The sequence below is a fragment of the Indicator indicator genome, chromosome 1 (assembly GCF_027791375.1).
Source record: "Indicator indicator isolate 239-I01 chromosome 1, UM_Iind_1.1, whole genome shotgun sequence".
Lineage (NCBI taxonomy): Eukaryota > Metazoa > Chordata > Aves > Piciformes > Indicatoridae > Indicator > Indicator indicator.
The window spans coordinates 8330047-8402135 of record NC_072010.1 but is presented as its reverse complement, the minus strand read 5'-3'; the positions used below and the strand labels follow the sequence as shown (position 1 = coordinate 8402135).

The following is a 72089-nucleotide window of genomic DNA, read 5'->3' as shown; positions in this document are numbered from 1 at the left end:
GGGCACCAGTGAAAACAGACTGGCCCCTTCTTCTTGATACCCACCCTTAAGGCATTTGTAAACATTGATCAGATCCCCTTTCATCATTCTCTTCTCCAAACATCTTCTATATGAACCTTTCAGGGCAGATCTGACACCTCCAGGGACCTCTGTATATATGCCCAGAATTGGTGCAGCCTAAAGGAAGTCACACCAACATTTCCCACCAAGTCCACAACCAGCAGGCTACAGCTCTGGATATGGCTTCCTCCCCTGGGATCTGCTCCAGTGGTCAGGTAATTTAGCATGAGATAACCAAAGAAGAAAGAGAATCAAGTTAGTGGTTGGCTAACACATTGCCCAGGTTGATGGTAGAAGCCCCATCCCTGAAGGCTTTTAAAGCCAGGCTGGATGTGGCTCTGAACAACCTGATCTAGTGTGAAGTGTCCCTGCCCATGGCAGGGGAGTTAGAACTAGATGATCCTTGAGGTCCCTTCCAACCCTGACAATTCTATGATTCTATGATTCTCTTGCCCTGGGTGATGGGAGGCAGGCACACTGGTTCTTTTGCCTGGGATTTGCTTCTGCATTTGCTAGTAACCTACAGAAAAGATGGCAGAACCGGAAGTAGACCAGGACCCACTATTCTCACAGGTCAGTTGCTCACTCAGCCAGAATAATATGGGACTTACTGATTTTTAATATTTTAATATAGCATGTGACAGTAGTGCTGAGCATCCCAAAAGTTGGAAGGACGACTAGGGGAACTCAGCAAAAAAGATTTAGGGACCAGAGCCTAAAAGCCTCAGTGCTAGTGGCTTGCAGGGAAATGTAACCCATTAATCCTCCTTTTTTTAAAGGCTATTCTGCAAAATGTGGCTTTTCCTCCCTTGCTCACATTCCATTAGGCAAAAAGCCTCAGCATAAAAAATCCTGTGAAGGTATCCACCAGAGGGAGTTACATGAATGCAACAAACCCAGACTGAAATACAAATAGTTACAAAGAGACTGGGAAGGAGCTGCCTAGTGCTTCCCAGGATGGGCAAGCTGCTCCCTGCGGCGGCTGGTAAAGAGCCTGGGCTGAATTCAGCAAAGTACTGCCCCAAATCTGAATAATCTTAAGTGAATACTCAGTGAACTCTAAGGAACTGCTCTGTGAATTGCATTAAGCAAGTGTTTTATTAGAGTGGGGTCAAAATACTCAGTGTTTTGCAGGATCATATGAGGAAAAGAAAAGACTCTGTTTACTCCTCAGCTTTTATTTTTTCCCTCACTGGTTCTCTTGTTGGAAAGAAAGCTAAGCCAGCCTTGCTTCTGGGAGGCCTGAGGAGGAAGCCTTGGAAGCAAACTCGACTGCTTCCACTCAGGAAGAGTTCTTGATGAGGCTGCCTCTGACACTCAGCAACGACAGCTGCAGATCCTGCTGTTCTTGCCAGATCCCGAGTCCCTCTCCCAAAACCAAACCCAGTGCAATTATGATGCGTCAATATCCAAAATACAAGAAAATCTCTGGTTCAACATGCAGTCTACCTCCAAGGTCTTTTTGTCCAATTCAGGTTAATATTATATTCAGCAGAGGGAAACAGTGCATGCTATTCCTTTACCAACATTGAAATTCCTGCCTCCCCCTGCCCTAGAAAGCAAGCAAAGGATCATAGTGCTAGCAAAGCACTGTGGAAACTTCCCAGAGCTTTTTAAAATTCTTTTTCTTTAATGCATCTCTTGGGTATTCTGGAGTCCTGAATAGTCCCTAAAAGAAATTTAAGAGAAAGCATTCCACCATCCTGAAGACTTCAGCACAAACTCTTCTTTATATTAGAATAAAGGAGCACAAAGAGTTAATTCCAGCTGTATGCTCTGACACAGCTCCTGGCTCAAGGCTTGCAGAAGCTATGAGAAGACATTAAATGAAGGTGATTTCTGTCTCGATGAGATTATTTTCTAATAAGAAAAAGAAAACAAAAAAAGACATTGCAATATTAGAAAAGAACCAGGCTGTTGTTTTTGTGACTGCAAGAACTGTCAAGGGAACAGAAGGAGATGCAGAGAGGGTTTTGCCTTAGGACATTCCTGAGCCTGAATTCCAGCCCCGAAAGCAGCCGGCCCCCAGCCCCGGGCACAGCCCTTTGTCACCTCTCCTCCCCTCTGTAAACCAGGCGCCTTAATACCCCTACTTTTCACTGGAATGCTAAACAAAATGCCTTGAAGATGAAGTGCCTGTGTTGCTGTCACGCTGCCAATTCTCCAGCGCTGCGCAGATTCATATGGTAACAGGAGCCAAGGTCAGGGAAGCATTAGTCAGTCTGAATTTGGCAAACGAGGGTGTTGGTGTCTGATAGCCTGCACTTGCAGATTAGATTAGCGTGAAATGCCCTGCCTAGGTTATCCTTGAAAATCCCTTCAGCTACTGCAGGAGATGACTGGTCATTGCATTAGCAGGGCTGAAAGCAGAACCATTGCTTCACCAGTCCTGATTCTCTGCTTAGTTAGTGTTGGTTTAAGCCTATGTCATTTGAAGATAAACATCCTCAGGTTTTCTAATGGGATGCTGCCAATCTTTTCCTATTTAAAATAATGTTCTTTTATCCCTTTTTTCTTTTCATTTCTTTCAACCATACTTCCAGAACCATAGAAATGTCTAGGTTGGAAAGAACCTTCAAAAGTCATCCAGTTCAACCCCCTCTGCGGTAAGTAGGACATCCTCAACTAGATCAGGCTGCCCAGAGCCCTGTTGAGCCTCACCTTGAATATCTCCAGGGATGGGACCTCCATGGGGTGTCTACTGACAGACCATTTTCCATGATCATTCTCTCACCGTAAAAGTCTTGTTGGACCTGACTGAAGGTGTAGGGTTTGGTACAATGAATTACTGCAGAAAGACTGTGACTCAACACCCACCTACCCTGTACATCCATGGAATGCACAACAGCACAAAATACTACCTTGGCCAAGCAGGACACCCATATCAGTGTCATTTTTTACCTGCCTTGCCATAAGTAAAGGCTTGTGTGCAATGTCCTCTACCCACTGTGCCAGTTTTGGAGCCAATTAGCTGGGCCCCAAGCCATCAGCCACCACACTCTGCTGCTCTATGCAATGAAGGGCTGCTGGCAAGTTCATCCTTAACTGCTGGACTGGAGAAAACATGTGGGAAGACAGCAGGCAATCTTGGTCCTGTGACAGGAAACAAGCAGGTCAGGTCTATGAGATGTGTTTCTGACATATCAAGAAAGTCCTTTGCAAACCCAACCTATTTATTTTAAAAATATTTTCTTGATAGAAAGGCAAACATTAAGAATGAAGAAGAAAATGCCAAGTGGGTTCTCAATGTTGTTTGCCAGTCACCTTTAGTCTGCTGTCACTTGCAGTCTAGAGGAAAGGCAAGTCTTTTGAAGCACTACTGATATTATTAGAAACCTAAATATTTGCACTGCCTCTCCGTGTCTCCATCAGTCTCACATAAGACACTAGCTTTTCTGTTAGCAGTTGTGAAGGCTGAAGTCTTGATTCCAGCCATGCTCACAAGGAGGCTGGGACACAAAGAGGTGTGGAGATAATGTGAATCTAAGTCACCTCTCTTCTTTCCTGTCCCTTTGCATAAAATATTGCTGTCAAATGGATGCTCCAGTTGTGGTGGTGAAAGCAAGGACTGTGCTGCTTTGCAGTGCTTCATCTGTGCTGTCTTTATAGCCTTTCCCTCCTCTTTCCAGTGTTTGTGTACACCTTTAGGGCAAGTTTTCATCTTCTCTGTAACACTAGAAAAGCACAATTTGAAACACCAACACTAGGCCAGTGTCAGTATTAACCAAACTTGGGAAAATGCCAATAAACCTAATCTAGAGCATTTTTCATTTAATTTCATGAGATTCTGACAATAAATGTATGTATCTGTAGGAGTTCCTTCTCTACGCGCCTTGACTATCACTTAGTAAATTATGTATGGTATAAGAGTGTGTGAAATAATCATCTAGAAAAGGAGACATCTCCCAGCTCCACAGACACTCTGACAGAGATCTGTTTTGCTCTACACAGGTAAATCAGCTATCAAAATGAAACATGTTTCTGGAGGGACAGTAGCAACAAAATCAAAGCATGCGTGAATAAAAGCCAAGAGAAGGCCATGGAGGCATTCAGCTGCTGGTAAACACTCCTTCCCCTTTATCCCGTACCGCTCCCTTGTCCCCTTTTTTCCTGGCACAGGGAAGAAAAAAAATCCTGATGAAGCCACAAATGACACAATGCTTATTTAATTTTTGCAGTGGAACCAATGTAGAACAGTGATGTGCTGAATTAAAGCCATGCAAACTTGGGATAATGCAAGGCACTTTGTGTAGAAACATCCCAGGACAGCCACAATGTGGCTGAAGACTGAGATGGAAGTGGGGCCAGGAGTCACATGAAGATGAGTTCTTGCAAAAAGTAATTTCTAATATAATCAAAGTCAAAATACAGTCTAAAATGAGATTTCTATTAAAAAAGGGAAATTTTATTAGTTCCAAATGGCATCATAACACTAAGGTTCAGAAAGAAAAAAAAAAGTCAATGAAAACATGTTGAAGAAATAAACACCCCTTTTGGTCCATCTTGCAGGATGGGGTATTGGCATCAGACAGCCCATTTGGATATAGAGATGGTTGTTCACATACATACCCCTTACAAAATAAGAAAAGAAAAAAAAATCAACAAATCCAAGAAAAAGAGGCTTCCTGCCTGCCCTTTCCACATTTCTGTTGTAATTTAACCTCTATATTTAACTAGGTAAAGCCATGGGAATCTTTGTTTCCTGCCTGATTAATTTTGATTGTTTTAAACTTGGGTAAGTCATAAATTTCCAGCTGAAAAGTCAGCTGCAGTGTGCAGCTACTTGTAGGAATAAAAGTCAAGGTTATCTGTGCCTTGTCTTTGAAGCAAGAGAGCCAAGTTTATGAAAAAATCAAAGGTGGTTCCACTGAAGCCAACAGCATAACTTAGTGGACTCAGGATTTCACCCCAAACATTCTTCCTGCAGTCTACAAACCTGAGTCTGAAAGTCAGGTTTGGCTTTCTCTGACTTTTCTGTCACCAATAATCTGTCTTTGGTCCTTCACAAACAGTTGTGTTTATAATCCATAAACCAGAAATCCACTTTAATGCTGTGAATGTGTTGTCCCTGGAAAGCTCACAAAGAGAAGCAGTGTAAGCTTATTTTAGTCACTAAGTCTGTTGGTATTGTCCACTTAATAGGCATCACATACAAAACCCCCAAGTATTGCATGCTTTCAGTTGAACAAAATTCCACCTCTATCCAACCCTTCCTCCTGCTCCCACTAAGAATCTCCTAGCTTTAGGTGACACTTTGGATTTGACAGAAGAGTAACTACACATAATTTGCCCAGATACACGATGTTAATCTTTTGCTCAGTTCTGGCTGGCTCAGTTTCTATCTGTAGCTCTGATTCTCATAAAATTTGTAAGGTAGCCCCTTCACATTTTTGAAGTGTTGGCTGCTGCTTCACTTTGCCTTGGGTTGTGTGCCGCAAATTCTTGTTCATGAGCTGCCATGTGGCTTTTGCTGTTAGATCTTTTCATTCCACAGCTGAGACTGCAAGGTCCAGCAGAAACATTAATCAAACTTCTTTGAAAACTTTGCAGGTTATAGGTTTTAGTTTTGTTAACTCTTTTACTGTGTGTCTAAGTTGACTTCTCAGAGAATGAGAGTAGGAAAACTGTCAACATGTAATACTTTATCAGGAACACAGAGACTACTCTAGTGCAATGATTATTTTTTTTTTCTGGTATGGCTGTGGCCTCTTCCAAGATTTGCATGCCCTTTCTGAGGGGCCTCCTCTGCCCATCTGGAGTACACCCATGGGTACTGTGCTGAAAGCAGTGCTGCAGCAGGTCCCAGCTACTGGTGCTGTGGTGGCCCAATCATTTTTCTCCAGCAGTGAGGTGAGAGCTGAAACCACAACTTCCACCTGCAGGGTGTCAGGAAAATGTTCACACAGATTGTACCTCTCCTTCATATCAGTATGACAGTGATGTTTGAGACCCAGCAAGTGATGACTCGTAGTCACACACTTCTCAGCATCATTGCAAATCACCTTGCAGATGAACCTGAGCAAGACTGAAGTGGTGTTGGTCAAAAAGCTGAAATGCTTGAAAGGGTTTGCATTGACACTGACCTCACAGCAGTCTCTCCACTATCCCCATGTTGAAGAAACTTGGAATTCATAGTCCAGCTCATCTTGCTTTCTCCATGCTTTGGGTTTCCATGAACATAGAAGTCTTCATAGGCTCCCAGGCAGCCTCTAGTACTGCTGACCAAGCCCATTTTTGTTTCCTGAAATAGCACCACTATACCAGGAATATCAAAAACCTAAGATAAAGCTCAAGACAAAGAGAAACATTTTTGTTTCTACTCACTGGAGTCTGCCTATTAGAAGAGATCAGACATATTCAGTCCCCAAGCACCTTTAGGAAATTAGATAAACACTTCCTGCCCAGCTTAGCTCTGTAAAAATGTGACTCAGTCTCTGTCACTGCATGCAACTGTTGTTTCTGTCTCAGCTGCAAGGTCATCTCTGGATAAAAATATTTGCAGTTTACTTTTGATAAATATTCACCACCTGAAGGCACCAGAGACAGTAATTTATTTTTCCTTTAAAATACTCATTCTTTGCACAGATCTAACTATTTCTTCCTCTAGGACAATGTCACTTACATAAAACTGAACTTCCTAAACAAAGCTAAAAGTAGTTAATAGAGAAAAAAAATATTTCCCCTAAACATTAGGAAATGAGGACAATGCCATCAACCATTGAAAAGAAGGGCATTTACATTAATATTCTTTCCAAAGCTTTGCATTATAATCTTCCCTCTTACAATAGCACCTACACAGAGCAATTCAGATAAGAATTCCCCTGAGATCAGCATTGTGCAAGTCCTTATAGTACAAGGCAATCCCCACAATAGCAAGGAGATTAATGTTGAAGAGATTGAAGTATTTCATAGTTGAATGTCCTGTCAGTAAAGTCGGATAATAAGCTTTCTTTTCACACACCATTTGCCTTCAGTGAAGAAGGATAAATTAACCTGCCCCATGCACCTCTTTGACTTCCAGTATCCAGGCTAGGTCACTTTGGATAAATCTGCCTGGGAGGCCCTGGGCAGGCATGTAGTCCCTTGCCAAGGCTCAAAGCAGGTGGGACATAAGCCAGCTTTGTCCTGAAGACTGCATGACCATCTTAGCATGGTGTTGAGGTTGCATTCCTCTGCCTGGCTGTTGTAACCGTAGGGAGAAAGTGAATAGCATGAAGGAAAGGATAATTCTGTAGATAGAAAAGATTGAAGAAAAAAGCATATAATTGATTTTCCTAAAGTCACTCAGAGGCATTGCCTGGGATGAATAGGGCATCAGAACAGTAATGTGCAGTAGTGAAGAGCAACAAGACAAATCTTTTTCTGGAGGGTGAGAGACCCAATGTTCTCTTACCTGGGTTTGGAAATTTTGTGCAGATATTTTTGTTTTCTTCTGACTGTGCTGGCTACAGTTTTACTGAGTTTGTTTTTTCCTTCAAGAATTTCTTTATGATTTTCCCTATTCCAACACTGGAGCATGAATTGAAGTGTTAGATACCAGTAAGGAAGGTGAGTGCACACAGAAGGAATGCAAGTGTGCAGGAACCTGGGCTGCCAATCAGCATCTGTGTCTACTGCTGAAGGCTATGTTGGTGCTGACACACTGGGTTATTTCTGCTGTGATATTATCCGGGTATCTAATTAAAGACAAGGTTAAATACACAGCCTGAGATTTAAAGTTGTGAATACTTAGGAGTCGAAATTTCAGATTTTGCTGTAGTACTTAAAGGTCAGAAGCTTTACAGATCCTGTTAATCTCCACTGAGATGCATCCCAAACACCCTCTTAGGTAGCACAAGCCTGGTTTTAGGACACTGGGACAGCAGGTGAGTATTCCCCTGCCAGGGCTAATAAGAAAAGTTTGCACTAGTGAGAAATATACTTATGGCAGGGGAGTTTGAAATAAGATGATTTTTAAGGTTCCTTCTAATCCAAACCATTCTACGGTTTTTCAGACTTAAAAATGCTTGGTAAAAACATTTTTTATTTCTTGAAAATAGGGAATTAAGGAGGTTTTTATTGCAACCAAGTCAGTGTATTGTTGAATGCACAAAGTGTAGGGATAAATAACATTTTTCCATTAGGCTTTACTTGGAAATCAAAAGAAGTACAAAACCATATTTTAAATCTAGCTACTTATCCATGCCAAAGAGCATGAGTCACACATGATGGTATTCATGGAGAAGCCAGAAAAGCTTGGAGAAATACTTTGGTGTTGGGTTTCTGTTCCATATCCAGAACTAGACAAACTGAACTGTCTAGAGGGTGAAATCTGAGAACTGCAGTGGTAAAGACTTTCAAACTCAGGTGCCTAAGAGTCCTGTTCTGAGGGACTTTGACTAAAGATACTGGCATTGCTTGAAATTTTGGTTCCTACAAAGTTTGCAAGAAGTTAGCAGGCACCAGAGATGTGCACTGCAAAGGAAACTGGGATGGGATTTAAGTACCTACTTCTAGGTGTCTGCATGTGAATTCTGGACTATACTCTCATTATAGTAGATACGGACATTGCTTCCAATAAACTTACAGTCAAGGGAGTCCGGAAATTTCTCAGTTGACTGAGTACCAGGTTGCTCCTTCAAGATGCCTCATATGATGCTGAATGATCAAATGATCCCTCTTCTGTGGTAGCTGGATCTTCACTGAGTATAAAGGAAGCCCAGATACTTAGACTTCATGTAGACATCAGCACTTGTTTTACTGTAACTGAATCCTGTACCAGATGTTAAAATATGGACCGTCTGTGTAACCACAGTCCAGAGGTCTCAAGCTATCACAGTTGTGTCTCAGGTACACCTACTGCACACAGAGGTTCTTCCTTTGTGCACACCACACTCTTCCCCTGTTTCTTCACAGCAAGGAAATTGGGATTCTCAAAGCAGCACTGAACCAAACTCCAGAAGTGAACACCCTAGCACAAAGTGAAACCAGAAGAGTTTCTAGCTCTGTTCACATGGACAATACAACCCACTCTCATCGTGCCTTGTGTCTACAGGTATCAGACTTACCTGAGTTTGAGCACCAGCTGTGGGAAAATGCTATCAGCGCTAACAGCCTGGGCTAATTATTTGGCACTGTGCTGGTATGGAAGGTATTGAGATTCCTGACCAAAACCATTCTCTATCATGCAGTTTCCATGAAAACCAGTCTTGGAAACCAAACATACCAAACATATACAAATGTTGTCCTTCCAGCCTCCCCTGGCACATCTTAGAATTGGCCCAAACCCCCAAATATTTTAAGAACTCTTCAGATTTTGTGTTTTTTTTTTTCCTTTTTTCTCCTTTTCCTTTTCCTTTTCCTTTTCCTTTTCCTTTTCCTTTTCCTTTTCCTTTTCCTTTTCCTTTTCCTTTTTCCTTTTTCCTTTTCCTTCTTTTTCTTCTTTTCCTTTTCAATTTTTTCCTTGTCTTGTTTCTTTTCTTTTTTTATTTTTTATTTGTGCATTTGAACATAGGAAATTGTAACAGAAACCTGATCACTGGCTTTTGTTGTATGGATCATTAAATCTCTCCAGGGTGACACTGGAAATCATAAAGCTCCCCGTAATATCAGATCTGTATAACGATGGACAAGAAGAGAGGAAAAATGAGCCCTGATGTCCTCAGAGTTATATGTCCAAAAGGATAAGGGATGCTGACAGAGGGGAAAGCATGTGCCTTCATCCCAGTGAGGAACTGTAGCAATGCTGGAGCAGCACTGAGGCAAGGTTGTCCTGATAATCAGAAACACCCATAGCACTTGGTATCACCATCCCTTTAAAGGACATCAAAGAGTAAAGAAAATCATAAGGTCATTCCATAGGACATACCCAGGTAATGTGTTGAAAAATGTGAGAAAATGGAGACTGCAGGGGACAGCTGTCAGTCAGGGCTCCTGGGCTCTGCTTTTTGCTCTCCTGTTCCTGGGGTCCAGCTTCCTTAAGAGGCAGGTCATCCCTGCAGGATCACATGAGGATCCCTCCAACAGCCCAGCTGTGCCGACCTCATATGATCCTGCAGGGATGATCTGGGAATGCATAGATTAAAGCCTGGAAATGTTTCCTGGGAAGAGCCTTTGGAGAGGCCCATATGTAGGGGACATTTTTATAACCCTGCCCCTCAGACTGTGACTTGGAAAGTAACAACTAAGCCAGTCACAAAGGGTCACATTGCCAAGTAAGGCAGTTGAAACTAATGATATAAATACACTTTGAACAAGACATCTTTATCAAGAGAGGAAGTATTAAGAGCTACAGTGACCAGGGAACATGGGAGAAAGAAGGATAAAGAGGGCCAGAGATAAGGTTAATGAAGAATGACAAATAAAGCCAAGTGGCTTTTTCCTGCTTAAAAAAAAAAAGTCCCTTCTACTTATTGAGCTCAAGGACAGAGAGGGGACTTTCCTCAGCCAAGGAGCTGCACAAAGTGAGCCCCATCAGCAAAAGGGAGTTGGTGCCACAGAAACTCAGACTCTAATCCTTACAAAAATGAGGTAAAGCTGTGGTCCAGACATGGGTCAGCCTGCTCCCCCTGGGAATCCTGAAGAGGGTAGCACAGATTATTCCTCCAGGGCACACTGTTCTGCTTGAGACACAGGCAATCCAGGGCAGTCCCTGGTGTCCAGAGGCACACCAAGAGCTCAGGCATAAATGCTACAACTCTTCCTGAATCCAGGGAATACCAAACACAATTCAATGGAAGCTCAAACCTGAGAAAACATTTGATTGCCTAGATTTGTCATTTTGTTATTCCAGAAAAGTTCCAAGGAGGATAATAAATTGACAGGATTAATTAATGAGCAAGAATTAATCAAAAGCAGAGCAGTACCTTCTACCTAACAGACTATTGCACTTGCAGCAAGAACTGTTTTCATCTCTCCTTAGTGAGGTTCTAACTCCTAATAATTGAGCTCCCTACAGCCATTTGCATGCAAACTTCCCTGGCCTTCACCTGACCTAAACCTGCCTACTGAGGATTGCCTTTGTAGTGGATGGAAAATGCAGCTCCCAGCATCAGTGCTAGGAGACCAGGAAGAGTCAGTCCCAGTAACTGGCTGGCTCAAACAAAACTGAAGCCAGTGGAAAGAATCCAAATTACTTTTGAGGATGCTGGCTCAGGGCTTTTGAGGTTTCAGGCCAATATGACAGGGCTAGAAGTCACAAAAGCAGAGCAGGTGTGAAAGTCAGGAAGAGTTTTATACGATAGCACCCACTGCCTGTTGCTCAGTAGTTCTGGCAGAACAGGGTCTGCCTGCCACCACCTTGTCTTGCTAAGTGAACTTTTGACAAGCAGTATCAGGACTCTGAAACCAATCATAGATATTAATTAACTGACCTGACCAACCTGACCTCCCTGCATGTGTGCTGTAAGTAGCCTTGTTTCCAGTCCTGTCTCTGACCCCATCTCTCCTTGCTCCTGACCAGCTGCTTGAATGGACCCTAAGCCTTGCCTTGTCTGGTGCCCACTGAATGGTCAACAGTGCTGGTCACAGAACTTGGCCTACCTTTTACTACATCTTCTTGGGAATGGCACTGCCTTCACTGGGATCACCCTCACCTTTTCCTGCCTTGTGTAACAGCCAGTCCCACTCATCACCTTAAAAGTCATATACCTAGCCCACACATGAGGACCACATGAGCAGCTAATGACAGCTCATGCAAGCATCTCAATGTGCTTTCCATACTCTACTTCCTCCAACCTCCTCAGCTTTGACAAGTGTGCAGCTTTCCTATAAGGAAGCCAGGCACAAATCTCCTCATTGTAAAGCAAATCAAGACCTCTGACCTTCAAGAGCACCTCAAAGGCATATGGATGTTCTCCCAATGAAGAGGGGCTCAGCTTCCAGGCCAGCCAACAAAATACTCCATCCACTTTTAAACTCTGAAGAAAGGGGTTGAGTGAAAGCTTGGTTTAACATATAGAGTGCTATGTCATGGTAACTTGTGTATTATATACAAACCCAAGAAAAACAAAGCAAAGCAAAACAAAACAACCAAACAACATCAACAACAAAAATTAGCTTCATATACACTCTTTTGTACACTTTCATGGCTTCTTCTAGCTCAGCTTAGAAAAAAGGGCATAGACATTCTTATCATTCAGTTTCAAAATCAGATCTAGGAACTTTGGGTAAGCCATTTATAGCCTAATTTACCCAACAACAGTCTGAGCACATTGCTGTCCACAAAATATTTGTACAACACAAATTGATACTTGCTTGGTGTGACATGCAGGTAGTTCACCACCTGAAAAGCATACCTGAATAGCAAAGCATTATTAAGTGCTCTTTTAATTATTAAGCATTAATAAGCCCCTTTTCAAAAGTGTCTTGTGATAGGACAAGGGGCAACAGGTACAAACTGGAACACAGGAGGTTCCACCTCAACATGAGGAATAACTTTATCATCAGGGTGCCAGATCACTGGAACAGGCTGCCCAGAGAGGTTATGGAGTCTCCTTCTCTGGAAACTTTCAAGTCCGATCTGATGCATTTCTATGTGACCTGCCCTAGGTGATACTGCTTTGTCAGAGGGATTGGACTTGATGATCTCCAGAGGTCCCTTTAACCCCTACCATTCTATGATTCCATGATTAATGATAACTTGTATTTGATAAGGCTGAAAAAAAAAAAAAAAAGGTGAGAAAGGGCTAGTGTCAATATAAAGATGGTAAGAAACTCTTGCTTTTTCCAGCAGGAAGATCTATGACCTCTCATAGGAACTGCAATGGGACTTCCTAGCTCTTACTTTCAGACAACAAAGCACATTCTGCTGAACTATGGCAGTCTCTATGAATATCTGAAATGAAATGTTCCACATGGCATCCTTTCTGTTTCTACACAGTGCCTCTTTTGACCTCTGAAAGCTAGTCCCTATCGCTTTTATCCCATGCAGATATAAATGTCCATCACCATTTCATTAGTGTATACTCTGAAATGCAGCTTCAAAGCAGTCTGTTCTTTACAAGCTTTACAAGCTGAGATGTGCGACACAGGCAGGTCTATGCCTTGGTGCACCACTACGGCATCACTCAGGATATCTGGTGACAATTTGTTTCAATAACACTTTGAGTACTCTTTTTAAGTCTAATTTAATTTTGTGTTTTAATAAAAAAGGCAGATGGAGGGTGCAGCAGAACAATTCCCTGTGTGAAATACCTTCTAACCTCCAGACAAACATGTCTTCATAGACCTCCTTTGCATTTCATTTAAGGAGATTTTCAAACATACAGACACTAACCAGTTTCTCCCACTTTGCTGGCAGCTGCTTCACAGACCATTTCTACAGTAAAAAGAAGCTATCAAAAAATGACAGCACATCTAAAACATGGCCAAAATGATAGCATTTGGTAAAAATACTGTCTGTTCATTTAAAAGCAAAAGGCATTTAATATCCTATAGTCATTCTTGTTTTCCAAGCTTTTTACAGCTCTGAAATATTTGCAGGAGAAAGGTCCCAGAAGTCCCAGGCGAGGGGAAAGATTCACTGCTGCAAAAACAAACCTCTAACTAAAGACCTCATCCACAAGATCAGCAAAGAAATGCTATTTGCTCCACTGTGTCACATGCAGTCTGTGTTTAGAGCTTGTTTCCTTGCTCGTCAAACCCTTCCTTTGGACCCATCCCTCCTTAGAGAGAAGAAAGAGAATTAGCTTAAAATCCATGTAAAAAGTTTGGAAAATACAAACTTGTCTCACTTCGTGCTGTGCAAGGATTTCACAGCAAGGAAAACAGAAAACAGAGGGACCCAATAGATCTGAGCATGTGGAAGTGCTTCTGTGTCAACCCAAAGGTTTTAGGGAAGCTAACCCAGGCTTATTATTGAATTTCTTCTTGTATGATATAAATTACTAAAGAGAGGTCCTGGATTTCAAAATCTGGCCTGAATTTCAACCTCCCAAAGAGTTGGGCTGATTGATTCTGTGGTTATAGTTCAACTGCTGTCATAGAGCCAGCTGCAAAACTGGCATGTGGTTCCAGCCTCAGATTTTGATTATTTTTGGACCAAAAGCCGAGCACATCTGGAGCCAGGATTTTACATTATGTCTCTATTAAGTACTATTTTGCAAATGTTTAGCCCAGAAGGAGGGAGTACATTCCGAGGGGCACAGACTATTTTAAATCAAAATTGTTTTTTAAGTCTCAGGTTCCCATCTTCTGCATCATCAGGGCCTGATCTGCACTGATTGCTGCTTGCAGATGGGCAAGAGCTGCCTGCAGGCCATGGCTCAAACATCACCCTCAATGGAGCAGTCCCAGATGCCATCCAAGTCCTCTTCTTCCTCTGCTGCCGTGGTGGGGTGAAAATTCTGCCCCCCAACATAAAATTGCCAGACTAGCTCAGTGGAAGTGAATGAAGCTGCATTTACAAGCAAAACTACAATCTAAATATGAAATGCAATTAATATATACAAAATAAACAATATTTACATATATGTATAATTTATAAACAGCACAAGAACCACCCTAGACAAACCAGAGGGCTACTGATAGCTTCCCCACTCCCTGCTTCCTTCCCTAACCCCCTGTACACACAGGACAAGAGTAAGGGCAGAGAGTTGCTGTTAGTTACTTAACCACAACAAGAATGCATTCAAGATCTTGAGAAGAGAAGACTGAGAGGGGATCTGATCAATGTCTATAAATACGTGAGGGGTGGGTGTCAGGAGAAGGGGGCCAGGCTCCTTTCGGTGGTACACAGTTATAGGACAAGGAACAATGGGTTCAAAGTAGAACATAGAAGATTTCTCCTCAACATGAGGAGAAACTTCTATACAGTGAGGGTGATGGAGTACTGGGACAGGCTGCCCAAGGGGTTGTGGAGTCTCCTTCTCTGGAGACTTTCAAAACCCACTGTGGCAGTTTGGGCTGGGTACCTCCTGTTACTGCCACATAAGCTACACCTCCGGTGTCCTGAATGTCCACCCAATAAGGTGGATACAGGAAATGGCGTATTTCTACCCATAAATCCTGCACCCTATAAATCCATCAGCAAAGTCATTCTCTCTCTCTCTCTCTCTCTCTTTCTTCCCTCTCTGCTCCCGTGGCAGATGCTCCCTATCGGTTAATGGTGGGGGAGTATCTCAAGGACTCTTAGGCCTGTCTAGGCCTAATGCCAGGAGGAGAAAGGAGGGGGGGGGCTGTCTCAGACCTGGCCAGCCTGAGACTAGCCTAGAAGTGGGAGGGGGAAGAAAGAGCCCTGGGGGTTTTGGGTATACCCTCAGGTGGGAGAAGGGAAGAATTGGGAAGCCTTTGGGTGTTATGTAAGGGACTCTGTATGCTTTGGGATATTCTTGTCACTATGCTTTGTAGTTTTGGTAGTTTCACCAATTGCTTTTCCATTTAAACTTTCCATCACTCTCCAATCCGTTTGTGTGAGTGTCATTCTTTTGTCCCTCTCGGGGAGCAAGAGAGGATCTGTCTGGCCCCAAACCAGTACACCCACCTGGATGCGTTCCTGTGCATCTATCCTAGGTGATCCTCCTTTGGCTGGGGTTGGACCTGATGATCTCTTGAGGTCCCTTCCAACTTCTGATACACTGTGATACTGTGAAGGTCAGCAAAACCAGCAGAAGCCAGAGCTAGGATCTGCTGGAGCGAGGAAGCCTAAAAGAGAGAAAGTTAGCTTTTACAAACTGACTTTATTAGATGTCTGTCTACTGGGATTATTTAGAATTTATCATTATTTTCCTTTTTACATTCAGTGGTAATTCATTTACATTCTATTCCTTTCTGTTCAAGATCTGTGTAAAGTTTTTCAAGGCACAGCCTAAAACTACCACAGCTACCCTGCAAAACCTGAGCTATTGCCATCAAATTCAGCACAGGTATCCCAAAGATGCAAACAGGCCTCCAAAACTGGACACATCATGCCTCCAAAACTGACCACATCATGCTTCACAGTAGGGATTGTGAATTTCTCCGTGCAACCCCAACATGGAGGCATGGAGGTGTGACCAAGTTAATGTTTCCAGCTTTGGTACAAATGTCCAGACCCGTCATTCTTTGTATTTTCAGCCGTGCCTCAAAAGCTGAACCTTAACAAGGGACTTTCCCATTTTAAATCTCTCTGAACAAAGATAATCCCATAGTAGATGACAGAAAGAGGAAGGTAGGAAACCTGGTGACCTAGCAGGCTCAATGCCTTTTTGGCTGAACTGTATGTGATGATGGGTGGATGAGGGGAATAACAGATATGTGGAGTTTAATGAAGCAATTAAAAAGCCTGTTATTTGATCAAAGCAATTGGAAAGCCTCTGTATGGCATTTGTTTATCTCTTGGTTAATCTGTCTAAAGGGTCTGAATAACACCGCATCTGCAGTAGTTTTTACTGTTTCTGTCCATGCGAGCTTTGTCACTACCCATGTCTGAAACTCTTGAAAATACATTCAATGAGCATGAACAAATCCTCACGCTAGCCCAGTGAGTGAGTGTGGGTGAACAGCCCATAAAATCGCTTGCACCCCAAGGACAGGCTTGGTGCCTGTATTGTGCATTTCCTGCATATTCAACAAAGCAAGGATGTGAGGGATACCTGTGGCTGCCTTGTATCACTGGCACCATTTATAAGGCAAAAGACACAAATCAGGAAATGGTATTTCTCCAGAGAAGGGTTACAGAGAAACAGATAAGAAAAAGTGATTTCTCCCATGGTAGCTCAAGAGAAGACATCTGTCTCCTGCTTTACAAACCTGTGTTAATCACCTGTCCCTGCACACTCTTACCACTAATGAAGTCAGTGTGTCTATTCAAACATGACCTGAAGAATTCATAACTTACCTTAAGTGACTGTCAGAGTTAAGCAGCCTTTCAAAAATGCAGTTCCAGTAAGCACTGACACCTATAAATGTTACTCGATAACGATCACCCTTCTAAAATTATTACCCCTATTAATTGCAACATGATTTCTTTCTCCTCCCTTCCTGCTTGCTATAAAGTGGTAACAGAGCTATGAGAAAGTGAAGTGTTTTTTAACTCTGGATTGCAAACCATCAACACAGCTGCAGATTCATTTCCAGTTGCAGATGCTTTCAGGCTAATGAAGTTAGAGCCAGAAGAAATGCAGTTTGGCAGCTTTGATGTTTTAGATGGTTTAAGGGCCTGACTGTTGGAAAGGGAAAAAAAACCCCAAACTTTTATTCGTACTTTGGGCAAATTAATTTTTGAAATGGCTGAAAGGCAGACAAAGAGCCTTGCACTATCATGCTTGCAGAGCTGCTTTTGAGATTGAAACTAAACAAAAACTTCTTGGACAGGAGCTTGAAGTGCTCCCTGGGGAATAATTGTGCAACAGCAGAGGGATGAACTAGATGATGAAATAAATCTTTTTTTTTGCCATTACTGTCTCTGATTCTAAAGTCATTAGAGTGCTACTAAGGACATGATAGCAGAAGAGACTTTTTAAGGCTTTTGTAAGACTTGTAAGAAAAAAAGAAAAAAAAAAAAAGGAAAAAAAGGGAAAAAAGCCAGCAGCTGCAAAAGCAAAAAACACTGCAAAGATGCTGCTGGCACCCTGTGCACTTCAGGGAATTCTCCTAAATCATGGGGAAAAGGAGAGCACAACCAAGTGACAGTCTGCAAAGAGGGAAAAAGGATTGGGAGCTGCCATCAGTGTGCACGTCAAGGTAAGAGCCAGGAGCAAGGGAGGTGGTGGGAAACAAATCTCCTGCCTGGAAGTCAATATCCCTCATTCTTGTGAAGGACAGGACAGTCCCAGTCTCCAGTTCATGTCATATTTTAACTGCCGGATGGATGGAAAAGTAATTATCTGTGACCTGGAGGCAAGTGAGTATCTTCAGTGAGTAAGGAGAGTGTCCCAACTCAGAGTGCCCCAGCTCAGAGTGCCCCAGCTCAGAGTGGGATTCATGAAGATACAGAGAGAACTGTGAGGGAGTTGAGAAGGACATGAGGAGGAAGAAAAAGAAAAGCATGAACAAGGGCTCTGTGTAGTTTGCTGTAGTTGAGAAAGTCCATGAGTGAGCTGACACCTTGCTTTCAATCATGCCACAAGGGCCAGCAGAGATATAGGACCCTTTTTTGTTGTCTGATGTTTGTGCTCTAATAAAACTTGTATTCAATAGACGTTTTGAACAATTTTGGTGAGCTTATTATAGGAAAACAATCTGATACAGCTCTGAAGCCCTATGTGCCCTTGCTCTTTTAAGATCCCCATTCAGCATGCACCAGAGCATCTTGGTGTCATCTTCCTTCTAAGGTAATGAAAAGATGGAATAAGACTTAGTTTTTCACAGATAAGAAGAGGTGAATTACAGGCAATGGTGCACAATGACTGAGAAACAAATTCTCAAGAAAGAAAGTTATGGCAAAGGCAGGTGTGGAAGCCTGTGCTGAAAATAGTGTAAAAGAGGGAGTAAGGCTGTCTGCAGAGCTCAACAGGTGCAAACCCACAGAAAACAGTTAAAAATAAGTAAGTTCCATTTCAGGGTATTGGATGGCAAGGTGATGTCTGTGAAAGTGAACAGATCCTATTGCCCAAATCCCTGGGATAAGGAGTCACACAGACTGTAGACTTTCTGCACAAGGATCCTCAAGAATGTTGAAAGTTGCAAAAAAACCTGGCTCTGTACTTCCCCTAGTTTGTCAACACTGAAGAAAAAACACTAGCAACTTTTCATGTGATACAGCTTTTTTGAAGGTGGTAGTGAGGCAATTTCTTTGCCTACAAACACACAGCATCAAATGTTGCTCAGTACTACAGCACTATTCAGAGACACATCTTTAATGTGGGAGCTTCACAGCATATCAGTGATGCACATGGTATCAGCTCTGAAGGAGCCTTTATGACAACTCTCACAAGAACTTTGTAAGGTGAAGGAGAAAGTAAGAAGCAATGGAGGGAAAAGTTAGTGCTGTGAGGTGCCCAGCCAAAGCAGAAGCTACTGTGGCTTTGAGATATGTGCTGTAACATCTTGTGTGACTTTGGAGAGATCAAACATAAAGGGAGAAAATGGTTAGCAGCTACATGCTGCAGAAAGCACCTGACAGGAAGCAAGTAGACAGGAAGGGAGAGAGGCTTTCTTGTAAAGGTCTCAGGGATTTAGGACAGAGTTGAACACCTACAATGGCACCACAAAACCAGGAAAACCTCTTTTTAACATTGAAGGAATTTTCCCATTCCTGAAACAGTACAGAAGGATTTGGTGGAAGTAGGAATGGCTTTTGGTGAATGTGGTGGTTTCTGTTTGCGTTTGACATGGTCAGAGGATCAGAAAAAAACAAAAGTGGGGTGAGATATGAAGCACAAATTTCCTGACTTCAAGGTGGTTTCCAGAGCAGATGATATGATACTGGGCCATGTGCCCTAAGTGATGTAGCCAGCATAAAACATACACTCCTTGCAGAGATGAAGGGGAGAAGGTATTGAAAATGGGAAGGAAAAGTGAACTTATTAAATATAATTAAAACATGCAAAGCTTCATAAATGTGTAGAGCTTGGCATGACCAATCAGGGAGAATTTCAATTTTTTTTTCTTTTTAGTTCTGCATGTAGTTATAAACCAAGTGGCAAAACGAATGTGCTGGGGCCCATTGCAGGTCTGCCTGGTGATTAGGGCTTGAGTTTTTCTTTGAGGGCTTCCCCATCCTCCATCAGATCAATGATTTTCTCCAGATCTCAGAAAATCAGAACAATTCTCAGAGATGAGACCTAAATAGGGGCTGTGGAGCTCATGACTGACTCAAATCCTTCTGAATTTCAAGGGCAAATGAAGTGTGTTCCAGACTGACCTTTCAATTCTAACTGTGATACTCTTTGTTGTTAGGCCAGCATCTGAGCACCTTCCAAATATAACAGTTTTAGCTGTCAGCTAACTTTCCAAAACAGGAAAGTTCTTCTCTGCTGTAGCTGAGCTAAGAACCCTCAGCTCCTTTTGGAGACAATAGAGAGAAACACCATTATTCAGTGATTCATCTGACCTATTTTAAACATCAGCTTGAGGGAAACTTGAATGACAACATACAAAAGAACTTCTCCTCTCCATTGACTGTGAAGATGTGTTTATCACAGTACCGACATCTGCATTTACTCAGCCCAAATTACATCCAGAGAAGCTACAGCCCAGACTAATTCTCTTTATTTCACTGGAGTTGACATTTAAATGTCCTCCAAATCTGTGCACGGTTACACCAAGGCAAGTAAATTTAGGTCTGAATTCCAGGCTAACCTCTGATCACTGGATTATCTTCCTTCTCGATCTGGTATAAAATTAAAAACTGTTTGGTTTCAGCTTATTTTTCAGTTACAACTAAATTCTCCAAACAGTCCAATACGGTTTGAGTTTTTCTCTTTAACAGAACATAAAAATCCTCAGGTTGAATCTCAGTGTTTCCTTCATGTTAGTATTTTTGCTCAGAATGAAATTGTCTGATCATTTAAAACTTAATCCTAACCCTGTCTCAAATTTACACCACATCAAATCTGTGCAAAATCACATTTTTCCAGATTATTTTGCTTCAGATAGTTACATTTGAATCTTGTCAGAAAGCTCAACAGCTATTTGAGTTGTCATCTTCTGACGTAGGTTAGATAAGTTGCACAATAGGGTGGAAAGAGTTTATAGGATTTCTTTATAGTATTATCATCCTTTAATTAAAGTTTGCAGTAAATTTGTCTCTAACTAATCCACCATATTTCACAGGGAAAGCAATCATCTTGCCTTTCTCTTCCCTTTAGGTATGCCTCTTCTCCTCTGTGCCAATTTTCTCCCATCTCCTACTGCAGCTTTTACTCCTTCATTACAGAGGTGGTAAAGGGAGTTCCAGCTCAGTCTACCTGTAACTGAACCACAATTCCCACAATGAATAAACAGATGTTCTGTCCATCTTCCTGTCCTTTATGCTGCCCTAACATTCCTGCTTCTTCAATCATCCAGTTCCATATGAAGTTCCTCCTGGTACTGCCTTCCAAACACCTTGAGTGGCTCTAGAGCACTTACTTGACCTCTCTTGTTTCAGATCCTCTGCTCCCAAACTCCTGTCATCCCTGAACTACAAGTCTCTGAGCTCACTGGCTGCCTGTTATTGAAGTTCCCTGCAACTTTGCTTTATATGATTGTGGTTAAAGGTCTTAAAATATTGGCAAACTCAAGCCATAAGGTAGTGATGTACCTGACATTCAGTTTTCTGCTGATACATGCTTGGAAACTCCACTCATTTCTGGGTTGAAACAAGGACATGAAAGAAATGGTTCCAAAGGCAACAATTTGGGATTAAAAAACCCCAAAACAATAACAACAACAAAAAACCACACACAACCAAACCAAACAAAAAAAAGCTATTCTAATGGTTCCAGTGGAAGACGAACTTGCAGGTGTTTGCAATAGCTCTATTTTTTATTATTATTTTCTAAAAGCCTATCCAAATCTGACCAAGCTCTGCAGAAGCATCTTCTCTGCAAACAGCTACTCTTTGAAGAGTCTGTCCTTAGCATACATGCTTAAAACATTTACACTCATGAGAATGTGGTGCTGATCAGGGCCTTGTGCTACCTCTTGACTGCTCCAGTTGAAGATAGCAGGGACATTGACTTTCTCAGTGATACAGATCTGTGGCTGACACTGGAACCGAGGATTGGGGCTTAGTACCTGCTCTGTTTTGGGTAACTCAAACTCCCTGGAGTACCAGGAAAGAAGGTTTTAATTAGACACAGAAAAATTCACAATAGCAATAGGAAAAGGATTGGCACGCTGCTGAAAAAATTAGATTAGGAAGAAGTGACGCAGAAGTTGAGAAGGAATTAAATTTTCATGTGAGAGTATGACTTGGAGGATCTGATTCAGGCCAGGTAGACCAAGATACAGATTTGGATTCAATGTAGAGGTGACATATAGTCTGAAGAAGGGAATACATAGCCAGGATATCTTCCTCTCCTATCTCTGTGCAGAGATAAGGAGTCAGCTCAAACCACTGGTGATAGGATCCGGCTTAGATGAAGTTTTGAGCTTAAACAGAGGAACAAAATCCTGTAAATATGTAACTGGTTGTGGAAGCAGGTGGAAATTGAGCTGAAAAACCTGATGAGTGATCCTGGGAGAAAGAAGGGTTTGTATTTACTCTCTTCTCCAAGGAACTTGCAGCACTGATTAATATTGCACATAGGCAGGGGAGGAGTATTTTCCACTGAAATAGTGCAGGGGTGGAGAAGGGTTCCAATTTGGCAAATTCAATGCCTTATTTTTTACTGGCTTTTTTACTGGTTTAAAAATCAGCTCCTCTCTATGGCAGACAGGCTGTCTCCAGGCAGGGGCACACTCTTAGCAGCCTCCTGGTTTAGATACCTCTTGACTTTGACCATACTAGAAAAAGCTCCTGGTGTTTGGACAGTTGTCAGCTAGGGAATAGGGCTGAACATCACCTGTCACCTTGTGAATAGATATAGGCCTACAGCTGGACCACTCAACATAAATCCCATAAAGTTTAAGAAACTGGAGTCTTGATTTCATCTTGCTAGTACACAGACCACACAGCAGCTGGTGGATTTCTGACATAATACACTCCTTAGGCTTGACACTGTCTTTGACACAAAATTTTGTGAGAAGGTTGCTTCCTCATCATTTGCATCTTCTTGAGAATGGATCCAAACAGGTTTTTATCTTGATCATGCCCATTGGTATTTGAAGAGTCGTTGGAAGACAGCTTTGTTTCCAAGCTCCTATTACTCACTTTCTTTATCTTTTAGCTAAAAGCTTTAATGGATCTGTTTTCCTAGAGCATTTAAGGTTGGAGGCTATGAAGAACTTCAAAGGGATTTAACAGCAGCTTTGCCAGTGATCTTGTAAAAAGACCACATAGTCTGATTAAAAGTAAACCATGCTCACAGTACTGCATGAAGCTCTGCTGATCTATTTTTACTGCATCGCAAACACAGTTGAGCAGAGGGGGAAATCCCACTGACTAAACATGACATGTGGGAAGAATGGAACATGTCTGCATCCTGTATTACCCAGGTATTCATTAACTCTCTGATAACCAGTTTAGAAAACACAAAGTGGAATGTCTCCAGCACCAGATGGTAATGATGAGGAAGAAAGCGGAGTGCAGCAGACAAGATAAAACTTGGCAGAAAAATATACACAGGAATTTCTGTTCATTAGGACAGAGATTGGAATCTGAGAGTCCTAAGTTTAACCATTCCTTTGTTGGCAGGAAGTATCTGAGAAGTGTAAGGACAAAGAAAACTTCTATCCCTGACTGCACACCTGACCCACTCTCAAAACCACCCAATTATCTAGTGATGCTGTCTCTGTAGTGTAATGCCCCATGTGTAATACTGACCAGTGAGGGTACCAGATGGATCCAAACTGTTCCGAAGTGGATCCAAACTGTTCCCATAGTTCAGAAATGTGAGCATCCTCTTGTCTCATGCAGCTTTAAATCAAGATTGATGTACATTAATAAAACTCATTTATGAAACTGCAGCATGTTCTTCCTTCGGCGTGTCCTGGATCATTACAACATAGACTCATCCTTTTCCACAAAGAATGTTCTATGAATTTTATTTTTATTTTTTGATAAACAAAAAGCAAACTTTGGCAGTAGTAGTGTGAAATTATCGGTTACCTTCAATATCTTTCTGGATGCATGAAAGTGAGACATCGGAACGAGGAAAGCATTTTCCCAAACTAATGAAAATTCTCTCTTTGAGAAAAGCAAAATTTTATTGACAGGGGTCCTATATAGGCTTTCATAGCCTCAGTGTGTAGATAGACAGATATTTTCGGAATGCATCTCCTGATGAGATATCAGGGCTGTTATTAATTCTGTCTGTCATTTTTATTGAAAGCCAAACAAATTGTACACAGTGTATGAAGAGCAAATGTAAACCTTCAGTGGCAAGTAGTGCTAAGACCCCCAGGATCAAAGCAAGCCATGATTTTCACGTGCTGTTTAATACACCATGTTCTGCCATGGTAAGAACATTGAGCAGGCATATACCATGCACTAAACAGCAAAAATACATGCAGAGCTCAGAAGTTACAGCCTTACATTTTTGTGTTATTAAAGAATGCAGCAGAAAGGGTACTTGGTCTCCTGCGAAGTGTTGTGAGACATGAAGCCACCATATGTATTAAATTCAGAGGGATCATGTGAAATAGTTCATTAAATACTTCAGCCTTTTCCCATTTCACCTTCAAGCATACATTGCTGGGCATAAGGTTTCCTATGGCATGTCCCTCCAGCTAAAGGATTTCTGGAAAAAGAATGCACTTGAAAGCAAGCAACTACAGTGCAGGTGCCACTGTTTGGTACAAGCATCAATCCAGAGATTGCAGTTACCCCAGTAGCACAAGGGAAGGCATTATTATGGAAGTTTGGGAGCACCTAAAACCAGAGATGAGCAAAATAGAAACAAACCCCAAACCCAAATACCCCATGAAGGAGCCAAGGAAGTACCATAGTCAAACCTAAGAGTGATCAAACAGGATTTTCTCAGGTCAGATGGATACGTGACTGTGGCTGTTGTACCATGATGATGCTGGAAACCAGAAATTCCAGCTCGGTTCCAAGCAGCCAGGACTACTTGGTCTGCTCCCACTGCCCTCTGGCAGGAGAAATATGGGTTCTGGCAGCCCCCAGCTCATGCACCCCTGAGTGCTGAAGACTTGTCTGAGGCTGCTGCAGAATCAAGGTGGTGATGCAGGAAGCTGTGCCCCTCTCATTGTCATCATCTCCAAAATAGGAGAAGATTGTGCGACCTAGTGCCAACAATATTCATAACATTAATTCCTGATTTAACTCTTCCATTCAAATATACAAAATATTTTATATGATAAACAGGATTTCTACTAAAGCCTTCCATAAACTGACTTCACAGGACTGTTTTTGTAATCGTTCAAGACCGAAAGAGTCAAAAGTGGGAGAAAAAAAAAGGAAATGCTAGTTTTTATGGGGCAAAAGAAAAGGAGAAAAAGTTCTTCTATTTCCAGATGTCTCACAGGACTTTCAAGTGTAGAGGGAGATATTATGACAGTAGATTTTATGATTCTTGGCTTCAGAAACACATCAAAATTGTGTTTTATCTGACATCAAAAGAATGAGCTGTTTTATCATCATCATGGTGTTGCTCAGATTACTATCAATGCAAATAAGGCAGCTATAGAGACTTAAAAATCAGAGTTTTGTCCTTAGGCTTTATCTGTGGTTTATCAGCTTCTAACCAATCAGCTCTATGAAGAGAACCAATACTGTGTTTATGTTCTGGATTAGACTTTCGTAATCATGAATGTATACAACTTCTTCCTAAGCTTGAAACCTAGATAACTTTGAGCTTTTGTCCTGTAAGACCTCCAGTTACTTTGATAATACTACACTAAAAGCTATTCCCTGAAATGATAAACTTAATTGTAGAAGTATTTCTTTCTGGTGAACATTAACATAAAGATTAAAGTGAGCATGAGGAAATAGGCCATTTATTTTACACATAATTTATTGCAGATTCTTAGCATTGCTCAACCAATGATTTAATTTATAATAATTAGGTTTTGTGGACCTCATCTAACTGGATTTCAGCAAGGCAATTTAAATGGTGCCATACAGGGCATTATTAGCAAAAGGGTCTGGCTGAAGCAGAGACAAAAGGTGCTGAAAGGGGAAGTGTCAGGGTAGAGAAAGATTGCAAGCAGTTTCTTGAGCATCACTCTTGGCCAGGCTGCACTAAATAAATTCACCAGTAACATTTGCACAAGAAGGAGGAACATCAATCAAATTTGCTGATAACATAAAGCTAGGGAGAGCAGCAAGAATATCTCACAGGAAGAACTCAGGGAGCCAATTACTGATAAATACCCTAAAGATATTTCATTATAGAAAGCTTAAGATCACATACTTAAAAGGGGATTGTGTTTCCTGAATGAGGTCTAATGGGGAGGAGGCTTGGGGGTGGGGGGGTGGGGTTTAGGGGAAAGTCTGTCATTATGGTGAAGAGTGAGAAATGTGAATTTCTAATGCAGATGTCAGTCACAACATTAATAGATGAGGGGAGAACAACTGATGTCATTTACCTGGACTTGAGCAAAGCCTTCGACACTGTCCCACACCACATCCTGGTCTCCAAACTGGTGACACATGGGTTTGATGGGTGGACCATGAGATGGATAAAGAACTGGCTTGATGGCCACACCCAAAGAGTGGCTGTCAATGGCTCCATGTCCCAGTGGAGGCCAGTGACAAGTGGAGTCCCTCAGGGATCAGTCCTGGGACCAGGCTTGTTCAACATCTTTGTTGGTGACATGGGCAGTGGCATTGAGTGCACCCTCAGCAAGTTTGATGATGACACCAAACTGTGTGGTGCAGCAGACACGCTGGAGGGAAGGGATGGCATCCAGAGGGATCTTGACAGGCTGGAGAGGTGGGCACAAGCCAACCTCAGGAGGTTCAACAAGACCAAGTGCAAGGTCCTGCATCTGGGTCGAGGCAATCCCAAGCACAAATCCAGGCTGGGCAGTGACTGGCTGGAAAGCAGCCCTGAGGAGAGGGACTTGGGGGTGCTGGTGGACGAGAAGCTCAACAGGAGCTGTCAATGTGCACTTGCAGCCCAGAAGGCCAACCAGATCCTGGGCTGCATCAAGAGAAGTGTGGCCAGCAGGTCAAGGATTCTCCCTCTCTACTCCACTCTGGTGAGACCCCACCTGGAGTACTGCATCCAATTCTGGAGCCCCTGTTACAAGAGGGATCTGGACATGCTGGAACGTGTCCAGAGAAGGGCTACCAGGATGATCAGAGGGCTGGAGCACCTCTCCTATGAGGACAGACTGAAAGGGTTGGGGCTGTTCAGTCTGGAGAAGAGAAGGCTCCGAGGTGACCTTCTTGTGGCCTTCCAGTATCTGAAGGGGGCTGTGCTGGTTTGAGGCCAGCCAGAACATCTCTTTCCTGGAAAGGGACAAAAGAATGACACACACAAACGGATTGGAGAGTGATGGAGAGTTTAAATGGAAAAGCAAATTGGTGAAACTACAAAAAACTACAAAGCATAGTGGCAAAGAACATCCTAAAGCATACAGAGTCCCTTACATAGTACCCAGAGGCTTCCCAATCCTTCCCTTCTCTCACCTGAGGGTCTACCCAAACCCCCAGGGCTCTTCCTTCCCCCCCCTCTACCCCCCCCCCCCCCACTGCTAGGCAAGTCTCAGGCTGGCCCCCCTCCATTCTCCTCCTGGCATTAGGCCTAGTCAGGCCTAAGAGGCCTGAGATACCCCCCCGGCATTACCCGATAAGAGAGGACATCTCCCATGGAAGCAGAGAGGGAAGAAAGAGGAAGAGAATGACTCTGCAGATGGCTTTATAGGGTGCAGGATTTATGGGTAGAAATACGCCGTTTCCTGTGTCCACCTCTATTGGGTGAGCACCCAGGACCCAGAGGTGTATCTCATGCAGCAGTGGCAGGGGGCACCCAGCCCAAACTGCCACAGGGGCCTACAAGAAAGCTGGGGAGGGACTTTTTAGGATATCAGGTAGTGACAGGACTGGGGGAATGGAGTAAAGCTGGAAGTGGGGAGATTCAGGCTGGACGTGAGGAAGAAGTTCTTCACCATGAGAGTGGTGAGAGCCTGGAATGGGTTGTCCAGGGAGGTGGTTGAGGCCCCATCCCTGGAGGTGTTTAAGGCCAGGCTGGATGAGGCTGTGGCCAGCCTGATCTAGTGTGAGGTGTCCCTGCCCATGGCAGGGGGGTTGGAACTAGATGATCCTTGTGGTCCCTTCCAACCCTGACTGATTCTATGATTCTATGTCTTCACTGTATCTAGAAGCTTGAGTCCAGCCCAGGCAGGTAACATTCTTAGCACTGGCAAAACCAACAGTGGCCACAGGTATATGTGAAAAACAGAAGTATTTCCAGGTACCCGTTTGTAAATATTTAATCAGAAATACTGCTCAGGTTATGCTCACAGCTTCCTTTCAGCTTAGTCTCTCATTTTTTTATTATTCTTCCTGTTAAATAATTCCTTCCCACTGGAGGCAGGGGAGAGATGCTGAGTGGCTCATCCACAATGTCGAGAGTGTGGTGATGGCTCTCTTGCTTGGCTGCAGCCAGAGACATCTCTAGGTGAGAGGAGGAATCCTGTGGAGCTAAGCTGCTGTCCTTCCACCTCCAGAGCTCACTCAGCCTAACAGTTTACTTCACAGGAAAGATGTTTTCCACACATCTGGTGTGCTCCCGCATGAAGGGTTGCTTTTCTGCCACCCACACACTTGGAAAAGTCTTTCCTGCCCTTTCATCGCCCACAATGATCCCTCAGAAGGGCTGGCTGGAGAGAAGTTCTCCCACACGATTAGTGACATTTAAGCTGTGTGTCAGATCCCTTTGCTCATGGATCCTGTTCCCACCCAACACAATAGCAAACTTTGGTGGGTGCAGGATGAAGCCCAGTGTGACATTTTCTTCCACCCTACGCTTATTTGCTGAGTGAAGCTTTTGTGAGACAATGGAGGCCAGAAAGCTCCTGTTATTCCACCTGCTTCTGTAGCCTCCGTTCCCACAGTCAGTTGACACTGCAGTGATGGAGACCTTGTAGCAGCCTTCAAGTATTCCAAGGGGGCCTGCAGGAAACACAGGGAGGGACTATGTCAGAGAGTGTAGTGATAGGATGAGGGGTAATGGTTTCAAACTGAAAGAGGGTAGGTTTAGATTAGATATTAGGAAGAAATTCTTTACTGAGGGTGGGGAAGCACTGCAACGGGTTGGCTAGAGATGTTGTGGATGTCTCATCCTTGGAAGCGCTCAAGTCTAGGTTGGATGAGGCTTTGAGGAACCTGATCTAGTGGAAGATGTTCCTGCCTGTGGTAAGGGAGTTGGAAGTAGATGATATTTAATGTTACTTCCAAACAAAATCATTCCATGATTCTATACCTCCTCTCATGCTCCTTTTCCTAGCAACAACAAAACAAGCCCTTGTGTGCTCCATTCAGAATGAACAAGACTGCAGTAAATTCAGGTAAAATATGACTTTTGGACAGGAGAATTTTGTTCAACATTGTTGATAAACCATAATCTCAATAATAAAAGCCTGTAAATTCTTGTAGATCTCTGTTGATGCATACTTATCTTTTACATGGTATCCATTATAAAAATGAAAGAAATTAACACTGCCCATTAAATGTTTGCAGGCGAACATTCACTGTCTCCCCTTAAACCACAATCACTTAATTACTGTCAGGATCTGTAGATGAGAAACAGTATAAGCCTGCTCCATGATTCAACCTATTCCCATTTAGTTCACAATCAATCCACACCCAAAACACTGATGGTTTTATCCTGGGAATAATCAGTGTTGATAATAACGTTTGGGGCATGCTAAGATGTTTCTCTTCTCTTGTTTAATCATTTACCTATACAAGCCCACACACCCTTTAACAGCAGGCACAAAGTACATGTAACCTAATAGTCACCATGCAAAATAAGAAAAAAAAAGTCTTCTGAGTGGAAAAGATCAGGTTCCTAATTCTAATGTTACTGGCACACTTTTCTTGTGAACCTACAGACAAGTCACAGCCTGAACATCTCACATGTGGGTACTGCACACCAGCCTTGGATTTGGCATTGACGCACTGATTTCAAGAGGCTCAGTGTACTTCTGCTCACAAGTTTTTCTTCTGTACCTAGTGGAACAGGGAACAGAAGTAAAAAGTATTTTTTATAAAATCACTAGAGAGATGTATATCCACCCATGGCATGGACACACAGCAACCCATTCACTAGGAATCTTGCTCCTGCAAGATGTATCTTGCTGCCCTTTCACTCTGCTCTGTCCACGCTTCCTTTCTACTCCAGGAAAGCGAAGTTTTTATCCACAGATCACTCTTTGAAAGATTCTCTTCTCAAGGTCTATGCATATTGCATTGGCACACTACCAAAACCTGTTAACAAATGGCAGATTAAGTGGAAACACAGGAAAGAATTTCAAGCATGTATTATACTTGCTTGGAGTTCAGTGTGCAACTTTTAAGATGAGGGCTGCCCTTTAACAGGCAGGCCTGGGAATTTCAGCTGCAAAAGAACTACAGATGCAAGGAAAATACCTTTCCTCTGAGAAAGAAACTTGATGATATTCTGCAGCCTTCAGCAGGCTAAGCTCACTGTGTGCTCTGGAAGAGCTTGGCGTGGTCTTTGCTTTCTTGATACCTCACTTTACATTTCCAGCACTGTTTTCTGTGGGACTTACATCATATTAGCTAGAATTTTTCTTATGTCAGCCTCTTGAAGATGCATGAGTAGAAGACTTTAATCCTTTCTATTCACAACCAAAACAGCCCCTCTATAGCCATCTGCTGTCCTGCCTTAAGAAACAAGAATAATGTGGCACTCAATTCAGGACTGCAGATTATCAGCAGTCATGACCAATTGGACAGTAAATTTCTAGTGTCATGCAGCTACATAGTTCAGCTATTTGCATTTCCTTGATGAACTATGCTGGCTGCAACACTCTTTCACACAGTTCAAATGTCTGGTTTTTGAAAAGCCCTGTTTTCAGCATCAAAGGAAATGCACTCTGAATGCAGTTTCCAAACCTGCTTAGCAATGGCCCAACCCCACTCAGTGAATACGCTGGCAAAATTACCATCATCCCAGGTGGGCCCAGGTGAAACAATGTTCAGTTTTAGCACAACAATTCTGCCCACATTATCTGAGATTTCCTTTTCTTTCCAGAAACAATCTGGAATGTTTGCATAGGGTGTACAGCAGAATGAGACTCTCCTACCCCTGATTACACAAAACTGGCTACATACATTGATCTTTTTTTTAAAAACCCGTTCTCGCTCGTATTACGGAAGCTCATTTGCCTTCAATGAAGCTGTTGAGAACATAGGAGCAGTGGATGGGAAATACGTTCCATAAACAAGGACTGAGGCTCTCAAGCCCACATGATGTAACATGCACAACCAGGAATCAGAAAATGTGTATGGTAAGCAATTTCCAAATAAAAATGCAAAACCTTCTGGCACTCCAGTGTGCCATAAAAAAAATGAGTCTGATTGTTGGCTTCAGAGGAACTTTTTTCTTACTGTATCAGGTAGAAGAAGATGGACATGATTATGACCTTAAACTGACTGGTTCAAATTTCTCAATAGTTTATCAACCCTAAAGTTAATTTAAAAATGTGACTCTTCAGTTTAATAGGCTATTTTCAGTTTTAACTAATCTGAGATCATGACTGGCTTTGGAACTGCAATAATTAAATGAAAGCTAAAATTGGCTGCTACTATCCAAAGACGCAGAGTAACTAAGCCTACTAAAAAAAAAAAAAAAAAAAAAAAAAAGAATTACTTCTATAAAAGACAGGGACAAAAGAAAACTGAAGGAAAATAAACAGCACTGAGGATATTAATACACCTGTCATTGAATATCCTTTCAAATATGTAACTGAAAGGAGACTGAAAATGGAATCCAAGTACAGTACAAATACAAGAATGTCTGCATTGAAATTCATAACTTTTCTTTATTCACTGTGATACATTCAAACAAAAGTGCTCCAGATAACAGCCATAAAGTAAATTAAAATAAAAAGGCAAAAAAAGATCATCAGATACATATGGTGATTATTCATATTTTGAAGCATTAGTAACTGCTTGTATCTGAGTGCACCAAAAGCCCACATGAGGGTCCATGTTTTTGTATGCTGCACCTATAAAAATACTAATCACAGGCAGCTCTAGCAAAAAATGTTTCTCAGAACTAGAGCCAAAGCCATCACAAAGATAAAGCACCATCAGGCATATGTGTACAAATGCCATAGTAATTAGTAGAGGGGAGGAGAGGCTTAATTGAATTAACATTTTTCTTGTGTAGCATAGGGAAGCTCTGCTTAGATACATTCCTTCCCAGCTCTGCTGCTTCACACTAGGGACTTGCCTTTGATCCACTACACCAAGCAGCACAGGCAAGCTTCAGGAGATAGTGAGAGACAGATGGAAGAGAAACTGGAACTGGAGCTAGTGTCTGTCCTCCTATTTGAAATAGTAATATTGACATGGTAGCATGACATTGTCATACAGTGGCACAACCCACCTGAGAAACTCTTTGTACATACCACATGGACTTCCCAACACTGTTTGCTAAGCTGGAAGTATTTGGCTGCTCTGATTTTACCTATAAGGGGCAGTTCTTGTTTTAAACTCTAATTCTGCTGTAGCAAAAAACTAAGTCACGTTAGTTCTCTACAGCTACCTGAAAGGAGGTTGTAGTAAGGTGGGTGTTGTTCTCTTCTCCCTAGTATCAAATGATCGAACAAGAGGAAATGCCCTCAAAGTGTGCCAGGGAAGACTTAGATTGGATATTAGGAAAAAATTCTTGACTGAAAGAGTGGTCAGGCATTAGAACAGGCTGTCCAGGGAGGTGGTGGAACCACCATCCCTGGAGGTGTTAAAAAAAGGATAGACATGACACTTCAGGACATGATTTAATGACTGTCAGGCGAATGGTTGGACTAAATGATCTTAGAGGTCTTTTCCAACTGAAATGATTTTATGATTCTATGATCTATAAGAGCAGAGCATCACTTCATAGCAAACTCAGATTACATCCTATAACGTGGCTCTACTCCAGCTACAGAATTGCTGAACTGCATTTGCCAAGAACTATTTGTAACTCAACAATCTGGTGGGGAGGAGGATTCCTGTCCCAAACAACACAAGAAATGGAAGTCAAGATGTCACACAAATTACATTGTCAAAGGGATACACTAGACAGACACTTAAAAATCTAGAGTCCTTCTACCTGGTGCATTTTTAGGTAAAACAACATGGACCTTCAACAAAAAAGGGTAAAACTCAGTAGAGTTTGCCTGCTTTGCAGGCAGCAAGTCAAATGGCCAGCAAGACCAAAGACAGGCTTCCTCTCTGAAAATTTGACTTGCTGACACAAGGTTTTCCTTAAAAGATCTAAGCAGGTTTATAACAGAAAACAAACCTCTGTCCCTGTAGACTTTCTGTAATGCATATTCACAGGAATCCTGCAAGGTGGAAGGCTATGCCCCAGCTGCTATAGAGAATAAAACCTCTGATTTGTGTTTCCCAAAGCAGGACGCAATGGCACTGCTTGTATGACCAACATCATTTCTACAGTCATGTCCTTGCAATATTAAGGTCTGTTTGCTCAAAAAGCATTTTTCTTAACTATGTTACCAATAAAATTTCAAATCACTCAGGGCAAAAGAAGGTTAGAAGTGTTATGCAGTTATTTTCCCTTCACGCTATTTGTGTGGCATTCATCTCCCACAGTGCATGCCTTGCCCTTTTCACGCTCCCTTTCTCATGCAGGAACAAAAAACTGTAATGTTTGAGTTGCAAACACCATTAAATGCCACTCTTCAGCCCCCAACAGCATAGAAATATTTTCTTTTAAAAGTTCAGATCAAAGCATTTCTACTAATCCTAGGATTTATTAAAACAAACATTGCAGGCATGAGATAGTCAACAGCGTCCCTTTTATAAGATTCTTTGGAGACAGTTCTGATCTCACACTGTTTACTGATCTGCCTCTAATTAATCTTCAGTTGCTCGGCTGCAAATTCAGCAAGACCACCTGCTTCTTCCCCACCCAGCAGATGCTGCTTTCTACCCAGTTTCAAGATGTAATGACAGCACCACACAGCCCCTGTCCTAAGAGCAAGGTGGCTTGCTTGAAGCTATATATGACATTCCAATGTTACAAGAACTATCACACATATTTGCAGCAGAAGTTTAGCCTCTCCTCAGATGAGTAATTAAAACCAGTCATTAAGTGCTTTCAAGGAGTTTCATTGTCTTTATCCTTCCCTGCAGTCAAGGTAGTTGCCTTTGATCCAGTAACAGATCTGTGCATATTTGAGGGGTGTGATGCGAACAGCTACATTGAAATCCTGTGGGGTGCCATTCATGTCCACCCACTGATGGCCTGAAAATATTCCAATAATTTTACGTTCCCATTTGTGATTCTGCCTCTTCCACATCCTGACGTACACCCCAGATCCACTCGCCCCTGGCTGGGCATCGCACTGCTGGTACAACAAGTCATATGTTTCATCTTTGACATCACAGAAACGGTAAACCAGGTTTCCTGGACGATCATTGTCATAGCCAGAGAAGTGAATCCGCCCTCCAGGCAAGTGTCTTGCTGGTGGGCTCACTCCTATTTTCATAAACTTTCTTTTATGAGGCTTCTTCAGCTCCAGCAAGGCATAGTCATAATCCATGCCAATGTCATTGGCATTGCCTTTGATCCATCCTTTAGGGACATGTGTCCTTTTCACTCGGATCCACTGGAATTTCATTTTCTCAGGCATTGCTGAGTTGGTGGTATTGGTCACTTTGCTGCCATCTTTCATTTTGGGCTTTAGAAACCCCACCCGCAGTTTCTGAGCTCCTTTGACATAACTCTTGCCATCATGGATACAATGAGCAGCAGTAAGAACATGCTTTTCAGCCACCAGCGTCCCCGTACAACCTGTAGATAGCTTCACTGATGTGGAGAATGGGTAATTCAACAAGAAGTCTTTCCCAAAAATGCTAAACCTGCTGTCATAGCCATAGATCTGCCTCTTAGTTCGAGATTTGCCTTGAGACCCATCACCGCTGTTGCTCAAAATATAGATGCCTACTTCAGTTTCAGTGAGGCTACCATTAGCATACAAGGTTTCATAGGACAGGTAGTTCTTCACTTCTTCATAAGTTGGCAGTGGAGAACTTTTGTGGCATGCTGGGCCACAGGGAGATACCACTTCCAGTCTGGCTTCAGCATCAAACTGTGGTTTGTCCAAGTTAAGGGTAGATTGTGGCAGGATAACTGGAACTCTGTAAGATGGCCAAGTTGGCTTCCACTGAGAACTGGAGGGCATCACATCTTTAGCAGCACACAACAGGAGGATTACAGTGGACAAGGCTGCCATTCTGAGTGCTGCTCTGTGGAAAACAAAAGGAAGCCCAGTTATATACCCAAACACATTGTAAGATTAATCTACCATGCTAAGCATGGCTTGCTAACCAAGTCTAATACAATAAGGGTCAAGTGATTTGATGATTTGAACAGAGCCAGCTGTCACTAAGTACTTCAGATTTCTCAGTGTTAAACCTTAACCTGTATCCTGAAACAAGTGTCCCAAGCTAACACTGAAACACAGGGCATTTAACCTTTAGGTGTGCTGAGCCACCAACTCCCAGCTCGCATCAGTGGGAACTCATGGCATTTGCACACAGTGTAAAGAAAATTCAGACTCCTTGTAAATCCAGGCATTCTGAAACCACAGCTCCTGCAAAGAGTAGATGTGTCTTACTTTGACTAGATTACAGCATTATCTGAAAGTTCTCACCTATGCTCTGACTTCACCAAGAGAGGTTTTTAAATCAACTCACACCATTTGCTGTCTTAGCCACGAACATCAAGAAAATGGTAGGAACAGGAAGACAGACAAAAGGTAACCTGAACAGGAGCTGGGTTGCAGAACATGACCACATGGGAGACTTGCTTCCCTTTGCAGCTCATGTCAGAGGAAGGTTTCTGCTCCATGTAGCATTTACTCTCCCCTAGGCTTACATGAGAAAGGGTGATACGATTACACAAAGGCAGCTAATGAAGTAAGATTACAATTCTTGAGGGAATTTTCAGTTAATATATTGGCTTATTCCTTTATAAACTCAATTAATTAGAAATGCAAACCAACCCCCCCGGGCACAGGGAGGCAAATGGGACTGTAAATGCGTTTATGAACCACAAGCAGAGTGCCTCAAACTGCAGAGAACAGTGTGCACTAGCACTGTGTCAAGAAAATGTGTAACTCCAGTTTATTTGAAAATTAGCCATACAGCTGAATCGCTGCAGGAGGCACTGCACCCTGGGCAAGAAGGCAGGCAGGATCTCCCTCACGCAAAGATTATTCAAACAAAACTTCACGATTATGTTGAGCTTACACATATTTAAAACCCTGCTGAGATAACACTGATCACAACTGCAGGATCATTCCTGAAATACCTCAAGCCAGTAAACCAAAGCAAACCACGCAGGAGATGACCACAGCTATCTAAAAAAGAAAAATCATTCCCTTCCAACACTTTTTGTAGGAGTACTCCATCCCTAAGCTCTACTAAAAAAAGACTTCAGAAGACACAGACTGATAAAGTCTAAACTCAGATATTCCATTGTTAGCAGCATCCTCTTTGACAATGGAGGCTATAACTAAAGCACACAATGTTAAATGTATCAATTGACTCAGTCAGGTTATCAAAATATTTCCATTCCAAAAAACAGGTGTAGATGAACAGAGCTGATGTTACTGATGTCCACAGAAGTCCACTGACTCTTTCAGAAGTGACCAGAGATTCTGTTGGTAATTCTTTTCATTAACAAACAGGACACATTTAAAAGGAATCATCATTTCTTAGAAGGGTTGAGCCCTTTAGAATATGTTGCTTTATACCTAATGGGCAAGCCATGCTGGGAAATGCAGGCCATTTAAAACACTAATCAGATTTGCATAACTTTGGATGTCCTGAAAATGTGAAATACTTGCTTATGTTTACAGAAAAACATCAGTTCCTCTGGTTCCTTCCACAGCCGAGATGAATATTGGATGTGGCTGGTTTTTGGAAGATATGAAATGAGATAGTTTCACATGAGTATAAGGATGGCCCAGGGAACAACTTGCTGTATATCAAATATACTTGCAGTATAACGGTGACTAGAAAAACAGAAGGTAACAGGGACAAATTATATCACTCCATCCCCACAGAGACAATATACACTAGAATAAGTCAGCTGCTAAATGTCCTACTTGTGACAGTGAGGACTGGACACAGAAAGGTTTAATGGGCTTGTAGAAGCTGAAAATGGACTAAATCAGTTATGCTGTGCATCAGGTGGCAGATCCCATCCTTAAGAGCATGTGTTTATAAGCAGTCTGCTCTCATCTGCTTCACATCAAAGTTATTCCCACAAATGACATTTGAAGCTTTCCTGAATGATGGAAACTTTTGCCTAAACCGCAGAACTCAAGCCACTTCTTGGATCTAAAAAAATCATTCATGCTAACCGAGCCAGTGCTGGCCTTTGGCTGGTTTATTTAGCTGGCAGGGGAAAATAAGAAGTGTCTTGTCAGTTGTTATTTGCACAAGCAGCAAGATTCCCTTGTGCCTGTCAGCGCAGCGACCTGATGACATGACTGCATGCATAACAACTTCTCTGCTTCCTCCAAGAGCATCAGCAGGGCTGAGGAGAGAAATTACCTCTCCCTGCAACCTGCCCTCCCTAATTTCGCCACCATCACCACTACCGTAACACCCAGGATGGAAAGGCAGTTTTAGACAGCAGAGGGCAGCCGCCCTGTGGAGAAAACAAACCAGAAGCTGGGACTTAAGTTGGTCCTCAAAAACGGCTTCAGAAGATGGTACCTGTGTCTGTACTGTGCTCTGTAAAGTAGTACCTTACTCCACTTTACATCTCAGAGCAAGCCTTCCCACACCTCTCCCCTGCTGCTTCTGTGCTACGATTACATTGCAGAGATATGGATTAAAGAGCCTTTTCATCAGCTGCAAAACTTTTCTATTATTTAAAATGTTACTAAAACTGATAAATGAAACACAGTTGTGAGTTTATGCCTGACTATAGAAGCTAAACCGTGCTCACAAACCAAGACATTTACTGAAGTCTTTAAAATTGTATTTTGTATGGAGACACAACTGATAATAAATCATCTCTGGACTACAACAAATAGAATAAATATGTCTTATTTATAATAAGATGCCAGATTAGTGGATAGTACTTCTTCTAAGTAGATTCTTCCTCTTTTAAAAAACAAATGGTTAAGCAGAAAGACAAGAGAATTTTAAAATAGTCTAAATTTAAAGAGAGACCTACCAGTTAGCCTCTTCTTTCCTTTTCCCTTCTCTTTTCCTTTTTTGCTTATAATAAAACCAAAAAGCTGCAAAAAACAGGATCCAAACTCTCTACATTCAGCTCCTTACTTGTGAGTGACCATGAAAGATGTTCTCAAACTGAACAAACTGGTAAGAAGTAAGTACTTCCCTGAGCAGCTATCACAAACTGATCCTGAATGAATTACGATGTGCTCTACTGTAGTACTGCTCTTCTGTTTCTATTTAAACTGTGTCATAAACTCACTTTGACTCAGTACAAAGCCCTGCTCTGATATCCAGCCCAGGAAACCCCTAGAAAGCGGTTTGTACATAATCACACTTGCTAATGGCATTAAAATTGTTTAGAGAATGGAAACAGTGACAGCTTCCCCGGGGCTCCCCACACTGCTAAAACACAGACACATTTTCCTGCCTGCTGTGGTATTCATGCCTTGAGATAGATGTTGGTGAAAGAGAACTGCCTTGTTCAGGATGGGCATGAACTATTTTCTAATAAGCAAGTAATTTCTCTGGAAGAGTTCTCTACTTCAGGGGTGGTTCTGATAATAGATGGCTAAATAATAATAAATCTTGGAACATCCAGTATGAAAGCCCATGAACCAAATAACAGAATGGTCTCCATTACATTTTGAAATGAAGAAAGTTTTTCCATAGTGCTGGAAGCCAGAATGATTAAAGTGGAAAAAAAAAAAAAAAGAAAGAAAGAAAACCAAAACAGCAAGAGAGAAAAACCTGCCTTAAACCAAATTATAAAGGTTATGAAGGTGAACTAAATCACTGTCAATGTCACTGCCATGCCAAAATGCCTCTGCTGCTTTTCTTATTCACAGAACTTGTTAAAACACAGCAAAAAGAACTGAGTCGAGCTGTAAGAATTACAGAAGCCTTGCTGCCATTAAAACCGAGCATCTCCATGAGCCTGCCCGCGATGCCGAGGGTGATGTGAGAGTCAGGCTCCCTCACCCGCTGAACTGAGGGCTGTGAGAAATGTCTCGGAAAACCCGAAAGACACACTCCGATACTGCCTGTTTAACACACACAGCGGGAATTTTGACACGTGTCAGCAACACAGGCATACCACAGAGGAAAGGGATCACGTTATGTGTTTACCACTTAGACCAACTCTTACAGAATAATTTTACTGCCTCCTTTCACCCTCCTTTCCTTCATTTCTCTCTCTCTCTGCACGTAAAGCAGCTTCAGTTTCACTGCACCAGAGCGAGCTGTGTTACAGGCAGACAGGGAGAGTCAGCTTGACTAAATCGGTAAAGCCGCAAGCAAGTACCCAGGGCTACCAAACCACTGGAGTGATGAGGCAGGATGGGTCCCCAGCAGGACCCCTGGCACCTCGTTCGGGCCAGAAGGCAAACAACTGCCGCAGGCGCCAGCAACCGCTTCGCCGAAGAGATCGTGCCACGAATTTCTTAAAGAACCCCCCCATCCCAAAAAATTATGTTCCCAGTCACGGTGATGAATCAAAGCAGAGAATCGCAGCGGCTCCACCGGAGAGCTGCTTCTGAAGCCTCCCAAGTGTGAAACGCAGCAAAGCCGATTTTTTTATCAGCTGTTTTCTCACCAGCGGCTCCTTCAAAGTTAGTCACCGACATCAGCCGACTGCGGTGCTCGTCGCGCCGGCCGCCCCAGCGTCCGGGACCCGAAGTGGGGACCGGCGAGAAGCCGCGTTATCCCTTTTGTTTGCCCGCCGCCGGGAAGGCGGCGCCGGGTGCGATCCCGGTGATGAGAGCGAGGTTAAAAATTAAGCTCTAGGGGGAGAGCTCGCCCCAGCCGGGACTGCGGCACCCGCAAGCCCGGCGGCCGGCAGTGCGCGGTGGGGACGGCCGCTAGCGCGCCCCAGCGCCGGGCTCCTCTCGGCTTCGCTTCCGCCGGCAGGTGAGACACTGGCCCCGGGGCACCGATGGACGAGAACAGCTCCTCGCCATCCCGCCGCCCCTTTGTCCCCCGGGTTGATTCGCAACTCGCGGCACCCACCCGGCCGGCGGGACCCGCTACTTACCAACTCCCCGCGGCGCGCCGTCTCCGGGAGCCGCTCAGGCAGGTGGCGGGGCCGATCCCATCCCTCCCGCCGCCTCCGCGGGGCTCGGGGGCGCCTCCCCCCTCCCTCCTGCCGGCTGCCTTCCCTCAGAGGCGTGCTCCGAGCGGGGCGGGGCGGAGCGGGGCGGGGGCGGAGCGGCGCCTCCCGCAGGTGGTTCCCGCCGCGGCCGGGTCTTGCTCCTCTCCGCAGCGCTCCCAGCGGCGCCACCTCCCGCTGCCCGTCCCATCGCCCGCTGCCCGTCCCACCGCCCGCTGCCCGTCCCACCACCCGCCTGCGCCCGCGGGCGGCCGCGCCGTGAAAGCCGGGAGCTGTCCCGCCGCGCAGGCTTCCCACCGCGGGCCGCCGCTCCAATGCATCATGTGGTACTTCACCTATTTTTAGGGTTTTTTCCTTATTTCCTTCTCTTTCCATTTATTTCCCGAGGAAAACCATTTTATTTTTCTTCCCCCCTCATTCTTGTTTTTATTTGAGGTGTCATGGCAGTGCAGGGGCTGCCATCCCCTCACCCCTCAGGTGGCCGGGCCACGCCAGGGCTCACTTGGAGCGGTGGTGGCACATCCACAGCCACGAGGACACCAGGCATTTTGTCCCCAGCGTCTGAGTCCCCAGTATGACAGGTCCCATCTCAGAGGGTCCCCAGGCACGGAGTGAATCCCTGGGGTCCCTCCTGCCATCGAAGGTCATAGCTACAAGAGCTCTGCAGTCTCTCGCCTGTTTCCTCATCAGGCAGATATTTGAACTGAATTGTCAGACACATTCTTTGCATAGGTTTTAATTACTCACCATTCTTGAATCTGTATAATGATATCTGGCAAGAAAAGAAGAAAACAGCCAAGAAGGCAAAAATCCTGCAATGTGTTTTAACGCCACAAGAAAAATCCACAAAAAGTTTTGCCAAAATTCCTAGCTGATCACCATTACTCCAGAAAGGAAATATAAATTTGACAGGAATCAATTTATTTGTTGCGCTTCTGTGACCTTTTTACCTCACTGCTACCCTTATGAAGGACCAGGAGAGCCTGAAGCATGGCAAAAGCTCTGCCTCCTGTATGGATCTCAGGTGAGGAGATACAGGAGATGTTCAAAGGTTCTTATATTCCTAGACTTGATTTTTCTAATTTGTATTTTATTGGGCCTAGCACTGGCCCCATTTGGGTCTGTGGAAAGGTTTTAACAGATGATTGGAAAAAGCAAGTGCTCAGACAAGATCTCATGAAGGATTAAAGAAGAATTACAACATGAGGGAGAGGTCCCCAGAGGTAGAGGACAAATGTGCCTGGCAGAAAAAGAGATAAAGAATACATCTGGTGTCAGGGGGAAGCTAGGGCTAGCAACACCAGTTCAGCTGCTCTTGGACCACCAGGAGATGAACATGCAACAATGTGGGAGATACCTGGAATATCAGGAGGCAGCTAACAATAAGACTCCATCAGCAATACCACACAAATCACAATCCGTTGGTTCAAGAAGCTTTGCCCTGTACGCCTCTGCTGATTTGCTTGGATAGAGGAGGTGGCCCATGTCTTGTAGGGCGTGAAAGCATTGTGGGTTTTGGTCATGTAGTGGGAGTCAGGACTGCAGCAGTGGTCCAGGTGTGCTCTTGCTTTCCATGATCATACAGCCTCTTCTGTCAATACTGCCATGTGTGCTCCAGGGCCTTCCCAGCTTTCCTGTCACAGATCTTCCTGATCATAGTAGGTCACCACACCAAATGAGGCCTCTTGATCGCTTTTACTCTTCTGACGAGTTAGAGGTTGCCCAGAAGTCAGTTCTGGGTGACTACAAACCGTTTTGCTGAACAACTCCCTTTCCCGCTTTATCTCAAATGTATCAGCCTTCCTGTATTACAATGATGTTTTCAAATCTCAGTGGGAAGAAGGAATAAATATTAGCATAACTGTTTCATTCGTTGTATATTTTCCCCAGTTTTTATTTACAGTGATTGTGAATAAATTCTGTCCAACTCAGGAATGACTATTCAAGCACCAGACACAGATTCAAGTGGATTCCATCCTAGAAGATGTAACACTGATAGAAATGTTTACGTCAGACAAGGGGACAAAGACACAAGACACTGCTATGTCTTCTATATCCCACATATGGTGGGATTCACTTACTCAGCTGTAGGGCATTGGGATGCCCTGTGCTATCCATGATAGAACACAGGACTACAGAATTTTCCCATCTGAACCAGCAGCTGAAAGTCAGGTGGGATAGCCTGAGGCATCTGAATGAGACTAGAAGCCTCATTCAAACTATAAATATTTGCAGCAGAGGTCTATGTATGAAGTATTCACTCTGTGCACCTTCACTGCCAATGAAGAGAAAGAGGAACTGTCAGGGGTTAAGTTGTTTGACCTGTATTAGGCACACACAGGAAAAGATGAAGGTGCTCCATTCAAGAAAACTGTCTATGTGAAAGTCCGTAATTGGAGACATCCCACCACATTTCCCATGGTTCCCAGGTGTGTCTCTATGTGCCTATGGCTAGCTGCTGTCTCTCTACTTCTGACTGGGGGAAAGGATCCTCTATGTTTTGAATTATGTTTGAACAGCACCTGCCACCATGGGGAGCTGGTCCACAGCCACCAGTACAGATTATAAAATGCCATGAGCACCTGGGCACAACACAGATAGACGTATAGGAGCCACAAGGCTTAGGATCCACAGATCCTGAGAATTAAACCTTAAAGAGCATGGGCAAAAGCTCTTTCATGCTAAAAGCTATGGAGAAGAATGTTTAGTTTGAAATTGAGTTTTGAGGCAATTGATTGCCACAAAAATGTTTACATTTTGTTTCTAAGGACATACCTTAAACCATAAGTTCAGAAATGACAGTTTGCCTGGTCTGTCTTAATCCCTACCTTAAGAAAAAATGAACCACTGTCCAATTCTCTCCAGAAGCTATAGACAAAATACAATGTTTTACCTTTATAATTCAAAAGAGGAGAAGAAAAAATAATTATAGGGTTGGGTTTTTTCCCTATGTATATAACTTTTAAGAAACAAGAGCTCTGCTGAGATTGGGCTACATGGGTCTTTGAAAAGGAGAGCGGAGGCCACAATATGAGTGTTACTGTGAGCCATTGTTGAGGCAAAGAGCAGTAAGTGACAACATAGGTAAAGGTGAAGAAGTGTTAGCTGTGCTATATTGTCAAGTGATAACACACAGGCTGGCTTTTCAGCACTGTTGAGTAAGATGAAAATGAAAGAGTCTACAGGTGGAAGCCCTAGTGAAGGGCAGGGTCAGGAGATAGTTTCTCATGGTTGAAGAAATCTTTTATTCTACAGGGAAGTGAAGTAACCTGGCATTATGAGCCTGTGCCAGGTTCCTCCTCAGACAATGGAGTGATTTCAGAGGCCACTGAGTCTGGAGGGAAGAACGGCACAGAATTGGCTCAAATGAGTCCTCCCATTGCTCACTGCTGATGTAATGCAGCAGAAAAGGCCTTGGAGTTCCCCATTGCAATGGCAGCTATCCAGCAGGCTTCCACTTCCTTCCCTGGGGCAGAGGCCCCTGTGCATGGATGCCCCATTTCCCAAAAGCTCTTTCTAACTGCAGGACTAAATTACAGGTGAGGACACAGTCTTTATCTTTGAAAAAAAAAACTACTTTGAAGGCAAGGAAGATGCAGCCTGGGACTTTGGAGACGCAAGTCCTATCCTCATCTCTGTCCCTACTTCATTGCAAGGCTTCAGGATGGCCCTGCTGCCTCAGGTCCCCATCTGTGCAAGTAGTGTGAGCATGTTCTATCTCCATGGAATGCTAAGGAGATAAATATAGTGGTGGGTATCCCATGACTGGGTGCTGGGATAATGGGAAGGGGAAGGCCAGACGCTGCCTCAGATATGTTGCCTCATATAATGATACCACCCAGGTTTTCCAAGTCTGTGGATCCAAAGCACTCATTCCTAGTTCCCAGATGCAAGATTCTTTTACTGTCAGCTCTTAAAGGAAGTGTGGGAGGACTGAGAATCTGAGTTGTTTCATTTATGAAACGTATTGCCACGTGTATACAATGTCTTCCCTGTGCTGCTGAAAATCTTGTCATCAGCCAGTGTAACACAGTGGAGCAGTATGGAGGACTCTAGCCTTGGAAAGGATTGCTCTGCCCACACAGAGACAGCTAAAAGCTAGACATGAACACTTGAGACTCCTCATGCTTTTAGGGGCTACCTCAGAGGGTGAGATATTACATCCTAAATTAGGAGATAAAATAGGCCAGAAAATCATTCCTTAAAACCACTTATTTCCTTCAGCTATTAGGAGAGGTTCACAGGATCACAGTATCACAGTAGGTTGGAAGGGACGTCCAGAGATCATCAGGTCCAACCCCCCTGCCAGAGCAGGAGCACTTAGGGTTAGGATGCACAGGAATGCATCCAGGTGGGTTTTGAAAGTCTCCAGAGAAGAAGGCTCCACAACCGCCCCTGGGGAGCCTGTTCCAGTGCTCCGTCACCCTCACTGTAAAGAAGTTTCTCCTCATGTGGAGGTGAAATCTTCTATGGTCTAGTTTGAACCCATTGGTCCTTGGCTTATCACTGTGAACCACCAAAAACTGCCTGGCCCCCTCCACTTGACACTCACCCCTCAGGTATTGATAGACATTGATCAGATCCCTCTCAGTCTTCTCCAGACTAAACAGCCCGAGGACTCTCAGTCTGTCTTCATAGGGGAGGTGTTCAAGTCCCCTAATCATCCTCATGGCTCTCTGCTGGATTCTCTCCAGCAGGTCTCTGTCTCTCTTGAACTGGGCAGCCCAAAACTGGACACAGTACTCCAGTTGTGGTCTCACCAGGGCAGAGTAGAGAGGCAGAAGAACCTCCCTAGACCTGACTGACACACCTTTCTTGATGCATCCTAGGATCCCATTGGCTCTCTTGGCCACAAGAGCACATTGTTGTTCCATGGAGAACTTGCTGTCCACCAGCACTCCAAGGTCTTTTTCTGTGGAGCTGCTTTCCAGCAGGGCAGCCCCTAACCTGTACTGGTGCATGTTGTATTTCTGGTGCCTACAGCGTGTTCATCTTCTTGAGTGAATAGGCATATTTGAGTATCTGTTTGCAGTTCATCCAACAGGATGGTTTCAGCTGCACAGTTGCACCTGCAGACGTAGCTGTGCAGGGCTTTCTTGCCCTTTTCTGGACATGCTTCAGCACCTCAATGTCCTTTTGTCGTGAGCCCTGCTTGAAATACAGTATATTTTGCAGAAAGCTTTGATCACACTATGAGATGATTAGAAAGAAAACCAGGAATATTTTCAGTTCAGCTTGGTTCAAAATTCACAGCCACATATATAAATGACATATCTTCTTAACTATACAGGCCTTGGGAATTACTGCTATTCACATTACTGAAAACATTTCTGACAAGTGACATTTAAACTAAGAGTGCCCCTTTAATTTCAGGATAGCAAAAACTTGTTGAAATAAACCAGGCATCTGGATTTGCTCCAGCAAGACTGAGATTTTTGTAAGACACTGCATCTTCACCATTTGGATAAACAACATATCAATGGAGTGAAGTAATCCCAAAAGAACACCTTAAAAACAAAACTTTCACTGTGACTGTGCTCCTGGAGAACTTCAGGAATTCCCTGAAAAAAAGGAATCTTCAGTGGTATGCAAAACTGGATTACATTCATCACTACTGGTTTTGTTTTCCTGCTACCCTGTGTCTATCTGCCGGGTTTAGATTCAGCTGTAGAGTTCACTGCTCCGTCTGGCGGTGTCAGCCACGTACTCATCTAAGAATAGGGAGCTATAGCACTTTCTGAGTGTTGCGTGTGCCTGTGAAGTTACTGTGTAGTTAGAAGGTCACTGAGGGTATTAATAGACTGCTTTTCAGCTCCTGTTGGAATCATACTCGTCTCACATCCAGCTTGTTTGAAGATGTGGTGGGTGTGAAAAATTTTAAAGGTGTAGCCTAAAACTACCACAAAAGAGAAGCCCATACAGCAAAGAGGAAGGTTCTCCCTGCAGTGACAGCCCACGCTTGAAAAGCAGGTGAGCTGGGCATAGTGTTGGGTCAAACCTTTCACCATCTGCTTGTCAGCCTTTGCAGTGTTTCTTGGCTAATGCTGGGAAGGGCCTTTGCTAGTCCTGTTGTACAGCAGAAATTGGTAGGATTTCCAGTAAGATGCCTGAGCTCAGACTTAGTTTGATGTCTGGTCATGTTGCACCGAGCATGAAAGCACCCTCAAGTTAGCAGTGTGACTCATAAATGAGGGACCACAGTGTATTTCAGACTATGTTCTAGCTATGGTCTGTCTGGCAGTGCAGACAGTCTATGCAGTTAAAAATTCCCCTCAGGGAGAGGAAGGTTTGAAGCTGGTATTCTTGGGAAAATTATCTTGCAATGGATGTGGGGCCCTGTGGGGACACCTAAAGCAAGTGTCTCTCTCTACCTTAGGGAGACAAAGAAAAAGGAAATCCAAGTAGGGAACAGTACTATTTTTGTGAGTAACTCTGCCTTAATTTCTCAGTCAAATAAGCCTTTGCTGGTAAAATTTCTGTGAGTCCACAGTGAACATCTGTAAATCAGTGCTCCTCAGGGGAATGAAGACTGGGGTCCAGGGCACACAGGAGGGCTGTTTGGCCATCACAGCCAGGGAATGTCTGATAGGGGCTTCTGGCCTGAAACATGAAGAGGAACCATATTAGAACCAAAAGAGGCCAGTTATGATTAGCTTGGGAACAAGTAAACAAGATTAACCTCAGCTAATTTTAGCCATGTAAAAATTATTCCAATGGCCTGAGGAAGGTCGTCTTTAAGTCAGAGGAGAAGAGTTATCTCCTGAGAGCAATCCATCTTACCCATGTTAGATGCTGCAGTTATTATGGAACTGACTGCAGCTACTATTTTCTCTTGGCCATCAGTAGAGGCAGCCTAGACAGCTCATGTTGAGGTGATTAAGTTAAAAAAACCCCAACCAAACAAAACCAACAAAACAACTGAAAAATTATGAAAGAAAACCTGTACAGTTTATCATAGGATGATTCCAACAGTCTGTACTTGCAGTGTAGTATATATGGGACCCTAAGGAGGAATTATTTCACATGGCACTGAAGTATATGACAAGAGTATAACACAAGGAGATAAGAAAAGACATATTTGGGTTAAATGTCACCAGAAAAATGTCTGACTGTGAGAACTGGTTGTGAAATAGTATCCCAAGGGATTTCCCTCCCCCTCCTCAAGGACATATAAACTGTGTGAGGCAAAACATTAAGAAAAGGAACAATCCGGAATATCATGTAGCAGTTTAGGTAATGCAATAGGTCTTTCCCAGTGCTAATTACTGCAATCTACATTTCAAAGTCTAGAAGATAAGAAAGCCATTTGATGATATGTCTTGCAGAGACACATCCCATAAGGAATATTTATAGCAAGTCTGGGTTTCTTATAACTTATTTCCGACTCAATGTGCCTTCAAGTGCATTCCAAAACTCAAAGATAAATGTCTAAAAATAGTCCTGTGCTGCTCCATACTATGTCCCAGGTATTCACTCGTGGTCTGTAAATATGTCCTCTCTCAAATGTACTCAGTGAAAAAGACTCTTTCTGAAACATCTCACCTATGCACTTAGTCTGTACTCTTTCAGTTAAGTTGGGTTCCCTTCTGTACCAAGGAGAGAGATGTTAAGTGGCTGAATTATTTTTTAATTGCAAAAATACAGTCCCCTACAAATCAAAACACATAAAGTTATAAATACTTCAGACCTGGTCCACACCAGGAGGTGAATGATGTATCAGAGCTCTAAACAGAACTTAACATAACATTCTCATCTCCATCCTCATTGAAAATATGAACTAAGACAAGCAGAGCATAGGTATCTGCATCATTCCATGAACACCTTGGCAGAAAACTTCCTGGGACAGGAGAAGAGCAAGCAGTGCACCCAACCCAGTCATCCACACAGGTACTTCTTGAATGGTGGTTTGGCCACCCTCAGGAGAAGTAAAGGTCTTGACACTGCCCTCGTCCTGCTGTATTAGTAAGAGGATCCCATATAACCACTGACTGCAGTAGTAGACCTGGGCCATGAGGAAAGACCCCAGTCAGAAGTACCAGCTTTCGCTCTACCTTCAGTGCTGCAAAACACTTTGGTCTGTCTTCACTTGATGGCTGAGTTACCCACACAAAGAAGGTTTTATAGCTGGAAAAGGGCACTGTGATCTAGCCTGATATCCTGCACTAACCAGTGGATCTTTGACCCTGCTTTGAGCTAGAAAGATGTTTTAAGGAACAGTCAGTCTTGAACTAAAAATTATCACAGTATAGATGTCCATTACAACCTTTGGTTCATCATTGTCTAGCTATTTCTATTTATACTTCAGCTCTTTATGTAGATGTGTTATGGTCAGAGGCCTTAAAAGTCCAAGTATACTATGTCACTTTAATTAGTATTATTCTAAAACTTGCAATTTCACCCAAAGCAGTATTATTCTTTGACAAAATCTGTTTCCATAGATCTTAATTTTTTTACTTTAATCCTCTGTGAAATACATAATCAATCATAGAATCACAGAACAGCTTGAGTTGGAAAGGACCTTAAAGACCATCTAGTTCCAACCCCCTGCCATGGGCTGGGACACCTCCCACTAGATCAGGTTGCTCAAAGCCTCCTCCAGCCTATTCGCAAACACTTCCAGGAATGAGGCATCCACAACTTGTCTGGGCAACCCATTCCAGTGTCTTGCCACCCTCATAGTAAAGAACTTCTTCCTAATGTCTAATCTAAATCTACCCTGCTCTAGTTTAAAACCATTGCCTCTTGTCCTATAACCACATGCCTTTGTAAAAAAGTCCCTCTCCAACTTTCCTAGAGCCCCGACTCAGGTACTGGAAGGCTGATATAAGGTCTCCCCAGAGCTGTCTCTTCTCCAGCCTGAACAGATCCATCTGACTGTGAGATCTGAGATTAGAATCAAGTAGAAAAGCCCCCAGTAACCTAGGCAATTCCAAATATCCTATTTAAATATCAGCTTTACCTTCTTCCAGAAGTTTATAATTTTCCTTCTTCTTTAGGATTAACTGAAAACTGGCAGCAGTAGTCAGGAGAGCTTCTTCACAAGTTTTTGAAAATTTCTGATTTTCACATGTCTAATTTTAATAACAGTTGTAAGTAATAAGGGGATGTATTAAGAAGAGAGTGGCCAGTAGACGGAGGGAGGTTCTCCTTTCCTTCTATTCTGCCTTGGTGAGGACTCATCTGGAAGACTGTGTCCAGTTCTGGGCTCCTATTTCAAGGAGGATAAGAAACTACTGGAGAGAGTTCAGTGAAGAGTCACTAAGGTGATTAAAAGATGGGAACATCTACTTTTTGAGGAAAGGCTGAGAGAGCTTAGTCTGTTTAGCCTGGAGGAGGCTGAGGATCTCATTAATGCTTGTAAATATCTAAAGGGTGAGTGTGAGAAGGATGGAGCCAGACTTCAGTGGTGCCCATTGACAAGACAAGGGGCGTGGACACAAACTGGAACACAGGAGGTTCCACGTAGATATAAGGAAAAAAAATGATTTAGAGGGGGCCTAGCACTGGAACAGGCTGCCCAGAGAGCTTGTGGCATCTCTGTTTCTGGAGGCATTCAAAACCCTCCTGGCCATATTCTTGCGTGATTTACTCTAGGTGATCCTCCTCTAGCAGGGGGTTGGACTAGCTGATCTTTAGAGGTCCCTTGCAACCCCTGTGATTCTGTGAATAATATTTAAGCCTTGGAATGATAGCTGTGTTAGCTGGTGAGGCTAAGGTATATTTTCTGTGTTGATTTTCCTTTCAGGAAACTGTTGTATGTGATATTTAGAAAGTCCCATGTCACCATGGGAAATGCAGAACACATCCCTTGGACTGGGTCACTTTCTCTGTACATTGCAGAGAGATATTTTAAGTAGATATTTATCCTATGGTTAAAAAAAAAATCAGTGGTTTCACTTAGTAGTGAAAGAAAGAGGTGATACCATTTCTGACTTAAATTTTCTGCTATTTTGAGATCGCTACTTGCTGGCTCAGTTATGACAAATGATTTAAACTGTTTACTCACAGAAATCCTGCCACTACATTCAGTAATATCAGTTAGGCCAACCTGATCAGAGAAATCACATAATTAACAGGTTGGAAAAGAACTTTGAGATCAGCAAGTCCAACCTATCACCCAACACTATCTAATCAACTAAACCACGGCAGTAAGTGCCTCATCCAGTCTTATTTTAAACACTTCCAGGGACGGTGACTCCACCACCTCACTGGGCAGCCCATTCCAATGGCCAATCACTCTTGCTGTGAAGAACTTTTTTCCAAGATTAAGCCTAAACTTCCCCTTGCACAGCTTGAGACTCTGACCTCTTGTTCTGTTGCTGGTTGCCCAGGAGAACAGACCCGTCCCCACCTGGCTACAACCACCCTTCAGGCAGCTGTAGACAGCAATAAGATCTCCCCTGAGCCTCCTCTTCTCCAGGCTAAACAACCCCAGCTCCCTCAGCCTCTCCTCACAGGGACTGTGCTCCAGACCCCTCATCAGCTTTGTTGCCCTTCTCTGGATAGGTTCCAGCATCTCAACATCCCTCTTGAACTGAGGGGCCCAGTACTCAAGGTGTGGCCTAACCAGTGCTGCATCCAGAAGCAGAATGACTTCCCTGCTCCTGCTGGCCACACTACTCCTGATACAGGCCAGGATGCCATTGGCCTTCTTGGCCACCTGGGCACACTGCTGGCTCATGTTCAGCCTACTGTCAACCAGTACCCCCAGGTCCCTTTCTGCCTGGCTGCTTTCCAGCCACTCTCTACCCACTCTGTAGCGCTGCTTTAGTGGCCAAAGTGTAGAACCCTGCACTTAGCCTTGTTAAATCTCATGCCATTGGACTCTGCCCATCTGCCCAGACTGTCAAGGTCCCCCTGCAGGGCCCTCCTACTCTCTAACAGATCAACACCTGCTCCCAGCTTGGTGTCATCCATGCCCAGCTGATTTTTATTAACAAGCAGACAAGTTCCTCTTGCTTAATTTCCAGACTATTAGCGTAAGGAAATGAGCTATTTTCATCTTTGCTGGTTGCTTTGCTGATTTATTTCGTCATGTTTTAAATTTGTGCAAATGAGTGTGCTTTTATTCTGCCTTTTCACTCTGCTCTCTTTCTATCAGCTTAATGCCCCAGCCTGATCTCAGAGAAGTCTATATACCTTTCTTTTGATTTGGAGGCCATCTAAACGGACACATTTCCCTAGGAAAAGCAGACCATTTCTTGAAGCTTTAACTTGAACTATTTACCTCACTCTTACCTGGATTCTGCCTAGCATTTGCCAGTTCTTCCAGATCACTTGAACCTTGTTAGTAACTCCCTGCTGTGATCTTTGCTCCTAGTAGTACACAGGACGACCTGTTATTAGTATACTTTTAGACCATTAGTAGTCATTAAATCTATTTAGAGAACCATAGAATAGTTTAGGTTGCCTATGACAGCCTTCTAGTCCAACCTCTTGCTCCAAGCAGGACCAAGTTGAAGCCTGAGCCTTAGATTCACATCTTAAGTCAAAGCCCCTCTCTTGCAGAATATCCATGAAGGGCTGTTTTTTCCCTTTTAATGAGTTGCAAGTTCTCTATTTGGAACAGATACAGACTTGCACAGTGATCTACCCCATACCCTCTGTTCTTTTCTAAACATCTTGTGCATATATGGTTGAAGAAAACAATGAAGAGCATGTTTAGTAGTTATGTGCAAGAGTGAAAACAAGTGATGCTTTTGTCTCGTTTTCTTCAAATGACTGAGAAAACTATTTTCCTGCAATTTTTCATATGTTGTTCTTCAGGTTTTCTGTATCCATTTACTGTGTTGAAGCTGCCTTGGCAGACCTGTGGCACATGGCAGGTTAATTTTCTGAGAACAGAATGAAGTTTCTTACTTGATCTGAAGACATGGATTGGATAAAGTGAAAAAGGGTGAAACGTAAGAGTTTGTGATATACAGGAGATGGACTTAGATAATATTGTGCATTTTTTACTGTATCGAACTGAAACAATGAAAGGCGTGTACTATAATAGACATAGTGAACTGATACAGAAGGTACAACGTGTGCGTGACTCCAAGTATACTAATTCTACTGATCTGGAGACCCACCACTAATGTAATTTAAAATAAATACTTCACAAGCACTTGTTAAGTATTTCCTGTATTGCCAGCATGAAGGAATAAGGATACAATTCTCTATTGTACTGCAACAGGCATGATTAGACATGGAAAGGCAGTTTTAAAATAACAAATTCTCTATTATGTTTCATTAAAAGCCAGCTGTCTGCTACCAGCAATGAATACAGAAGGGTCTGTGACAGCAATGCTCCGAGTTATACTTTGTCCAAACACACGTTTCTTATGGTATTACGCTGATAGCTGCTGACCTGTTGTATTATATGACTTTCAAACTCTCTTTTAACCTTGCTGTAAAGCTAAACATATTTTTTCAAAGTTCTTAGTAAATAATTGCCATATCTCCACTTACGAAAGTAGAATGGAGCAGAAATTCCTAACTGAGCCTGTGGGGCTGGACAAAACGATCACAAATGTTTAAATACTGGATTGGAGAAAAGCCAAATTTTGAATGTCATAGAGAGTGGCTAGTGCCAATTCTTCTACAGGACCTGAACGTTTGAGCTTCAGCTAATTGTTTACCCAGTCTGTCTGCCTGGGCAAACAAGCTCCTTGAAGCTCATTGCTGTGAGTCTGCCCGGATCCCAGTTCCTCAGCTTTTATGTACTTATTAGGCTTACAATAAAAGATGGCACCAAAGCAAGCACAGACATTAGCAAAGCCAGGGGGATGCCAAGCTTGGTCAGAATTAAATCAGTGTGTGGTGAATGCTCCTGTTCTGAATGTGATTATGGAGTTTCTGTTCTGAGGGTAAGCAAGTAGAAGGAGGCAAGTGAGATGGAGTCCCTGTACTGAACTCAGCAGAGAAAGCTGACAGAGCCCTAATTAGGACCTGACGACCTGATCCTGCAGGCAATATTCTCACTGAAATAAATGGGAGCTCTGTCTTATTAAGAACAGTATTGTATTATATTGTTACATTTAAGTTTCTTCAGAATCCACAAGTCTAACTCAGTTTGGAGCTACTACACATTTAAAAAAAAGAAAAATAAAAGATACTTTGTCACCCTATTTTGCAATTCAGATAGAAAAATCAGTCTATCTGCCAGTGTTTGCACACTGTGTTACTGGCACAACCTGGAATAAAGCCAACATCCCCTGAATCCCTCTCCAGTAGGCAAAGTTACTCTAATGTAATTAGGTTTCTCATCTACATCCCTAACCTTAGTACTTAACTCACTTTGAATTTCATATTTTTAAATATTCCCTATTCCTAGCAGTAGTTTCAGGGGGGTAATACACTCGGTGATATTCACTGAAGGCCAGAACTTTTGCTATGCTTGAGGAGATAAGAAATAAATGTGTGGAACTGATTTTCTTTCTTCTGGGAAATGCTTGAGGGACAGAAAGCAAAAGAAATGCAGATGTGGAAAATAGTAGCTTTTGAGGTTAAACTGATCCTCTTTTAGAAAGTTATCTGAGGAGCTGTTTGTTTCCTGATGGTGGTTAACAAATGTCATAGTTTGACAGAGATCATCTGTTGTGGGAATTAAAAAGAGACTCTCAGCTTAAGTAACAAACTCTGTGATTCCTCTCTGGGCTCAGTAGTGTGCAGTAGCATCGGAGGATCACCTTATGCACCAGAAACCTGCTCCTTTAGCATGTCTGTGCTGAGGCAAGAGCACCTTCTGATCTTCCTCATTTACCCTTCTCTGGCCTTTCTGCTGAGACAACTGATAAATACATCAAAAAGTGCTGCTATTGGAAGGTTGGATTCAGATCACAAGTTCACATCTCCAAACAGCCAGTAACTCTGGTTGATACTGCCTTGGACGTGATTTGAATGCGTGACAAAAGGGAAAAGCTCCATGTGTCATTGTCTAGTCCTGTCAAAACACTCCTCTGGCTCTTTTCTAACCTACTGGGGAGGATTTTTAATTAGGTACTTCTGTGGATGAGGACAAAATCACAGAGGAGACAGGGCATTGAGGGGGGCTCATACACTACCTGAAGGCAGAGGACATCCTGAGGAGGTCCCGTGCACTATCTGGAAAACAAACTGGAGGAATTGGAGGTCTGTGCAGCTGCAGAGGTATGCTAACAGTGCAATGACAGAGATGTGGTGAGTTGTTTGCCTGGCTGGCATGCACAGATGCACTCGGGTGGAGCTGTAATACATGCATGCTCATGTTTTAGAGGATAAACAGAAGATGGGAAGAAAACTGTGTTAAGTGGAGAGAAGAGTTCCAATGTGCAGGATGTCTAGATATCCCCAGAGGTCCTTGAAAAAGCAAATTTCTCTACAATTCTCCATGAGAAATTTGGCATGTAGGAATATTCTTCAGGCTCACAGATCTCCCATCAGGAGACCTACACTGTCCGTTTTCCCTTGTCAGAGTTTACTCTCTCTGCATTTTGCTACACTACCCTTTTTTTCCCCTCCTGGTTATTTGCTAAAAGTAGTGATAAAACTGGAATTAGAAAGGCTCTGACAAAAAGACAAGTTCCTAACATCCTCTGCTGAAAAACTGAGTCAGTATTTAGTTCTTGTTTTGAAAGACTCACATTCAGTTGCTTCTTGCAAGCATTGCATTTATGGAAGAAAACAGAGCAGCCTAAGAAACTGTGATTGGTTAAATGATAAGAGCAGAAGCTGGGCAGGTTTTCTGCACTGGAAGTAGACATTTTACTACTGTGAAGTATTATAAGCCCAAAAAGCTTGTTAAGGAGCAGCAAAACAGAAAAAAAAAAAAACAAACCAAACAAAACTGCAGGTCTCATGAAAGGATGGGCTGGGCCAGAGGATCCTGAGACAGAAGTGTGGGCTGAGTGGAGGGACTTAAACCTGCATCAATGTCTGCAAGTCACTTTACCCTTAACTGGACTTTCCCTGAGATGCCTGATGGCATTTTGTCTTCCCCAACCTTCCATGTCTCTCTCTGGCCTATCCTCCTGGAGCTGTCAGAAGAAGAAACTTTTGTCTGTGCTTCCCAGAAGCCCTTAATCATTTCCACACTAGCTGCAGGCAGTATACTTTTCAAATTGTAACCTGGAATATAAATTCACTTTGAAAGCTGCTTTGCAAACCATTATTTGAAGGGGTGCTACTATCAGAGCCATAACATAAAGAAATGCCAAGTGAAATTTTGAAATATTTAAGTTTCTTAAAACTTGTCAGAAATGATTCTGATCAATCACTTTGCCTATTCAGTGATGCTGATTTACAGCAAGTGAAAACTAATGAGCAGTGATAGAAGCTGCTAATTGTTTTGTTAGACTGGTTTAAATGCATTAGATAGGAAGTATGTAGTACCATGCTTAACTGCTTTGGGCACTTCCTACAGCCTCCTTATTATTTGGATGCTAGTTCTGATAGGCCCTGTCAGAAACAGCCTTCTGGAAATTAAAGCATGTAGTCATGTTTTCCAGTGATTTTCAAGGAAGAGGTATTTTGATGCTTAACTGGGAATGACTGCAGATTGGCAAAGTCTTTCTCACCTGGAGATTGTTTGGTGGCCAAAAAGCTGAATGCTGCCAACTTCATATACTCAGTGGAATCAGGCACTGCTCCTGTCTTCAGCAGAAGAATGGGAAGCAGTTGACGCAGTAAGATATGTATAGGTAACTATGCTGATACTTTATTTCTGCCATCTCTGGTCTTCCCACTGTAGAACCCAAATCTTTATATGGAGAAAAGAGGCCACACAAAGTAAAAAGGATGTGCAACACTGCCATACGGGCACTAGGACCAAGTTACCTGCACCTAAGAGATGGAATTTGACAGCAGGAGTGTCCCTGCAGTGCAGGGAGCAGCTGGCACTCAGGGAGGCAAAAAAAGGAGTTGCTGGGATACAGCAATCAAATCAAAATCACAGGTGAACTTGAATGTCTCAAGGACAAGGAGCCAGTGGCCAGGCAGGGGCTCATGCCAACTGTTCTAAAATGTCAGCTTCTTTTGCTTCATGTCTCAGAGATACGTTATCTTTTCTGGGTCAGGCTGCCTGAAAATATCTCCCTGGTGAGAACAGGTGATTCACAACCTGGCAGCTCAGCTGGTCCTGTGCCCTGTGTATATACTCCTGTGAGCCCACAGGGCAAGGGTGGAAGCATCTGCAGGGTTAATAGCAAGTGCGAAAACGTATACACAGCTTGTCTGAGCCAGAGATGAGAAGGAGCTGTGGGCAGTGCTAATGAAGAAAGCAGCTGTCTCTGCAGTCACCCCTAGGTACATGACAAAAGACAGCTTATTCCTCCATAGTCTTCTGCTCAAAGCTGGAGACTTTCTTTCTGGAAGTCTTCTGGCACTGTTTTTGAAAGCATATCACTGTGGAAAGTTTTTATCCACCTCTTTGCTGGACTACACCAAGTGCACACATAAGTTAATTACATGGCTCACTAGACAGTGTTCACACTGTGTAAGAACAAACCAAAGGACATTTGGACTTAGTATCTGGATTTTACCAGAAAAAGAGCCATACATTTATTTCACCTTTGTCTACCTACATGTTATTACAACTGTAATGAAAAAGGGTTCTCCTCCCCCTCTGCTCTGGTGAGGCCACATCTGGAATGATCTGTCTAGTTCTGGGCCCCTCGGTTCAAGAAGGACAGGGAACTGATTGAAAGAGTCCAGCACAGAGCCACAAAAATTATTAAGGGAGTGGAACATCTCCCTTATGAGGAGAGACTGAGGGAGCTGGGGCTCTTTAACTTGGAGAATAGGAGACTAAGGGATGACCTCATTAATGTTTATAAATGTGCAAAGGGTGAGTGCCAAGAGGATGGAACCAGGCTCTTCTTGGTGATGCCCAACGACAGGACAAGGGGCAATGGGTGGAAGTTGAGGCATAGGAAGTTCCATGGAAACATGAGGAAAAGAATTTTCAGTGTGAGGCTGACAGAACACTGGAACAGGCTGCCCAGGGAGCAATGTGGAGTTTCCCTCTCTGGAGATATTCAAAACCTGCCTAGATGCATTGCTGTGTGATCTGGTATAGGTGATCCTGCTCTGGCAGGGTGTTGCACTAGATGATCTTTCAAGGTCTCTTCCAGCCCCTCACGTATGATTCTGTGATTTCCTTGCAACATGTAATGAAAACTGCCTGGAAATATTCTGACTGTGTATTTCGCATGTTTCATCTACATCCTCTGTACAAAACTTCCTCTGTAACACTACTGACTTTGATGATATTTTGGTCTGAGTGCTTTGACTAACTCTTCATTTCACAACAACTTCCTGTCTCTAGTTATATTTTGCTCTATTTACATTATAGTAATACTCCAAAAGGCTAAAGTCAGAATAACATTCTTTGTTCTTTCCATAATAGAATTGGAATTAAAATTCTGACATTTCTTGTGGAATGGAAACTTGAGGTTTCTGCTAGATCTAATAGCACTGATTTCAAAGAAAGGGAGAAAAGTTTCCCTTGTATCTATTCCCTTCATTATTGTAACATAGACTAAAACATAGAGCAGAGACTCACACCTGTTTTGTAGAATCCAGCTGCATTCTCATAACAGCAGGAGGACATAGTTGTGTCATAAAATGACCTTAGCTTCCATGAAGAATTTGGTTGGAAATCATAAAATATACTTCCAGCCAAAATCAGTCAAAAGAAATTTTGTCTCTGTTTGCTGCTCCAATTAATTTAAACTTACATGTCATGGGGAGGAAAATGGAATACATTATCACTGACGAGCGAGGTTGGCAGGCTAGCTCAGTAAGCTGGACGGAGCCAGGAATGATATGCACAGCTCCGCTTTCCACTCCTTTGCTTCACTGAGTGAAAATTCCTCCTCATTTTCTGGGGCACAGTGCTGGAGCAATGATTCCTGCCCAGTCTTTTTATTCATAGCCATGACAAAGCCAAAGTTTTGGAGTTTGTGCATTGGATAAAATACAAATCATGAGGAATCCAGAACTACAGCCTTTTGGTAGATAACCATTTGCACAGCCTTTGCCACTTGTGAGCTGGAAAGAAGAGGCAGTTTTCCATGCCAAGTAAAGGTGAGGGAGGCCAGTAGTTCAGCTTGCATCACGTATCTTTTCCACAGTCCCAAGCCAAACCACTGCTATAGATTTCCCCACTCCCACTCACTGGACTTTCTAATGTGAGAAATATCTTCCCATGGAAAGCAGTAGTTACACAGTCACATGGGATCCTGCCTTACTCATACTGCTGGCTTCTGGCTCCCTTTTATGAAACTAGGCAGAGATGCCAGAGTCACCCTCAGCCCATTCTCATGTAAGCAGAAACAGCAGAAGTCAGGAGAGAGTAGACAGGCTCCAAAGGACTCTCCCCAGTCATCACAGAAAGTGACCTTTATTTGACTAAATAGCAGGAAATTGTCCCATTGCATTTTATGGCACACATATGCCAAAAGAGCAGGAGATATAAATCTGGAGACCAATCCACCCATGCTCCCTGAAGACAAAAGCTGTTCATTTCTGAGTCACAGACAAATTCCAGTCTAAGTACAATGTACTTATCCCCACTGCATTGACAGTAGCTGTTGGTACTTGTCCATCACTCTCTGACCCTAACAGCTCTACCAGTGCTGTTTGAGTGGCTGTTCTGCTTGGTACCAACCTAGATGAGAGCATGTCAGTGCTAAGCAGAGTGTCCTTTAAGCATTAACTTATACAATGCCTTGAAAGTGTCACACTGTAAATTGCAAGTTTATTGAAAACCATGACCATATCCACATAGAACCTGAATGGTGAGAAAGAGGGCTTGGGGAACCCAGACAGCCCCAGCATCAAGCAAGCAATGAGCAGGATGCTTACTGCTCTGGAGAGTGCTAAGAAGGGAAGCACAGCTCTGGGCCCTTTGTTCACCAGTTCATCTCATCAAGGGAGACATTAGGCACCTGCACTCTTCCTGCCCCAGAGGGTGGTCAGCAGCTTCAGCTACCTATGGCTTAAAGATCTTGATGTGCTTTATGTGCAGTGTGCATCCATGTGCACTGCCATGGATGTGAATAGGTAGGTAGGGTGTGCTGCACAGGGCTGAGTAGAAAGGTCTAGAGCTCATTCAACACTCAGAAGGATGGCTGACATTCTACAAAGACAAAGCTTTCTTCTGTAGCTGTAGAGGGAGATAGAAAAGCAAGGTAATACTCTGAGAATAATGTGTGGATCTCTTCTCCACACTCCCAGGCTGCTCTGCCTTTCCCTCACTAAGCACAACAGCAATTCTTTCAAAATATGTACCACTGGAGACACAGAAGGAGAGTGAGCTGAAGCATTGCAAGTTAATGGCATCCTCACCTGCAGGAGCAATGGTAGAAAACCTAAAACTACCAGGCAGAAGGTGACCATCATCATTAGATATCATTAGCCCCAAATCAAGGATTCTTAACAGCATGTTTCCTGAAAGGTCTGCACAAAGTAGATATCAACATAGAATGTTATGTTACTCTTCATGGAGATAACTGTTCTGAAACCCCTAAGGCAGTTTTGTCTATCCCATCCCTATTGGCATCCCTAATGCAAAGGTCATGACTGATGAACTTTAAAGGACTATATTACAACAGACATTTTCCTTCCTCATAGAACCTCTAGATCCACCTCCAAGTTCCCAGCCCCAAAACACTCTCCATAGAGACTGTACAGCTATAATGTGAAATAAACGAGTTTCAAGCTTCTGTCCCCCCTGAGCCTTGGGTCATTTTGACTCACAAGAGCCCACAGTATTGCCTACAATACCACAGTTGAGGTTTTTTTTTGTTTGTTTTCCACTGCATTAAAGCAGCAGTAATAACAGAGTGTCATGGGACCAGCACTGAACAGAAGAAATCCTGCCAAGTAGAGCTGTGCTCATGTACAGCTTGAAAGCAGCAAGGAAAGGAACTGTCCAGAGACTAAAACATTTCCATGTTAGACTTATGATTTAATACTTGTTTAAATTAAACATTAATATGGGTAAAGCAACTTTCAAAACAGAGCCAGTGCAGAGTTGATCCAAAAGTCAACAGGACAAAAGAATCTGGAGCAAAAATCTGAGCCAAACCACTGAAGCTGATAATGTCTGGCAAGAAAATTCACCTCAGAGAAGAGTTTGAGGACAACAAAACTTCACTAAAACACACAAATCAGACCTCGCCCTTTGCTGACTGTCTCTCTGCCTTTATTCTGACCAGATGTAAAAGACTCGTGGTCTTGGAGGCCTGAGATATCTTTTCTAAGAAGACTTTGCAGGATCAGGGTTGCTTCTGCACTTGGGGATCCAAATCCCAGCTTGAGCTGCAGCTGACCCTGCCAACTGGACACACAAGGACAGAAACCTTTAAGTGACTCTAGCCCAAATTGTATTTACTGACAGAGAGAGAGCTGGTCTTGAGCTTTCCAGCTATTAATTGTACTTTGACAGATTAGAAAGGCTTCCTGTCATTCATCAGGGCACCCACTTCCCATTATTCAAGACTAACAGTCTGCAAAATGAAATGACAAACAGAACTTCATTAAAACAATGTGAGACACTTTCTTAGCTGGCAGATTTGGAAGAGTAGGAACCAAGCCCCAGGGGTTGCACTTCCAACTTCATCTCTGACTGGCTATATGGAAAAAAAAGGACAAAAAGTCCTTTCAGCTCTCTGTACCTCAGTTTACACATTCATCAGGCACAGACACTGCTACTCAGAGTCCTCTTGAGGCCACTATGGAAATAAATCATAATTTATAAAATATTCTGTGACCCAGGGTGGGTACAAAGTGTTAAATTCTTATTCTAAAATCATCCGGATTAGCTGTCAAAGCACTAAATTATTCTTATCGCAGTGACTGGAGACCCAGGATAGGACTATTAAAACCAGTATCAGTCATTTAATTAATTTATCATTCATCAGTGTACAAGGGAAAATACATTCCTCCAGTCTAACCCTGTACACCTTGGCTACCTTCACTTGTCCAGATCCATCTGCCCTGACAGTGAGCCTGCAGCTGCAGCAGCTGCACAGAAAAGTAGTACCTGAGTCTCCCAATGCAGAGACAGACACCTCCAGGTCTGATTCAGATCCCAGGTGGGCTGATTCAGTCTCAGGAAGTGTCCTTATCTTTCTAGCTCTTAGATTCGGTTTGTATGAGTAAGTTAAATATGCCCAAACTCCAGCCCTGATGCCAGGTTCTGTCCAGGTGAGTAGATTTTCCTGCTCTCCTAATCAAGGTGTACCTGCAGGGACCACCAGCTGGGAGCAGCCACAGCCTAGTGGGTTCCCAGTTCATGACCAGGACTGCTGGAACAAGGCTAGTACCCTCCATACACTGATGTTAGTGTAGCCTCAGATCAAGTCCATGCCCTGTAACATTCCCTGGCCTGTTTAATTTATTAGTGCAGGTGTAGCCTGAGATGCATGAGATAAGTGTTTGAAATTAGCTGAGATGTGCTAGGACAACACAGCTATGAGGGACAGGGTTAACTCCTTCCATCCTGTAGCCACATGATGATCCTACTCATGAGAAAGGAGGGACAGGCCAACATCTAAGTTGACTAAGTCCATACAAGCTAAACACTTGAAGGGAACTCAGGAGACCCTCATTTTGGTGCTCAGCGCTCTTGGAAAACAGCTGTTTGTTTATGGATTAAATCTCAGTGATTAATCCTATGCTGTGCTCACAGCACTTGGGACCTTCCAGAGCCAAGCAAGGGATCATGTTCTCGGCTGTTACCGGTCACCAGGTCACTGGTCATCATGTTCTCCTGTCCAGTGTTGCCAGCTCTGATTGTTGTTTCCACATTATGCTTCCCAGTCATTATTCTGTAGGTCTGCCCAATCAAATACTTCTCCCTCATCAGCAACTTTGCATTTATACCCCTTCTCACTGAAGCATCTCCCAGCCTCTGCACGCATCTGGAGAGCATTGTCTACCAAATGCACAGGTAAAAGGAATCCATGCACCCAGAATTTGTCCTTAACCTGACCATGAGCCAGTATGAGAAACTTAGAATGCAGGTCAGGATGTCCTAGTTGCAGCACCCTGCCTGAACCGGGAGACCACAGTGCCTCACAATTATAATGTGAGCTGTTCTGATCCCACTGGTATAACCACCCCCTAATAAGTACCTGGCACATCCATCTCCACATGGAGACAGGGAAATGAGGGAACATTGTCCCCTTAATGCTACAGAAAGGAGTAGTTCCTGAAATTTTTACCAAGCCACTGAACCACAACGTTCGGTTTATATTCCAGCACAGTTTTTCCAGAGTTTTTCAGCTGCTCTATTTTATGTGACATCAATTTTACAGCCCCAGTCCATGAGTCTTTCACTAGAAACACACTATGCATAAGCATCAGGATGTCTTAGGATCCAAAAAGCAGCTGCTAGTGGCAGCAGAAGAGAAACAAAGGGAAATCTGTGTATGCAGTCCAAAGTGAAGCTGCCTTTAGCATGGTATGTGGACAACAATTTGCATATATTAATACTTCTGTGATGAACTAAGCCTAATGCAGCTATTGCAGCTTCTAAGGATTAGGTGCTGTCTTCAAAGGCTTGTGATAACAATTAGTTAGAGCTCAGGTAGGTCATACAAAGTAAAATGTGTGGGAGTATTTGCACATCTGAGCCTACTGTGCTTAATCCTCAGGATTCAAAATACTGCTTTTAACTTGCCTTAAAATATTAACAAAAGGAACTAAAACTTTACATGCCAGTTAAGAAAAACTGCTCTAGATTCAGCTCTTGAGGTGCTTTGAACGTAACTGGATTGCATGGATAGTAAAAGGCACATACCTCAGTGTGGGCTTTGATTGATTCAGGGCACTCAGCATCCCCTCAGTCTAAAGGATTAAATCAAAACTAAACGAAGAGACATACTGCAGAGAAGCCTGGCTGTGTACTTTTCAGTGTGGACAAAGCAATGCTTCTCCCCTCTGGTACAAGTTCATACTAGTGCAGAGCCCCTGCACAAAGCCTAGACATCACTTAACCATCCTGCTGAGGGGCTTAAGTGTTGGATAGGCTTTGTGCTAAGCCTCAGTAATAGATTGAATAGAACCCACAGGAAAGGACAGGGGAAAACTGCTTTTAGATTTTGCCTGGGTCTGATTTTGTATTTCCACAGGCCTTTTTTGGTGCAAATTTGGAGACAGCATGAGATACAGGATGTGGCTTCATATTTCACTTCATACCTGAAAACCTGCCTTTGTAATGAAAGGGGCATACAGATGTACTATTCATGATAATATTTTTTTATTTAAATGGACACTGCACATAAAATCTGCAGATTGATTAGCACCTATCAAAGACAGTGACACTCATCTGAAGGAAACAGTGTGATATGAGTCATTTTGGCTCAGGGTCTTCCCATAGGGAAAGATGTGTTGCCAGCAGATCCAGAGAGGTGATTCTGCCACTTTGCTCTGGTGAGACCTCACCTGGAGTACTGCATCTAGGTCTGGAGCCAACAATATAAGAAGGACATGGACCTGATGGAGAGGGTCCAGAGGAGGGCCATGAAAATGATCAGGGGGTTGAAGCACCCCTGCTATGAGGACAGGCTGAGGGAGCTGGGGTTATTCAGCCTGGAGAGGAGGAGGCTCCAGGGAGACTTATTAGCAGCCTTCCAGTACCTGAAGGGGGCCTACAAGAAGGATGGAGAGAGACTGTTTACAAAGGTCTGTAGTGACAGAAGGAGGGACAATGGTTTCAAACTGGAGAAGAACAGATTTGGATTGGAAGTTATGAACAGGTTCTTTACTATGCAGGTGGTGGAACACTGGAACAGGTTGCCCAGGGAGATGGTTGGGGCCCCATCCCTGGAGATATTCAAAGAGAGGCTTGACAGGGCTCTGGGCAGCTCGATCTAGTTGAGGACATTCCTGCTTACTGCAGAGGGCATTCTATGATTCTATGATAGGGATTTCCCAATCCATCATCGTTCCCACACTAAGAGGTAATGTGTCTGTACACAAATTGGGGGCTTAACCATACAAACAGACCACTTTGTACCATCTGCTAAGATCCTGCTGATTGCTATAACTCAATCTTCACTCAGGCTCACTGTATTTTTTTCATATAATCCCAGAGTCTGCCCTCAGGAAAGAGAGTTCAGGTGTCATTTGTGGCTATTCTGAACTTCCCATCATCTATTGACATTTCCGGCAAGGGCAGTCATGTGGGTTGGCTGCAGTGACTCTGCTGGCTGAGTCTACCCATGGTGCCATTTTTACACGGCTGCTTCAATCCTATTTTTGGCTATTGCTTCTTGTGGACTTGCACAAAAGGAAGCTCAAGTGGAAATTGTTAGAACTCTCCAACTCATTGCACCACAGGCATGTTTGGAAAAAGAGTACCCCTGAAATCCAGGAGGAAGAAGTTAGAGATCTGCTGAGCCACTTGGGTCCCCACAAATCTATGGGACCAGATGGGATCCATCCTAGGTTAATGAGAGAGCTGGCAGATGAGCTCGCTTACCCGCTCTCCACATCATTTTTCAACAGTCCTGGCTCACTGGTGAGGTCCCAGATAACTGGAAGCTGGCCAATGTGATTCCTATCCACTAGAAGGGCTGGAAGGGACAGAGTGGCTGGAGAGCAGCCAGGGAGAAAGGGACCTGGGGGTACTGGTTGACAGTAGGCTGAACATGAGCCAGCAGTGTGCCCAGGTGGCCAAGAAGGCCAATGGCATCCTGGCCTGGATCAGGAGTAGTGTGGCCAGCAGGAGCAGGGAAGTCATTCTGCTTCTGGATGCAGCACTGGTTAGGCCACATCTTGAGTACTGTGTCCAGTTCTGGGCCCCCCAGTTCAAGAGGGATGTTGAGATGCTGGAACCTCTCCAGAGGAGGGCAACAAAGCTGGTGAGGGGTCTGGAGCACAAGCCCTGTGAGGACAGGCTGAGGGAGCTGGGGTTGTTTAGCTTGGAGAAGAGGAGGCTCAGGGGAGACCTTATTGCTGTCTACAGCTGCCTGAAGGGTGGTTGTAGCCAGGTGGGGATGGGCCTGTTCTCCCGGGCAACCAGCAACAGAACAAGAGGTCAGAGTCTCAAGCTGTGCAAGGGGAAGTTTAGGCTTAATCTTGGAAAAAAGTTCTTCACAGCAAGAGTGATTGGCCATTGGAATGGGCTGCCCAGTGAGGTGGTGGAGTCAACGTCCCTGCAGGTGTTTAAGAAAACACTGGATGAGGAACTTAGTGCCATGGTTTAGTTGATTAGATAGGTTTGGGCAATTGGTTAGACTTGATGATCTTGGAGGTCTCTTCCAACCTGGTTAATTCTGTGATTCTGTGAAGACCCTCAGTACCATCTTAGAGGTAAGAGAAGGGACACAGGAGGCAAGCCAAGGTATGTGTGCATGGGAAACACTAAATATTTTTGTTTATTTAGATTTAAGTAAGAAAGCATAAGGGAAAGCTTAAGCTGAGGATCAGTTGAAGCATTCAGTTCAAAACTCATGACAGTCACAACTTAGCAGTATTCTTCCTTCCGGTATGCTTTCCCAACCTACAGTTTGGGATATCAGTCAGTAAAATTGCCTTACAACCCAAATCCACATTTGTGCCAACATACTAGCCCAGAGATGAAACGGGACAGTTTCATTCAGCACTCAGACCTGCTAACCTGGTCGCAGCACTGGGCAAAAGACAGCTGTCAGCCTCCAGCTCCAAGCTTTGCCCTATATCAGATCAAGGAGCAAATCAAGGAAATCAGAGGACCAGAGAGGTATTTTCAACAGTCTTTCCATACCCTTTACTTAAAGTGTGACACTGCACGGCAGTTAGCACCAGAACTGCCACAGCAGAGTGGGAACAGGACTATCATGTCCAGCATCCTCTTCTGAAGAACCTGCAGCAGCAGATGTTGCTGGGGAGGATACCAGAAAGCTTGTTAGAAGCCGTTCTGTGTATTCTGCTGCCAGAGGGACTTAGCACTTTTATCACTGCCAGAGCACCTGATCTGGTTTTTGCTTTCAAAGTATTTCTCCTGTTCCTCTGAATATTCTTATTAGCCATATAAATGCACTGGCCCTTTCAAGAATCCTGCTAAACTCTTGATATTAATGGCTGTGTCTAGACTGATAGATTAAACTGGGCCATGACACTAGCTCTAACACTGCCACATACTTGTCTGTATTTTTTCATGGTCCCTGGATGTGGATTAGCATCAGCTAGCAGACAATACCTGAGCACAGTGTAGAGAACAGCACATTCTTGGGACTATTCCCAATAGGCAGCTGGGTGTGGCCACCCTGTTTTTAGGGGAAAAAGAATTTAGTCATGTGGATATGAATCATAACATGCCCTCTGGCTTCATGCCAGGCCCCAGTCACTGGTCTGTTGTGTTTAGTAGTACAGCTGTAGCCAGTGGAATTTTCAATAACAAGTTCCATGGAACAATTCAGCAAACTGTGAAAAGCATCACTGGGTACCTTCTGAAGAAAGGCCATAATATGTAGACAGTAGCCTGATCCCCTTCAGGGCAGAACAAAGCATTTCCACAAAGGGCTTGGTGCCCTGTTAAAGCACAAACTGTGGCATGAAGTTTTCGCCACACTCCCAAAAACTTATGAGCAACCCAGGATTAAACACACACAAAGAAGGTTTAGCACTGTCCCTCCCAAATACCTTTTTATGCCTGTGGGCATGTTCAAGGCTTGTTCAAGATAGCTTGGCTTGAATTTGATCAGTGATCTTCAAGATAAACACAAATACCTTCTAACCTGAGATGCTGTTACATGAGTAATCAAATGGGAGAGTTTGGATTGCCTAGGCCAGCCACCACCCTAAATAGGTCTAAAATAGGTCTTCAGAGTGACAGTACACAGATATTTTCACAGGGGAAAACAACACCTCTTTGGTCCTGTGTGTCACTTGTGCAGAGAATTTGGATGCTGGAAAGGATCAACCTGAGAACTCTGCTTCTTCTCAGCACTCTTTATTCCATCTTGTTTCAGCTGCTAAAAGCCACTGAACCTGGAAATCTGTGGGTACAGGCTAGGCAGAACATATCAAAGGGTCAGCAAATTGACTGCAAACCAGTCAAAAAGGCAAACCAAGCAAAAAGGCAAACCAGTGTCACTATGGTTTGTAAAATCAAATATTGAGATTAAAATATGCATGGCTGAGTTTGGTAGAAATGGTTTACTTAATACACAGGCAGAAGTTCATAAACATCTTGGAGACAATCCTGTAATATTTCTGGTTTGTTTCAGTTTTGTATGTTTGCCATATAAATGTCAGTTCTAGATAAGGGACAAGCAGAAATTATACATATCGCATTCCAGAAAGTGTGGGCATTACTTTTCACCATGAGCAGTTCTGGTAATGCTAAATCATTTTGTGAAGATGAAGACTGGCAGAATGCTGACTGAGCCATAAGTTCCTACTGAATTCCAGCTCAGCTACAACTGAATGGAGAAGGAGGAATCCTTGTTGGAAAAGAGGGAAAACCAGAAAAGCTTCTTTGTTCAGCTACAAATACAGGGTAGTAGTGTCTGGACTGCAGACACGAAAATCTATGTTCATAATGGACTTCAACCACCAAACTAATTATTTAGCTACAGAAGTCCAATATTGGAGTGCCACTGGCAGTTTTGGAGCCATGTCAGCTTCTTCATAACACCACTGGAAAAGTCCTCATTAATACTTCAGGAGAAATATTTTAGTGTGTGAATACAGCTTCCTACATCCTGCCACCACCTCATTGCTAGGTGTATTTATTAAAGATGAAGTTCTGGTGGGACCCTCAGGATAGGCATTCCTCTTTTTCTTCTTCCCGGGCCTCAGAGTGTATTTACCTGCTTGATCTGGTAGAAAAAACAGCCAGGACAGGAGATTTGAGAAGTGCCTCTCTTTCAAGGGTTGCCCCTTACATTAACACCTTAGCATCACTCAGCTGGGACAGGAGATAAAGTCCTGTTTAAACTTTGTCTGAATTAATCCACATTCCAGGTGTGTGGTATATTCACCAGAGGCTGCCTTCTGTCACTCCAGCCCTTGGTACCTACTCCCACTTTGTACAACCTATTATACAGAAAGATGGTTCAAACAATTCTGTCTGACCTTAAAAATACTTATTTATTTAATGTAATGCAGACGAAGTAAGAGAGATGAAGAAAGACCAATTTCTTAATAACACATATGATGGTACTTGGAGCAGTCACCAAAGTCAACAGCAGCTGGAGAGCAACTCCCTGCTGTGAGAAGGCCTCTGAGTAGAGACATCATGGGTATCAAGGGTGTTCCCCCTAACCACAGGGCTGTGAAAATTACCCTTTCATCATAGTATCTTCTTCCTTTTCACAATCTTAAAATGCTCCCTGTTCAGAAAATGGGCAGTCTAGGTAACTAGCCTGATGCTACAAAGATTATGAGGGGTAGTTTCTTCAGTGTTGAACCACAGCTATACGTTATCTTGAATGTGATCTCACTTTTCTTGTATTTCAAGCCCATAGTGTTCCTCTAGTTTCTCTGCCTTTTTTGTAGTTTCTCTTATGAAAAGATAAGAGGCTTCAACGTATCTGCCGGTCTTCATTTGCTGGCATTGAGTAAACATGCTTAGATGAGTGTAGGGATACCTAGGTCCTTTGTTCAGTAATTTCTTTTACTCATTCTGATTTATATAGATGAATGCTCCAGACTGGTCCTTCCATCCAGTCTGAACCCAGTTTGAAATGCTTGCATCCTAACCACTCCTGTGTGTACTTTTCTAAGAACAGGAAGAAATTGTCCACAAGGGCTCTGCTGGCCTCTGTAACACTAATATGAAAATACTTCCAGTCAAGTTAAGTAGTAGAAAATGTGTCCAGAACAGTATTGAGAAACCCTGCTTGAGGAGAGAAGTGTCTATAGATTCAGTGGGAATTGATATTGATGTCTCAAAGGGCTTGGGAATACTAAGGGCAAGACAAACCATAAAAGGCATAAGTAAATATTTAACAGAAAACTGCAAGAACTTTCCCATTGAGGTAAATCACTCCTCATATCTGAGTTCATCCCAAGGTGAAAAGGACAAAAGGCAATTAAGTGGGCATCAGCTGAGTAATTCTAGAAGCAGATAGTGTTGCTTTTGGGAAAATCATTAACAAAGAGTGAAAAATAAGCAGTTTGAAAAATAATTGGATAGTTGATGAGAAGTGGACATTCTTATTTTAACCATGTCTGACTTGAACCAGTCTGCCCTCTCCAGCAGATCCCTCTGCAAGCACTCTCACCAAAGAAGTAGAGAGAGGTACATATGGAAAAGAGAGTCAGGAGATCCATCCAAATCTTATTCCTAAGGAGATTACAGTGAATTTTGCCTCCTGAAATCAGTGCAATTCCAAGCACATGCATGTATTTCCATCCATACGTGCTTCCTCTGCTGTATTCACATCCAGGCCCTGAGAAAGTAACTGGATGCTCCTAATAGAAGAAATATGAAGCCAGACAGGTAGCTCCATATCTTGCTCTGATTCAGCAACATGATAGGCAGGTGTTCAATGTCTTCTGTGGCCCCCTGGAAAAAAAAATCAGTTCTTAGTTTCATTAATTGATGAGGATGAGATAGGAAAAACTATCTGACTGTTTTATTAACTTACTCTTACAGAAGAGTTTGGTCAGTGTATGGTAGGTACATAGTTCCTTCCCAAAGAGTTCCTGGTAAGATGGTAATAATTCAAATCTCCAGGAAGTCAAAAGGTGAAAAAGCTAAAAGCTGTATCTTTGTGTAAAATCTAAGCACCACTGAAATCAATTTAAAGATTAATGCTGCCTTTGATAGGAACTGGAGTTCACCTTCTGAAGACCTAGCTCCTTTATAAAGCATTTCAGATGGCAAAAATCTTAATTTACCACTGCTGGTTTAAAGGCTTCAGAAATAATTTTTTAAAGACTTATTTCACTATAATGAAAAAATCTTCTACTTCATTCTAACATTAAGCATTGTGCAAACTCATCTGGCTGAAAGGATGGACATTTTTTATGCTGGATATTTCTTATGACAAACAACTAAAATATGCATCTGGAGCTCTTGGGCTTATGGGACTTAAATAATTAAAATATTTTTACAGGGGAAAAAAAATAAATATGAGTACAAATAAAAAACCAAACTCTACACTTTTGCTCTGAGGGAAAGTTCATCCAAGGGTACACGAAACCAGAATTTAAGCATACATATGCCTCAGATGCACTATTTACATGTACATATGCCAAACATCTGGGTGCATGTTTGGGTGTGTAAAGTTTACATGTCTTCTATTTGATTTAGCCACATTTCCTTTTGTATCCAACAAACCGGGCACCCACTGTTTTCTTTTGTTTTTTTTTTTCATAGGTGATAATCAAACTCTTTACAAACAGAAAACAGAATGGTAGAGCCTTCTCCACACCAGATGCTATTGTGCAAACTCAAGGCTTGATTCAGCCATGAGAAGGATGAGTATGGACAACTCGATATCCTGCACCTTTGGTGCTTCCCTAAGCTCAGGGGCAGTGCAAGGATTATTTAAATTACCTCTGCATCATAATTTGAATTAACATGTTAAAAAAAGCCTGGTGACACTTAGCTGATTTATATGGAATAAGATTTGGTGTTGAAATAAAAAAAATGTGTGACCTCTGGATAATTTCAGCTGGTGTTGAAATCAGGCTCTGCGATTCTCAAATGCTAGAGCAATAGGGGAATAGAGCAGAAAATTATCCCAAGGAATAGAAAGTAGTTTGCTTAAGCCAGGCTGAGCCTCTGAGTCTAGCAGTTTTTCCAACAGAGTGTTGCAAAGAGCTTGAAAACTTCTGTCCTCATGGTCAAAATCTCCCTTACTAGCTAAAAACCCTAAGGGATGTGTTTTGGATGACCTCACAGAGTCACATGAAATACAAGCTCATAAAGACGTTCCTGGCTCAGCAGGATCTCATACACTTCTACTAGTCCTTTCCTAACAGAGCAAGTGAATGATCTTACAGTAAACCAGCAATGTCAATGGCAGCTCACTTGGTTATATAGGCATGGAGAGTATCACACAGTGTACAAGAATGCTAGGAAATGTGTTCTGGAACAGCTTAGCTTAACTCAAAGATCTGCCTGGAGCACAAAAGAGAAAAAAAAAAGTTTTAAAAAAGGGGGTGGGTTGGAAGGTTTCTAAACTACTTAGAGCATGAACTATAAAGGGAAAAGTTTTACAGTCCCCAACTCCTCCTCCACTTAAGGGGTTTATGATTTGTTTACATGGCATGTTTTACAACACACAAGGGATACTTTGTGATTTGGGCTTGAATTAAACAAACAAACCCCAAAAAACCCCAAAACAAACAAACAAACAAAAAAAAAAAAAAAGAAGTGTAGCTATAGGTATGAAACTCAGTTCTCTCTCTTGTTCCCAAGGCAGTTTTATAATATTCATATTTCTTATCAATACAGGGTCCAAAGAAGGAGGAAAAGAAAATTACTTCAGCAAGTTGCTTGGTGTGTATCATAAGGAAAGCCCATGGACTATTCAGGGAAATAACTGACAATAGACTGTGGTGGTTTACATGGCTATCTGAATAAAAGCAACCTGGTTACTGTGACTGCCATCTCTCAGCTAAGACGCACCTCAGGTTTACTTTAAGCCTGTCTGAATTGCTGCTAATCAACACACATTTGCTGAAATGCCTCTCCCAGTGCCTTGGAAATGATCAGAGGAGTGAAGACCTGTCATATGAGGAAAGGCTGAGAGAACTGGGTTTGTTCTTCCTTGAGAAGACAAGGCTTAGGGGAGACCTTATTAATACATACCAGTACATAAAGTGTAGCTACCAGGAGGATGGAGACTCCAGTTTTACAAGGAGTCACATGGAAAAGACAAGGGGGAATGGGTACAAATTACTCCTGGAGAGATTCCAGTTGGAATCCAGAAGAAAATTTTTCACAATGAGAACAATTAGATGTTGGAATAATCTCCCAAGAGAAGTATTGGATTCCCCTACACTGGACAGTTTTAAGACTCAGCTTGACAGGGTGCTGGGCCATCTCCTTTAAACTACACTATCACCTAGAAAGGTTGGTCCAGATGAGCCTTGGGATCCCTTCCAATCTGGCATTCTGTGATTCCGTCATTTTGTGAAAGGATCCACCTTCGT

The 72089-nt window shown here is 43.1% G+C and overlaps 1 protein-coding gene across 1 annotated transcript; it reads right to left on the bottom strand.

The window, feature by feature from the left end:
* Window positions 1-31541: 31541 nt before the first annotated feature.
* On the bottom strand, window positions 31542-39977 carry PRSS23 (serine protease 23). The gene is made up of 2 exons (XM_054380931.1): window positions 39945-39977; window positions 31542-34963 (listed from the first exon to the last, which is right to left on the bottom strand). The coding sequence occupies exon 2, from the start codon at window positions 34948-34950 to the stop codon at window positions 33832-33834; it is 1119 nt and encodes a 372-aa protein (XP_054236906.1). The 5' UTR covers window positions 34951-34963; window positions 39945-39977; the 3' UTR covers window positions 31542-33831.
* Between the last annotated feature and the right edge of the window lie 32112 nt (window positions 39978-72089).

Bases quoted from the DNA above. Each gene is read 5' to 3' on its own strand.
- PRSS23 (XM_054380931.1), bottom strand. From the start codon at position 34,950: ATGGCAGCCTTGTCCACTGTAATCCTCCTGTTGTGTGCTGCTAAAGAT.